Below are 72,089 nucleotides of genomic sequence, written 5' to 3'. Positions count from 1 at the left end.
ATGTTGTTGTGTTACAGCCTAAATATAAAATGGATTAAATTGAGATTTTTTCGTCACTGGCCTACACGTAATACCCAATAATGTCAACATGGAATTCTGTTTTTTAAAATTTGTACAAATTAATTGAAAGGTGAAATGTCTTGAGTGAACAAGCATTCAATCCCTTTACAATAATGACGTTTAACATGATTATTGAATGACCACCTCATCTCTGTACCCCACACATACAATTATCTGTAAGGTCCCTTAATCGAGCAGTGGATTTCAAGCACAGACTCAACCACAAAGACCAGGGAGGGTTTCCAATGCCTCGTAAAGAAGGGCCACTATTGGTAGTGAAAAATATGGTTTGTTTATGAATTGGAAGGACAAATAAAAAGGGATAGAAGAATTGTAGGTGCTGGATTTTAGGCTTGTAGCAACCACCACAGGGTGTCCATTCAGAACACACGGAAGCAGTAGTTCCAGTTCAAGGGTTTAATGAAGATCCACACACACACACATAAACAACACCACTCTCTGATACTAATTGTGGTTCTGTAAAGAAAAGAGGAGAACTTAGGCTATAGCACAGTGTGGGAAAAGATATGCCTATTTGCACGTCAACAACTAAACAGGCTATGTGGACCCAAACACATGCTACATGCATAAAGAACAGTTGAGCAATGTGAAAATATCTACACATTATAAAACATAACAAGCATGAGTGATCTACAACCGGAAATAGCCTAGCACCACAGACAAATGCTAACAAATGCTAATCGCCAAAAGCGCATGCTAATGGGTTCTGAATGACAATGCTAATGCTAGCAGGAGTATGCAAGCTAGCTAGCAAGTTTAACACAAATGGTACATTCATTTATTTAATATATTTAACCTTTATTTAACTAGGCAAGTCAGCTAAGAACAAATTATTATTTACAATGACGGCCTACCAAAAGGCGGGGGCCTGGGATAAAAAAAAAGCATAAATACAATGTAAATATAGGACAAAACACACATCACAACAAGAGAGACAACACAATTCTACATAAAGAGAGTCCTAAGACAACAACATAGCATGGCAGCAACACAACATGGTTGCAGCACAAAACAGGGTACAAACATTACTGGGCACAGACAACAGCACAAAGGGCAAGAAGGTAGAGACAACAATACATCGCACAAAGCAACCACAACTGTCAGTAAGAGTGTCCATGACTGAGTCTTTGAATGCAGAGATTGAGATAAAACTATTGTTTTGTTGCAGCTCGTTCCAGTCGCTAACTGCAGCGAACTGAAAAGAGGAGTGACCCAGGGATGTGTGTGCTTTGGGGACCTTTAACAGAATGTGACTGGCAGAATGGGTGTTGTATGTGGAGGATGCGGGCTGCAGTAGATATGTCAGATAGGGGGGAGTGAGGCCTAAGAGGGTTTTATAAATAAGCATCAACCAGTGGGTTTTGCGACGGGTATACAGAGATGACCAGTTTACAGAGGAGTATAGAGTGCAGGGATGTGTCCTATAAGGAGCATTGGTGGCAAATCTGATGGCCGAATGGTAAAGAACCCGAAAGCACCCTTACTTGCCGATCTATAAATTATGTCTCCGTAATCTAGCATGGGTAGGATGGTCATCTGAATCAGGGTTAGTTTGGCAGCTGGGGTGAAAGAGGAGCGATTATTATGATAGAGGAAACCAAGTCTAGATTTAACTTTAGCCTGTAGCTTTGATATGTGCTGAGAGAAGGACAGTGTACTGTCTAGCCATACTCCCAAGGACTTGCATGAGGTGACCACCTCAAGCTCTAAACCCTCAGAGGTAGTAATCACACCTGTGGGGAGAGGGGCATTCTTCTTACCAAACCACATGACCTTTGTTTTGGAGGTGTTCAGAACAAGGTTTAGGGTAGAGAAAGCTTGTTGGACACTAAGAAAGCTTTGTTGTAGAGCATTTAATACAAAATCCGGGGAGGGGCCAGCTGAGAATAAGACTGTATCATCTGCTTATAAATGGATGAGAGAGCTTCCTACTGCCTGAGCTATGTTGTTGATGTAAATTGAGAAGAGCGTGGGGTCTAGGATTGAGCTTTGGGGTACTCCCTTGGTGACAGGCAGTGGCTGAGACAGCAAATGTTCTTTTTTTATACACTGCACTCTTTGAGAAAGGTAGTTAGCAAACCTGGCCAAAGACCCCTCAGAGACACCAATACTCCTTCCACAAGAATGGAATGGTCTACTGTATCAAAAGCTTTGGCCAAGTCAATAAAAATAGCAGCACAGCATTGCTTAGAATCAAGGGCAATGGTGGCATCATTGAGGACCTATTGAGGACCAATTTACAACAGACACTATTTAGCTCCAAACAACAAGACATCAAGATTTTGGCACTTACATTTAGCTGCATGCACAATAACAGCAGAAAGAAAAGCAATTTCTTCTAAGGAGGTAAAATAAGCAGGAGAGAAAAACAGATTGATCATCAGAATGGAAACTACAGACTGCCTGAGGCCCTAGGCCCTGCCTGGTCGGTATTACCCTAAGTCCTCGGAAAGAAGGCTGCTGATTGGCTAATACAATTATGATGATTGGTGTGACCTTATTCCAATAGGAAAACCAAAAGAAAGTTGGGGGTCTTGGAAAGGAGATGAGCTGGCCGTTTTTACAGGTAGATAGATTTTGTTTTTAAAGCAGACATTGAATATCCCTTTGAGCATGTTGAAGTTATTAATGACACTTTGGATGGTGCATCAATACAACCCATCATTACAATGATACAGGCGTCCTTCCACATCAGTTGCCAGAGAGGAAGGAAACCCCTCAGGGATTTCACAATGAGGCCAATGATGACTTTAAAACACACAGAGTGTAATGGCTGTAATAGAAAACTGGATGGATCAACAGCATTGTAGCTACTCCACAAAACTAACCTAATTGACAGAGTGAAAAGAAGGAAGTCTGTACAGAATACACATATTCCAAAACAGGCATCTTGTTTGCAACAAGGCACTAAAGTAATACTGCAAGAAATGTGGCAAAACAATTAACTTTTTGTCCGGAATACAAAGTGTTATGTTTGGAGCAAATCCAATATAACACATTACTCAGTACCACTCTCCATATTTTCAAGCATAGCGGTGGCTGCATCATGTTATGGGTGTGCTTGTAGTTGTTAATAAGGCCTGGGGAGTTTTTCAGGATAAAAAAATTAACGGAATGGAGCTAAGCACAGGAAAAATCCTAGAAGAAAACCTGGTTCACTCTGCTTTCCATCAGACACTGGGAGATTAATTTACCTTTCAGCAGGACAATAACCTAAAATACAATGCCAAATCTACACTGGAGTTGCTTACCAAGAAGACAGTGAATGTTCCTGAGGGGCTGAGTTACAGTTTTGACATAAATCTATGGCAAGACTTGAAAATGGTTGTCTAGCAATGATCAACCATCAATTTGACAGTGCTTTAAGAATTTCTAAAATAATAAATGGACAAACATTATACAACCCAGGTGTGCAAAACTCTTAGACTTACCCAGAAAGATTCACAGCTGCAATTGCTGTCAAAGGTGATTCTAAAATGTGTTGACTTAGGGTGGTGAATTCTTATGCAAATTAGATATTTATTTATTCGATTTCTTTTATACATTTGCAAAAATTTCTAAAACCATGTTTTCACTTAGTCATTATGGGGTATTGTGTGTAGATGGGTGAAAAAAATATATTTAATCAATTTTGAAATTAGGCTGTAACACAATACAATATGTAGGAGTATGAATACATTCTGAAGGCAAACTATGAAGTTTCTTTCCAAAATGCTATATTTAAAAAAATTTATGTTGCTAAATTAGCATTTAATTGTTGAAAGACGTTAGGAAAGAGATTGGTGTGTTTAAAAAAACAAACATCTAATCATGGCATGGGGTTGTTCAATGACAGACATGTATTTGTTTAAAATCTATGAATAAGCAATAACATCTGATGAAAAAACACAAATGTGAAAAATTGGTGGATATAGCGTTTTGGAAATAAAGCTTTGTCACGCCCTGACCGTAGAGATCCTTTTATTCTCTATGTTTGGTTGGTCAGGGTGTGACTCGGGTGGGAAACTCTATGTTCTTTGTTTCTATGTTTTGGCCGGGTATGGTTCTCAATCAGGGACAGCTGTCTATCGTTGTCTCTGATTGGGAATCATACTTAGGCAGCCTTTTTTCCTTTTGGTATTTGTGGGTAGTTGTCTTTGTTAGTGGCCTGTATAGCCCTGGTAAGCGTCACGTTCGTTTTTGTTGTTTCTTTGGCGACATTTAAAATAAAGAAAAATGTACGCTCACCAGGCTGCACCTTGGTCCGGTCATTTCCACGACGGCGTTCGTGAACAAGCTTTCATATACTCCTCTTTTTTGTATACTTATCAAAGCAAATTCTTTTTATATTATCACATTATTATTACTATTTTTATTTATTTAAATTTGTATTCATAAAAAATAATTTCCTGGCATGGTTTAGGTCTTCTCATCCCCTTAGAGGGTAAGGTAAACACCAATAAATACACAGCCAGCCCTTCTGTGGGATCAACTTCAACTTATGGTGAATAATTTATACCCTTACGGGAGTGGTCTCTTCCAAGATGACAATGCCCCCATCCACAGGGCACAAGTGGTTACTGAATGGTTTGATGAGCACGATGTAAACCAAATGCCGTGGCTGTCCATATGCCGTGGCCGTCTCAGTTACCAGCTCTCAACCCAATTGAACATTTATGGGAGATTCTGGAGTGGCACCTGAGAGTGTTTTCCACCACCATCAACAAAACACCAAATGATGGAATTTATTGTGGAGAATGGCGTCGCATCCCTCTAATAGAGGGAGGGTGGCCCTACACCCTATTCATTAAGACACCATGTTGGTGTTACCTTTATACACTGCTCAAAAAAAATAAAGGGAACACTTAAACAACACACTGTAACTCCAAGTCAATCACACTTCTGTGAAATCAAACTGTCCACTTAGGAAGCAACACTGATTGACAATAAATTTCACATGCTGTTGTGCAAATGGAATAGACAACAGGTGGAAATTATAGGCAATTAGCAAGACACCCCCAATAAAGGAGTGGTTCTGCAGGTGGTGACCACAGACCACTTCTCAGTTCCTATGCTTCCTGGCTGATGTTTTGGTCACTTTTGAATGCTGGCGGTGCTTTCACTCTAGTGGTAGCATGAGACGGAGTCTACAACCCACACAAGTGGCTCAGGTAGTGCAGCTCATCCAGGATGGCACATCAATGCGAGCTGTGGCAAGAAGGTTTGCTGTGTCTGTCAGCGTAGTGTCCAGAGCATGGAGGCACTACCAGGAGACAAGCCAGTACATCAGGAGACGTGGAGGAGGCCGTAGGAGGGCAACAACCCAGCAGCAGGACCGCTACCTCCGCCTTTGTGCAAGGAGGAGCACTGCCAGAGCCCTGCAAAATGACCTCCAGCAGGCCACAAATGTGCATGTGTCTGCTCAAACAGTCAGAAACAGACTCCATGAGGGTGGTATGAGGGCCCGACGTCCACAGGTGGGGGTTGTGCTTACAGCCCAACACCGTGCAGGACGTTTGGCATTTGCCAGAGAACACCAAGATTGGCAAATTCGCCACTGGCTCCCTGTGCTCTTCACAGATGAAAGCAGGTTCACACTGAGCACATGAGCACATGTGACAGAGTCTGGAGACGCCGTGGAGAACGTTCTGCTGCCTGCAACATCCTCCAGGATGACCGGTTTGGCGGTGGGTCAGTCATGGTGTGTGGTGACATTTCTTTGGGGGGCCGCACAGCCCCCCATGTGCTCGCCAGAGGTAGCCTGACTGTCATTAGGTACCGAAATGAGATCCTCAGACCCCTTGTGAGACCATATGCTGGTGCGGTTGGCCCTGGGTTCCTCCTAATGCAAGACAATGCTAGACCTCATGTGGCTGGAGTGTGTCAGCAGTTCCTGCAAGAGGAAGGCATTGATGCTATTGACTGGCCCGCCCGTTCCCCAGACCTGAATCCAATTGAGCACATCTGGGACATCATGTCTCGCTCCATCCACCAACGCCACGTTGCAACACAGACTGTCCAGGAGTTGGCAGATGCTTTAGGCCAGGTCTGGGAGGAGATCCCTCAGGAGACCATCCGCCACCTCATCAGGAGCATGCCCAGGAGTTGTAGGGAGGTCATACAGGCACGTGGAGGCCACACACACTACTGAACCTAATTTTGACTTGTTTTAAGGACATTACATCAAAGTTGGATCAGCCTGTAGTGTGGTTTTCCACTTTAATTTTGAGTGTGACTCCAAATCCAGACCTCCATGGGTTGATAAATTTGATTTCCATTCATAAGTGGTTGTTCCACTGGATATCATAAGGTGAATGCACCAATTTGTAAGTCGCTCTGGATAAGAGCGTCTGCTAAATGACTTAAATGTTAAATGTAAATAATTTTTGTGTGATTTTGTTGTCAGCACATTCAACTATGTAAAGAAAAAAGTATTTAATAAGAATATTTCATTCATTCAGATCTAGGATGTGATATTTTAGTGTTCCCTTTATTTTTTTGAGCACTCTATATATCCTCTCTAATCACCATGACTCAAATATTTTTCTACTGTTGTCATTATCTCACTTTGCTTTAGCAACAGTAGTTGTGCCATTCATGCAGAGAGAGAGATAGAGAGACACCACTTATTTGGATAGTCCCAAGTAGATGCTTCGTAGTTAAATAACTTTTGTGAAAGGCCGTACCTATTCACTGACGAAATCCTGTGCGGGACAGCACGAAATGAGACGCAGAGACGTGACTTCAACAAAAAGAAGGAAACTCTATTGGGAGTTCACGCGCCAATCCAACAGCTTGAGCCGAACCTATAACAGTGCATCCTACTGTCCTGGAATTCACCATAGTCTCCGGTTCATAATCACTCTGCCCCTTCAGTCAAGTCCTTAAGATAACACAAACAATAATCAGTCAATTGGCCTCAGGTGAGCTCATCAGTAAGTGGCTGTACTTCGGCCCACCTCCAGGAGAGGGCGCAGTCGGCACACTTGATCCGGCTAATCCCTCACACTTTCAGCATTTCAACTAACTATCTACTAACCTTAACCTTTATCCTAACCCTAAAGGTAACTGTTACCCTAACCTTAACCCTTACCCTTATTCAAACCTTAACTGGAACCTTAGCAAGCTGTTGGATATCAAGAGATTGTTTGTTGATAGTATGCCCATCTGTAGATCATCAGTATGGGACTATCCAAATAAAGTATGACTGAAAAAGAGTTTGAATTCTTCAACGTTCTAGTTCAATGGGTCTGTATCAGCTCACAGTGATATATATAACACATCAACCCACCTTCTGATACAAATGTTGATTTCTAAAACGTACATTACAACTTGATTGAATCAAGGGATACGTGCAGCATGAGAGGATCCGTGTTCATATGAGGTGCAAAACAAGAGAGAACTCACAGAGAGAACCGAAAGACGTCAAAGAAACTGCTGTACTGGGTACACTTTATTTACAAGCAAATCAAAAGCCAGTCAGTGGTGGGTGCAATTGGAACATTCCAGAGCCTGTTTGGAAGCTCTATAACCGCCAGAGGCAACTGACAGGTGAGGAGGATAGGGTCATAGGTCATCAAGGAGAAAGGAAGGACACCATTGTAACCAAGTGATCCCTCTAATCCCCTGAATCGTCCCGGGATAAATCTCCTCCTCAGCTCCCAGTGACCTCTGGTGACCTTGTGTAGCCTAGTCAGTGTGACATGATGTGCTGTCCTAAACTGGCTAACCTAGTGAACGTCTCTCAGATTTTTTCTCTCCAGTTTCAGCCTTTTCAGCACTGTAAAGAGTGATACATAGCTGCAATAAGTTTGCCATGTGTTCCTATGTGAGTACAACATGATGTTTTTCCCCTCTGTCCCGCCTGGGGCTGTTTGTCTAGGTGATTATGCAGCCTCCCTTCTCAGGCTTATAGGGGTTCTTATCATCTGGTACTCCTGTTATCAGGAGGTCGGTACCAGACGCAGCCTCGCACCAGTCCATGGTTTCCTTGGATGTCTTGGACACCTAAGAGAAACGGAGAAGGGTCAATAGGAGCATTCTAATTCAGTTCAATGGGACTGTATCAGTGCACAGTGATGCGTTTGTAATGCCACAGAGCTTCTCTTTATGGACCCATTGATTTTACGTACAGGCTCCCTGGGTGTCGAGACTTCTTTCTTCAGCTGTTCCAGCTCCATCTTAAGGATGTCAATGTCTGACATATCCCGAGCCATCTTTCCCTGAGAAGGAAGGAGGAGAGAGGATCAATGAGAGAGGGCACACAAAATAAACATCAAACATCCACCATGCTGTAACAAGTAACTCTTATCTTGTTGCTTGTCAGTAAAGATCAAAATGAATCTAAATCCTTCTGGATTTGTGAATGAATTCACTAATTGAACAGATTGGCATACTTGTTTGATATTCTTGTATCAGTCTTCAACAACGCGATTTAGTGGGTTGAACCCAGATCTAAATCTTTACCTTTCAAATCCATATAATTACTCTTTCTTAAGAATGTAATGTGTGGTAAAATAACTGTAGGATGTCACAGAAAGCTAAAAGAAGGTTGCGGGACAGGATTACCCAATTAGACCACACCCTATACATTGTGTAACTTTGTATGGCTAGTCGCCAGGAATTCTACTCGAATAATATCTTGTTTTTAAGTAGAGTTGATCTCTATGGGCTTGCACTGACACAGTAAAAGGCATCTTTGATGGGGTGGGGGCCACAAAAAACTGAACTGAACTGATCATGAGGGGCCGCAGTGGCTCGCTGGTCACTTGACAGCAGAGAGACATTTTTTAAGTTGTAGAGTTAATTCCCTGCAATTCTACACGTTTTGCCATGGGGATGTGAGAATACCCCGACTGAGTTCCAAAATATATACAGTACATATTCAATTTTTTGGGGAGGGAAATGAATCCGCTGGCCTACAAAATGGGAGCCTTAGATATCCGACTGTATGAACAAACCAATGAACTATTGACATGTCTGTTTCCATGGCCTTGTGCTCGTTGACTCTTCCCTATCCTAAAACAATCTGTCATACAACTGAACTTTGGAAATACATGAAGGCTATGTGGTTGGTGTTCTTTGTTGGGTACTACTTCAGTCCCACCCTCTACCAACACGCTGTGCCTACATAATCAGGCCACCAGCCAAACCCAAAACGAGCATGTATGTCACATGAACAAGTATAACAGGTAAGGAAGCCACTGTGACAGTGGGTGGTGCAAACAACAGATTTATTACATTGTGACTTCTAGCCACACTGAGGAAACACACACTGCATTCATCCATTCATTTCTGTCCCCAAAAAGGCCATTGATGTGGCCTATGAGTCTAAAAAGAGACCTCTGAGTTATGTCTAACAATAGTGAAAACAACCCAGAGTAGTCAATTATACAAACACATCGGTTAATTGATCCGATTCGAATTTTGATACCACATAAAATGTAGTAGTATGGCTTGTTGACTCCCGTCAATTAAAAAAATCCGTCCCTCAATAAAAAAAAATCGAAAAATACGTTCTAAATGCATACATTTAACTGAGTGAATTGCTCAGTTGAGCTAGAATCTCCCTGAACACTGGTCCAGGCTAATGGCCAAGACTGAAGTTAGTCGCTACATCCTCTCCTCGGGCCGACACTCACCTATTGGTTGTGGGTACAGTCGATGCAGGGAAAGTGAAGTCTCTCACCCTCTATGGGACCGCTGTGATCGGGTTGTCTCCCTCCTGAGTCCAACTGGATTACCCTGTTCCTCAACTCTCCTCTTCAGGACATTCTCCAGATGGCACGATGACAGATTGGGAGGAGACTCTTGTACAGACCCCCCACCCCCCCACCCCACCCCCGTTCCTAATCAGATTAGTCTATTATAATTAGCTGCGCCAAATGTCAACCTCAAATCACAAATTACCTTTGAGTATCACAGGAGGACATAGAGAGAGTATCAGCTTCAGCCAAATGCTCCCAAACCACAGGTCCTGGATCAGCTCTCACAATGCCAATCCTGCCCTTTATCGTGGGGTTTCAAAGTTTAATCTGGCTCTAGATCTGTGCTGATTATGAGCAACTTCCACTCTCACCTGGGTCACTCTCAGAGGTCAAAACGGTAAAAAAAAAGTTTGAAATGGAACACGGATATGAGCATTCTGATTGACCAGGAAATCATTAAAAAACTGTCCACTTACAGACCTTGTGATGGATTTAATTGGGGGGGTCTGTATAGGTCTTACAGTATAAGACCTATACAGTATAACAAAGACATACTGTTTAATTGTCAGGCATATTATGAGTGGGTTTCTAGGCAAGCTCCATTCAAACCTTTCTAGATTCTTCAGGACTTCACTTGCTCAAACAATTCCAATCCCTCACATGTTTTGCCTCTTAACAGTGACCTTGCTGGTCGTCTGCTTCTGTCCCATCTGAACCTGAGGCCTGTCCCATTTGGTATCTGGCCCCACGTCATCTCTTATTAAAGGAGCAATCTCAGACAGATAGAGATGTAGGATCGATGAAAACAGATGTAGTATCTTAATTTGATCAGTCTTTTGTTGTTGAGAATTTTCCTGCACAGCTGGAAATGCAAACGTATAGTGTATTTAATGTTTAACAAGCCTTCTAAAGTTTGTAATTTCACTTTAAAATGTCCGACTTGATTTGCCCTAATTGAAATTGTATCAACCACTCTTATTTTCTTGCTGTAGCAAACTGGCTCAAATTAAGATCCTGCATCTTTAGGGCTAGAGAAATGTAACAATGTCAAATGTATTGATGGTCTTTTCTTGATCTATTTGATCAAAATTAAAGTTTTAACCATGTTTTGAAGCTTACAATAATTTTGTTAAAAATCTATTTTGGATTGTGATGGAGAAAGACAGTTGAACTAATCTCATGAGGCATTTATTATTGATATTCTTCAAAAATCAATGGCTATATATCAACAATCCAAAATTGTGTATCAATCCCAGATTGCCCCTGACCAACCCTTTTAGCCCAGAGACAGAATGCTTCCTGAGTCAAATCCTCCCAATCCCATTTCAGAGTCTTGTCCGTCTTAATCCATTAGATTAATGACTGAACCCTGTAACTTCCTCTTGTATGTGTGTGTGTGTGGGGGGGGGAGGGGTAAACTAAAATAGAATAGTGCGTGACCACTGTGTTACAATACACAATGCAGCTGACATACACACACAAAAAGACACCGGACACACACATACACACACAGTTTTTTTCCAATTAAATTTCAGGACTTTTTGGGGAGTATTTTCTGGGGGGAGGGGGGTGAATATTTTAAACCTAACCCTAACCGTACCCCTTAACCTAACCCTTACCCTAACCTGTGTGGGTCTTGGTTGCATGGGGAGGTGTCAGGTTACAAGCTATGGGTTTACAAGCAGAGGAAAATACTCAAGGACTTCTTTCTAAAAAAAAATACATTACAAAAGATATAATTATACATATAAATATTTATTGGGTAAAAGTGCTGTGTAATAATAATATGTACATATAATAATAATATGTATGATTTATACAAAGGTTTATTAAAACAACATTAGGCTGATAGTGTAATATTGCATAGTAAACTTTTTGAATAATTGTAATATGTATGCATTTCAGTACTAAAGTTTTTTAAGAAAAGAAAAGGTTTATAAGAAAATGTAATGTACCTTCCATTAATTAAATAGCTCTTCCTCTGGACCTCTATCTCACCCCACAGTGTGTGTGTGTGTGTGTGTGTGTGTGTGTGTGTGTGTGTGTGTGTGTGTGTGTGTGTGTGTGTGTGTGTGTGTGTGTGTGTGTGTGTGTGTGTGTGTGTGTGTGTGTGTGTGTGTGTGTGTGTGTGTGTGTGTAACTTGATTGCATTGGGAGGTGTCAGGTTACACGCTATGGGTTTACAAGCAGAGGAAAATACTCAAGGACTTCTTTCTAAACAAAAATACTTAAAAAATATATATAATTAGAAATATAAATATTTGTTGGCAAAAGTGTTGTGTAATAAAGATATGTATAATCTATATAAAGGTTTAGTAAAAAATATATCATAATAACATTAGGGTTAATGTTTAATATTGCAGAGTAAACATTTAATAACTGTAATATGTATGCATTTCTGTACTAAAGATTTTGAAGAAAATAAAAGGTTTGAAAGAAAATGTCATGCATACCTTTAATGAAATCTCTGTCTCTCTCTGTCTCCCCAAGCTGTTTCTCTCTCTCTACACAAGAGCGCTTGGTTCCTTGGGATGTGTGTGTGTGTGTGTAGTGTCTTTGAAGAAACTGTTTTACACATTAAAGAAAATGTTCTCAGCTATCCAGATTTAATGATCAACAGATTGTTAGGGGTCTTTACACACAAGGGGCCTATATGTACACAAGGGGCACCCCAAAATAACTGTTTTAAACCCGTTTAACCTCTTTTGCACTGATTCCTTTGCAGACAGCACCAGACAGCACCACCTTCTGGCACCACCTAGAACAAGGAAGAGCTCGGTTTTGTTGTTTTGAAAAGTTTGTTGTTTGAAAGAGTATTGGAAAGTTCTTGGTAGCTAGCTATCTTCTTAGTTTGGATCCCGCGACACAGTTGGCATCAGTTGCTGGGACTGCTAGTCTCTGTCCAGTGATCCTGTCGACCAAGGAAGAGTTTGAGGAACTATTTGGCGTGGCAGCTAGCCTAGCTGCTAGCTAGCTGCATATCAAGGTAGCGGGCTGACCTTGAACGCAGCCCGCAACGCGGTTAGCCATTGTGGTTGGGACTGCGGATTGTCCCTGGTTTGTGGGTGTCTAGATCAGTGCTGTTTGTTGTTTTCAATATTCCCTGTGACTGTCATGGAAATATTGAATCAAATATTTCTCAGATACCGGAGCTTGTGAATTCAAATAGACTTTATTACAAACAGTAACAAAGCCAAGCAATTCCATGGAAGAACTCACTCTTCTTGTTCAAAACATCAGTATGTATACATTTCCATCAGACATGTTCCCTCCCTTCTATGTAAATGATTAACACCCCTTGGCCATGAGCCACTATTATCTTTATAACTTAATTCTGGCTTGTGTATGCCCACATTTGGCTCAGGTTAGATTATATTGGTGGTGCAACCACAAGTCCACTATAAAAAATAATACATTTATTACATATATACGTTCCCATTATAAGTACATTTCCAATAGATTTTAATGAACACAACCATGTTTTCCCAATACATATACATAGTTTGTGGCCCCTGTATTGGTTGGTAAAAATGCATAGTCACTGTCCCACACCAGTTCAGGTCTATGTGACTTGGAAATGATGAACCCATGTGTCAGGCGGTGGGTGTAGCTGGTGCATGAAGTCAGGCGCAGAAGAGCAGAGATGAGTGAACAACGCACTTTACTTAAGAAATAGCACAAAGTAACAATACCAATGTGCGAACAATAACGGTGGCCACGAAGCACGGGTGAAAACAGCACCCGGGAAAAAACAGCCGGAAACGTACCGACCTGAACAATAAACAATCACACATAAAGACATGGGGGAAACAGAGGGTTAAATACATGACCAGTAATTGGGAAATGAAAACCAGGTGTGTGGGAAACAAAGACAAACCAATGGAAAATGAAAAGTGGATCGGCGATGGCTAGAAGACAGGCGACGTCGACCGCCGAGCGCCGCCTGAACAAGGAGAGGAACCGACTTCGGCGGAAGTCGTGACACCATGTACCCTGTGGTTGCCTTGACTAGATTCTGGATGGCTTCAAACAGTCTGGTCTTTGTTGGCTCAACTTAGCTTATTCACATTGATACCACTTAGTTCTGTTTCTTTACGTCTAATGCTTAACACTGTGTTGGACCACACCTGCACTTCCATAGTCTTTGTTGGCTCAACTTAGCTTATTCACATAGATATCACTTAGTTCTGTTTCTTTATGTCTAATGCTTAACACTGTGTTGGACCACTCCTGCCCTTCCATAGTCTTTCGACCTTCATTCTGTTTACATATGTCTTATGCTTAACCTTATACTGCTTCTTCTTCCTACTTCCAAACAAAATAGTATGGGCACTGGAAAATTACTAGGTGACCGGAGACTCTCCAACATGGGTACTGGAAAATCACCAAAGAGCTGGATTTTTTCACCCACATGACCTGCCCTGTCTGGAACTGCGAGGAGTAACAGCGTAACCTACGTTGCTAGCTACCATGACAAAGGCCAAAGACGGTGGGAGTACCGTTGAGGACAGTGGTCTCTCTCTATTTAAATGAAAAAAAGAGTCCTACAAGCAGTTGTTACAACAACAACAAAATAGCTTCAAGTGTAGATTCAACTAATAAAAGAACGGACGACCTGCCCAGAGAGGTCCAGGACCTGAAGAACAGTTTGCAGTTTTCCCAGGGTCACCCTGATGAGTTGAAACAGGAAAACGGCAAGATGGCAGCAATCTGTAAGTCATTGAGAGAGGACATCAGTTCTGTGTGTGAATCCATGACAACAATGACAGATAAATCAGACTATCTCAAGGTACAATCAAGGCCAAACAACATGGTTGTGGACGGAATTGCAGAATCTCCACATGAGACCTGGACGGAGTCTGAGGACAAAGTGAGGGAAATGATCTCTGAGAAATTGAAGATGGACCACAGGAAGATTGAGGTGGAGCGTGCCCACAGGACTGGAAAACCCACCACCAGCCCAGGTGACAGGCCCAGGGCGATAGTGGTCAAGTTCCTGAGGTTCAAAGACAAGGTAGCTGTTCTGGAAAGAGCCAAGAACTTGAGAGGAGCGTATATCTTCCTCATTGAGGACTATCCAGAAGCCTGGAAGGGATGAGAGCGCCAAGCCTATGGGTTCATAACTTCAACCCGCAGCAAACACACACACACCAATTGATTAATGGACAGCTGAATGTATATTTTTTTCTCTTGCTTTGTTTGCTCTTTTCAGTATTATGTCTGTCTCTGATAAGCTACCCGGGAAAGGGCTGAAAATAGCTCATATTAATATATGTAGCCTTAGAAATAAGTTTAATGAAATCAATAACTTGATAACACCAGATAACATTCATATATTAGCCATTTCTGAGACTCACTTAGATAATTCATTTGATGATACAGCAGTAGCAATACAAGGATATAACATCTATAGAAGAGACAGAAATGCTTATAGGAGAGGTGTTGCAGTACATATTCAGAGCCATATCCCTGCAATGCTTAGAGAAGATCTTTTGTCAAGTGTTATTGAAGTGTTGTGGTTGCAGGTTGATTTGGCACATCTAAAGACTTTTCTTTTGGGGTATTGCTATAGGTCACCAAGTGCTAACAGTCAGTATCTAAATAATATGTGTGAAATGCTTGATAGTGTATGTGATGTAAAACAGAGAGGTCTACTTTCTTGGGGACCTGAATATTGACTGGTTTTCATCACGCTGTCCGCTCAAGAGGAAGATTTTCACTGTAACCAGTGCCTGTAATCTGGTTCAGGTTATTAATCAACAAACCAGGGTTTTTACAATTACTACAGATCATCCACATGTATCGATCACATTTGTACTAATACTGTAGAACTTTGTTCTAAAGCTGTATCCGTACCCATTGGATGCAGTGGTCACAATATAGTGGCTATATCCAGGAAAGGCAAAGTTCCAACAACTGGGCCTAAAGTTTATAAGTGATCATACAACAGATTTTGTTGTGACTCTTATGTGGATGATGTTAAAAATATCTGTTGGTCTGATGTGATTAATGAGGAGCATCCAGACGCTGCACTTCATGGATTTATGAAATTGCTTCTTCCAATTATTGATAAACATGCACCTGTTAAGAAACTGAGTGTCAGAGCTGTTAAGGCTCCATGGGTTGATGAGGAATTGAAAAACGGTATGGTTGAAAGAGATGGGGCAAAAGGAGTGGCTAATAAGTCTGGCTGCACATCTGACTAGCTGGCTTACTGCAAATTGAGAGATTACGTGACTAAACTCAACAAAAAGAAGAAGAAACTGTATTATGAAGCCAAGATCAATGATATAAAGAATGATGGAAAAAGCATTGCAAATGTGAATTTTGTAAAGTTGGTGTGGGAGAGGTGGAAAAATTATTGCTATCGATCAATAATGACAAACCTCCTGGCATTGACAATTTAGATGGAAAGCTACTTAGGATGGTAGCTGACTCTATAGCCACTCCTATCTGTCATATTTTTAATCTGAGCCTAGAGGAAAGTCTTTGTCCTCAGGCCTGGAGGGAAGCCAAAGTAATTCCGCTACCCAAGAGTGGTAAAGCGGCCTTTACTGGTTCTAACAGCAGACCTATAAACTTGCTGCCAGCTCTTAGCAAACTGTTGGAAAAAATTGTGTTCGACCAAAAACAATGCTATTTCTCTGTAAACAAATTAACAACAAAATTCAGCATGCTTATAAAGAAGAGCACTCAACATGTACTGCACTGACACAAATGACTGATGATTGGTTGAAAGAAAGTGATAAGAAGATTGTGGGAGCTGTACTGTTAGATTTCAGTGCAGCCTTTGATATTATTGACATAACCTGTTGTTGAAAAAACGTATGTGTTATGGCTTTCAACCTCTGCCATATCGTGGATTCAGAGCTATCTATCTAATAGAACTCAAAGGGTTTTCTTTAATGGACGCTTCTCTAATGCCAAACATGTAAAGTGTGGTGTACCGCAGGGCAGCTCTCTAGTCCCTCTACTCTTCTAACCTTGATTATTGTCCAGTCGTGTGGTCCAGGGGTGCAAGGAAAGATCTAGATAAGCTGCAGCTGGCCCAGAACAGAGTGGCACGCTTTGCTCTTCATTGTCATCAGAGGGCTGATATTAATACTATGCATGCCAGCCTCTCTTGGCTAAGAGTTGAGTAGAGACTGACTGCATCACTTCTTTTAATAAGAAACATTAATGTGTTGGAAATTCCAAAATGTTTTCATAGTCAACTTACACACAGCTCTGACACACAGAGACTCGAGGTAGCAGGCAGGGCACTGTTGGATCATCCCAGGTGAGTAGGCACCCGAGCTCCTTGTTGCTCACATGTTTGTGTTAATAGATATTCCTGAGTTTTCCCTGCATTCCCAGCATAAGGCGCTAGTAGATTCAGGCGCAGCTGGGAACTTTATTGATCGTTCATTTGCACATAGCTTAGGGATCCCCATTGTTCCTGTTGATATGCCCTTCCCTGTGCACACCTTAGATAGTCGACCATTAGGGTCAGGGCTGATGAGGGAGGCCACCGCTCCCCTATGCATGATAACGCAGGAGGGTCATGAGGAGAGAATTAAACTCTTCCTTATGGATTCTCCTGCGTTTCCCGTGGTGCTGGGGCTACCCTGGTTGGCCTATCATGACCCCACTATTTCGTGGCAACAGAGGGCTCTCAAGGGATGGTCACGTAAGTGCTCTGGGAGGTGTGTAGGTGTTTCCATAGGTGCAACTACGGTGGAAAGTCCAAACCAGGTCTCCACCGTGCACATCCCCTCTGAATATGCCGATTTGGCTCTCGCCTTAAAAAAAGAAGGCGACTCAACTACCACCCCATCGACGGGGTGATTGTGCAATAAATCTCCTGGTAGAGGCAGCACTTCCCAGAAGTCACGTGTATCCTCTGTCACAGGAGGAGACGGCAGCTATGGAAACATATGTCTCCGAATCTCTGGGGCAGGGATACATTCGGCCTTCCACTTCACCTGCCTCCTTGAGTGTCTATTTTGTGAAGAAGAAAGATGGAGGTTTACGCCCGTGTATTGACTATCGAGGTATCAATCAGATCACTGTGAGGTACAGTTACCCGCTGCCTCTCATAGCCAGTGCGATTGAGTCAATGCACGGGGCGTTCTTCTTCACAAAATTGGATCTCAGGAGCGCTTACAATCTGGTGCGTATCCGGGAGTAGGATGAGTGGAAGACGGTATTAGTACCACCTCTGGGCACTATGAGTACCTCGTCATGCCTTACAGGTTGATGAATGCTCCAGCAGTCTTCCAATCCTTTGTAGACGAGATTTTCAGGGACCTGCACGGGCAGGGTGTAGTGGTGTATATCGATGACATTCTGATATACTCCGCTACACGCGCCGAGCATGTGTCCCTGGTGCGCAGGGTGCTTGGTCGACTGATGGAGCATGACCTGTACGTCAAGGCTGAGAAATGTCTGTTCTTCCAACAGTCAGTCTCTTTCCTAGGGTACCGCCTTTCCGTGTCAGGGGTGGAGGTGCAGCGGTTTTTAGGGTTTGCCAACTACTACCGGAGGTTTATCCGGGGCTTTGGTCAAGTAGTGGCTCCCATTACCTCATTGCTGAAGGAGGGGCTGGTGCGACTGCAGTGGTCAGCTGGGGCTTTTGGTCACCTGAAGGCTCTGTTTACCTCGGCTCCCGTGCTGGCTCATCCTGATCCCTCCTTGGCATTCATAGTGGAGGTGGACGCGTCTGAGGCTGGGATAGGAGCTGTGCTGTCTCAGTGCTCGGGTACGCTACCAAAACTCCACCCCTGTGCTTTCTTTTCGAAGAAGCTCAGCTCGGCGGAGCAAAACTATGATGTGGGGGACTGGGAGCTTGGCTGTCGTCAAGGCTCTGAAGGCGTGGAGACATTGGCTTGAAGAGGCTAAACACCCTTTTCTAATTTGGACTGACCACCGCAATCTGGAGTCAATCCTGGGCGGCGAGGAGAATGAACCCTCGCAGGCCAGGTGGGCCATGTTTTTCACCCGTTTTGTTTTCACCCTATCTTACAGACCAGGTTCCCAGAACGCTAAGGCAGACGCACTTTCCTGGATGTATGACACAGAGGAGCGGTCCACGGATCCCACTCCCATACTTCCGGCTTCTTGCCTGGTGGCACCGGTGGTGTGGGAGATGGACGCGGGCATCGAGCGGACGTTACGTACAGAGCCCACTCCCAACAAGTGTCCAGTTGGACGTCTGTACGTTCCATCTGCTGTCCGCGACCGTTTGATCTGTTGGGCCCACACGTCACCCTCCTCTGGTCATCCTGGCATCGGTCGGACAGTGCGCTGTCTTAGTGGGAAGTACTGGTGGTCTACCCTGGCTAAGGACGTGAGGGTTTATGTTTCCTCCTGCTCGGTGTGCACCCAGTGCAAGGCACCTAAACACCTGCCCCGAGGGAAATTACAACTCCTACCCGTTCCCCAACGGCCGTGGTCACACCTATCGGTGGATTTATTGACGGATCTTCCTCCGTCACAAGGAAACACCACGATCCTGGTTGTTGTGGATCGGTTTTCTATGTCCTGCCGTCTCCTTCCTTTGCCCGGTCTCCCTACGGCCCTACAGACTAAAGAGGCCCTGTTCACCCACGTCTTCCGGCACTACGGGGTGCCTGAGGATATAGTTTCTGATCGGGGTCCCCAGTTCACGTCCAGGGTTTGGAGGGCGTTTATGGAACGTCTGGGGGTCTCGGTCGGCCTCACCTCGGGTTTTCACCCCGAGAGTAACGGGCAGGTGGAGAGTGTTAACCAAGATGTGGGTAGGTTTCTGCGGTCCTAAAGCCAGGACCGGCCGGGAGAGTGGGCGGCTTTCATCCCCTGGGCATAGATGGCCCAGAACTCACTCCGCCACTAACCTATCTCCTTTCCAATGCGTACTAGGTTATCAGCCGGATCTGGCACTGTGGCATCAGAGCCAGATCGAGGCACCTGCGGTGGATGAATGGTTTCGGCGCTTGGAGGAGACATGGGACGCTGCCCATGTGCACCTGCAACGGGCCATCAGGCGGCAGAAGGCGAGCGCCGACCGCCACCGCAGTGAGGCCCCGGTGTTCACGCCGGGGGACTGGGCCTGGCTCTCGACCTGAAACCTGCCCCTCCGCCTGCCCTGTCGGAAGCTGGGTCCGCGGTTTGTGGGGCCATTCAAAGTCCTGAGGAGACTGAACGAGGTTTGTTATAGATTACAGCTCCCCACTGATTACCGTATTAACCCCTCATTCCATGTGTCTCTCCTCAGGCCGGTGGTGGCTGGTCTGCTCCAGGAATCTGAGTTGCGGGAGGTTCCTCCGCCCCCTCTGGACATCGAGGGGGCCCCGGCTATGCAGTTCGAGCCATCATGGACTCAAGGCGTCGGGCGAGGGGCCTTCAGTATTGGGGTAGGAGCGGGTAGGAGTTGTGTCAGATTTCAAAAAGGTTTACTGCAAAAGCAAACATGCGATTTTCTGAGGACGGCGCCCCACACACACAAGTATTACTAGCATTTTCCAACCAAGCATTAGCGTCACGAAAGTCAGAAATAACAATAAAATAAATTGCTTACCATTGAAGATCTCCTCTGGTGGCAATGCCAACTTTCCTAACTACACAGTGAATGATTGTTTTGTTTGATAAAATCATTTTTTATAGCCTAACACGAAACATTTGTAAACCGGTTGCGTCGTGATTTCCGTCTCATTCAACTTTGGACGAAGCGTTCGTGGTAATTACACACACTAAACAAACGTTTATCCAGTCATGGTTGGTTTCATTGGAATCCTCTGGTTGTTACTAACACAACCATACATGATGGTTTTTTTCCCGGGACATATTGACCGAAACAAACCGATTTGAAGACACCAATCAATGACCTCATTGCGCACCAATGGTAGGACCGATCTATTGTTGATTGACTGTATTTTGGCCCAATGACCACTGATCATCTTGAAATCTAGCTTGGAAGATAGCCAATGAGCTGAGGTAAACGGCAATATGTAATGGTTATATGTTTGAAGACCAGCCTTTGTCGTAAACTCTGGCGTAAAAGAGGTTCATTCGCCATTGCAAATCTTACTTGACGGAGCCACGAGTGTTACACATAGCAGTACATATTCAATAGCATTTTCAACAAGTTTATATATTTAAATTTTGGCGAATAAATCAGGAAAAGCTAAAACAAGGTCTAGGTATACAGATTTAACCCAAATTATAGAGGAAATTGATAGAGACAGCCCCCCATCTCACAGCTAGCCTTCAGGGAGCTGCTCATCCAGGAGCTTGCTAGCTACAGAAAGTCCACTGCAGCACCTTCTGCTCTGTCAACCAGTGGTGTTCACCTGCCCAGATTCATCTCTGCAGGCATGAATGTGCCTCAGGGCAAAAAGGGCACAGTGGGGAGGCGACGTTGTGCCCTTTGTCACATGAAATGCCCCATCACCTGCACCACCTGTTCAGTAAGCCTCTGCTTTACAGCAGAAAGAGACTGCTATGGGCCATGGCACCAGGACTGAGGGCTGAGGGTCTTCACAATATTTATCTATTTATTTATTTATAAAATATACAATATTGTAAATAGAAAATGTGTAAATAGTTACCCTTGTTATTTGTTTGTTTATTATTATTTATTCATTTTTTGGGGGTGTCTTAGAATAGCATTTATGTATTTTGTATATAGTTATTTCCTTTAAAATGTATCACTGTACAAATTCGGCCACTTGGGTACATTTGGGTACATTTGTGTGGGACACCTGGGTGACTTCATGCTCAATGTCATGTACTGCAGCTCGCTCATTTTTGAAGTTATCTGTCTAAAACTTTGCTCAGCTATTGTTGCCATCTTATGTTCTTCATTCAAATCATCCACAGCATCCTATCTGTATGTTTGGCTGTTCTTGGTCATTTGAAAGATGATGCAGCAACAATAAAAAACAGAAAACGTATGTTTATTTCCTTGTATTTTATTCTACTAGATCTATTGTGTTATATTCTCCTACATTCAATTCACATTTCCACAAAACTCAGAGTGTTTCCTTTCAAATGATACCAAGAATATGCATATTCTTGCTTCTTGGCCTGAGCTACAGGCAGTTAGATTAGGGTATGTCTTTAGGCGGAAATTGAGAAGGGGGTGTACCCCAAAGAAGTTAACCCTCTCGTTTCCCTCTTGGTTTTGTGCATGTGTGTTATTGTCAAGTTGTCTCGTTTTGTGACCTGGATTATTTGTCTCCTTCATGGAATATTGTTTTTTGAGTAAAGTTACAGTTATTACTCATCTCTGTGTCCTGCGCCTGACTCCGCTTTATCCGCATCACCTAGACTTTTGACAAAATACCAAACCTTTACCCTTTTAAAAAGAGTTCTCAGGGGGGGCATCCGGGGATGTCTGTGGTTTGTCCGGTGGATGTCTCAGATATACCCTTTACTGCTGACCTTAACAGATACATTTTACACCCCCCCTATTGTTTTTATTCTTACTGTTTGTAGACAATTGATTCTGCACTCTTAGGTTCTATTTGACCCTCTTATTATATCAAAACCTCTCAGACTAGAAACTATGATTAGAAAGTACGATTAAAAACCATTGCCAACTATGTTCAAAATATGATTAGAAACTATGATTAGAAACTGGGATCATACTATGACAATAAACTATAACAAACTTTGAAGCCATATGTGTGTGTCTGAGTGATGATCTAATTGTGTAATCTCTCTCTCTTTCTCTCTCTCTCTCTCTCTCTACCACAGTAACAAATATTAATATTTTCAATGTTTTGTATTGCAACATTTCTGAAAGACAATGACATCACATTTTGGGGGAATTATTAATGTAATGTGTGTCGTGACTTTACTTTCATTAATCTGATGACTGTTATTTATTTAATTCACTAACTATGTTTAAGTGTTACCCGATTAAATTAATAATGTAACAATTAAGTCATTAAGATTTGGGGCACCATGGAAGAAGTTGTTTGAAGAGTTTCCCATCTCCCGAATTAAACTCTATAAGGTATATGTCTTTCACATCGATAAACAGTCAAACATCTTATTAATCATTACCTCAAATCAAATTTTATTAGTCACATGCGCAGAAAACAACAGGTGCAGACCTTACAGTGAAATGCTTGCTTACAAGCCCTTAACAAAAAATGCAGTTAAAAAAATATGAATAAGAATAAGAAATAAAAGGAACAAGTAATTAAAGAGCAGCAGTAAAATAACATTAGCGAGACTATATACTGGGGGTACCGGTACAGAGTCAATGTGCCGGGGCACCGGTTAGTCGAGGTAATTGAGGTAATATGTACATGTAGGTAGAGTTATTAAAGGGACTATGCATAAATAATAACAGAGTAGCAGCGGCGAAAAAGAAGGGGTGGGGGGGTGGACAATGCAAATAGTCTGGGTAGCCATTTGATTAGATGTTCAGTAGTCTTGGGGGTTGAAGCTGTTCAGAAGCCTCTTGGACCTAGACTTGGAGCTCCGGTACCGCTTGCCGTGCGGTAGCAGAGAGAACAGTCTATGACTAGGGTGGCTGGAGTCTTTGACAATTTTCCTCTGACACCGCCTGGTATAGAGGTCCTGGAAAACAGGAAGCTTGGCCCCAGTGATGTACTGGGCTGTACACACTACCCTCCCTAGTGCCTTGCGGTCGGAGGACGAGCAGTTGTCATACCAGGCAGTGATGCAACCAGTCAGGATGCTCTCGATGGTGCAGCTGTAGAACCTTTTGAGGATCTAAGGACCCATGCCAAATCTTTTCAGTGTAGGAGGGGAATAGGTTTTGTTGTGCCCTCTTCACGACTGTCTTGGTGTGCTTGGACCGTGTTAGTTTGTTGGTGATGTGGACACCAAGGAACTTGAAGCTCTCAACCTTCTCCACTGCAGCCCTGTCGATGAGAATGGGGCGTGCTCGGTCCTCTCTTTCTTGTAGTCTACAATCATCTCCTTTGTCTTGATCACATTGAGGGAGAGGTTGTTGTCCTGGCACTACACGGCCAGGTCTCTGACCTCCTGAGTCGTGCCTGTGTGCAGTCATGAGTGAACAGGGAGTACAGGAGGGGACTGAGCACACACCCCTGAGGGGCCCCTGTATTGAGGATCAGCAGGCCGGATGTGTTGTTACCTACACTTACCACCTGGGGCGGCCCGTCAGGAAGTCCAGGATCTAGTTGCAGAGGGAGGTGTTTAGTCCCAGGGTCCTTAGCTTATTTATGAGCTTTGAGGGCACTATGGTGTTGAACGCTGAGCTGTAGTCAATGAATAGCATTCTCACATATGTGTTCCTTTTGTCCAGGTGGGAAAGGGTAGTGAAGAGTGCAATAGAGATTGCATAATCTGTGGATCTGTTGTAGCGGTATGCAAATTGGAGTGGGTCTCGTGTTTCTGGGATAATGGTGTTGATGTGAGCCATGATCAGCCTTTCAAAGCATTTCATTGATACAGACGTGAGTGCTACAGGTCGGTAGTCATTTCGCCAGGTTACCTTAGTGTTCTTAGGCACAGGCACTATGGTGGTCTGCCTTAGACATGTTGGTATTGCAGATTCGGACAGGGAGAGGTTAAAAATGTCAGTGAAGACACCTGCCAGTACACGTCCTGGTAATCCGTCTGGCCCTGCGGCCTTGTGAATGTCGACCTGTTCAAAGGTCTTACTCACATCGACTGCGGAGAGCATGATCACACAGTCTTCCGGAACAAGCAGGAATCAGGTGGATAGAATTATGGTCAGATTTGCCAAATGGAGGGCGAGGGAGAGCTTTGTATGCGTCTCTCTCTATAGCCACCCTGGTTATTATCTGACCATGCTGGTAATCTAGGAACGTTGGAATATCTTAAACAACAATAAGGGGCACATACCTAAAATGGCGCTGGAGAAGATGGCATACGTGATTTGTGTAAAGAGGAGGCGGAGAAAAAGGGGCCAAAGGGCGGGCTGACTTCTGAGAATTTTTAGGCGATCGAATAATCCCCCACTTCCTTCCATTCTATGGGCAAACATGCAACTTTGGAGAATAAAATCGATGACCTACGCACAAGGTTAAACTACCAACAGGCATTCAAAACTGTATTATCTTATGCTTCACGGAGTCGTGGCTGAACGACAACACTATCAACATACAGCTGTCTGGTTATATACTGTACTGGCAGGACAGAACAGCTGCGTCAGGTAGACAAGGGCACTAAGACAGCATTGAATGAGCTCTATTCCGCCATAAGCAAACGCTCACCTAGAGTGATCACCCACTCCTAGTAGCCGGGGACTTTACTGTAATGCAGAGAAACTTAAATCCGTTTTACCAAATTTCTATCAGCATGTTAAATGTGCAACCAGAGGGGGGAAAAAAACTCTGGACCAACTTAACTCCACACACAGGGCAAAAGATCAACACTCAGGAGTCAATGTCATGTAATTTGTCTTTTTCAGAGAGAGAGAGAGAGAGAGCGAGAGAGAGCGAGAGAGAGCGAGAGAGAGCGAGAGAGAGAGAGAGAATCTATTACATAAAGTTATCACAGATCCACACGATGTAACACATATTAATATTTCCCTAAAAATTGGATGTCATTGTCTTTCAGAACTGTTGCAATACAAAACATTGAAACGTTAAATATTTTTTACTTTGGTATACATTGAGAGAGGTAGTAGAGAGAAAAAGAGAGAGAAATATTACGCAATTAAATAATAGATCCTCACTTACACACACACACACACACACACACACACACACACACACACACACACACACACACACACACACACACACACACACACACACACACACACACACACACACACACACACACACACACACACACACACACACACACAGTCATAGTTTATTATCAAAGTTTCTAGTCTGAGAATTTTTATTTTTTATTTCACCAGGTAGGCCAGTTGAGAACAAGTTCTCATTTACTGCGACCTGGCCAAGATAAAGCAAATCAGTGCGACAAAAACAACAACACAGAGTTACACATAAACAAACGTACAGTCAATAACACAATAGAAAAATCTTTGTACAGTGTGTGCAAATGTAGAAGAGTAGGGAAGTAAGGCAATAAATAGGCCATGGAGGCGAAATAATTACAATTTAGTATTAACACTGGAATGACAGATGTGCAGATGATGATGTGCAATTAAAGAATAGAGATACTGGGGTGCAAAAGAGCAAGAGGATAAGTTACAACATGGGGATGAGGTAGTTGGGTGTGCTATTTACAGATTGGCTGTGTACAGGTACAGTGATCATGTACAGGTACAGCTGCTCTGACAGCTGATGCTTAAAGTTAGAGAGGCAGATATAAGACTCCAGCTTCAGTGATTTGTGCAATTCGTTACAGTCATTGGCAGCAAAAAACTGGAAGGAAAGGCGGCCAAAGTAAGTGTTGACTTTGGGGGTAACCAGTGAAATATACCTGCTGGAGCGCGTGCTACAGGTGGGTGTTGCTATGGTGACCAGTGAGCTGAGATTAGGCGGGGCTTTACCTAGCAAAAACGTATAGATGATCTGGAGCCAGTGGGTTTTGCGATGAATATGTAGTGAGTGCCAGCCAATGAGAGCATACAGGTTGCAATGGTGGGTAGTATATGGGGCTTTGGTGACAAAACAGATGGCACTGTGATAGACTACATCCAATTTGCAGAGTAGAGTGTTGGAGGCTATTTTGTAAATGACATCGCCGAAGTCAAGGATTGGTAGGATATTCAGTTTTACGAGGGTATGTTTGGCAGCATGAATGAAGGAGGCTTTGTTGCGAAATAGGAAGCCAATTCTAGATTTAATTTTGGATTGGAGATGCTTAACGTGAGTCTGGAAGGAGAGTTTACAGTCTAACCAGACACCTAGGTATTTGTAGTTGTCCACATACTCTAAGTCAGAACCGTCCAGAGTAGTGATGCTAGTCAGGCAGGAGGGTGCGGGCAGTGATCGGTTGAAGAGCGTTAGTTTTACTTGCATTTAAAAGCAGTTGGAGGCCTCGGAAGGAGGGTTGTATGGCATTAAGCTCGTCTGGAGGTTTGTTAGCACAGTGTCCAAAGAAGGGCCGGATGTATACAGAACGGTGTCTTCTGCGTAGATGTGGATCAGAGAATCACCAGCATCAAGAGCGACATCATTGATATATACAGAGAAAATAGTCGGCCCGAGAATTGAACCCTGTGGCACCCCCATAGAGACTGCCAGAGGTCCAGACAACAGGCCCTCCGATTTGACACACTGAACTTTATCTGAGAAGTAGTTGGTGAACCAGGCGAGGCAGTCATTTGAGAAGCCAAGGCTATTGAGTCTGCCGATAGGAATGCGGTGATTGACAGAGTCGAAAGCCTTGGCCAGGTCGATGAAGACGGCTGCACAGTACTGTCTTTCATCGATGGCGGTTATGATATCGTTTAGTACCTTGAGCGTGGCTGTGGTGCACCCATGACCAGCTCGGAAACCGGATTGCATAGTGGAGAAGGTACGGTGGGATTCTAAATGGTCGGTGATCTGTTTGTTAACTTGGCTTTTGAAGATTTTAGAAAGGCAGGGTAGGATGGATATTGGTCTATAACAGTTTAGGTCTAGAGTGTCTCCCCCTTTGAAGAGGAGGAGAACTGCGGCAGCTTTCCAATCTTTGGGGATCTCAGACGATACTAAAGAGAGGTTGAATAGGCTAGTAATAGGGGTTGCAACAATTTTGGCAGATCATTTTAGACAGAGAGGGTCCAGATTGTCTAGCCCAGCTGATTTGTAGAGATCCAGATTTTGCAGCTCTTTCAGAACATCAGCTGTCTGGATTTGGGTGAAGGAGAAGTGGGGGGGGGGCTTAGGCAAGTTGCTGCAGGGGGTGCTGAGATGTTGGCCGGGGTAGGGGTAGCCAAGTGGAAAGCATGGCTAGCCGTAGAAAAATGCTTATTGAAATGAGCGATTATTGTAGTTTTATCGGTGGTAACAGTGTTTCCTACCCTCAGTGCAGTGGGCAGCTGGGGGGAGGTGCTCTTATTCTCCATGGACTTTACATTGTCCCAAAACGTTTTGGAATTAGTGCTACAGGAAGCAAATTTCTGTTTGAAAAAGCTAGCCTTAGCTTTCCTAACTGACTGAGTGTATTGGTTCCTGACTTCCCTGAAAAGTTGCATATCGCGGGGGCTATTCGATGCTAATGCAGAATGCCACAGGATGTTTTGTGGTGGTCAAGGGCAGTCAAGTCTAGGGTGAACCAAGGGCTATATCTGTTCTTAGTTCTACATTTTTTGAATGGGGCATGCTTATTTAAGATGGAGAGGAAAGCACTTTTAAAGAGCAACCAGGCATCCCCTACTGACGGGATGAGGTCAATATCCTTCCAGGATACCCGGGCCAGGTCGATTAGAAAGGCCTGCTCACTGAAGTGTTTTAGGGAGCGTTTGACAGTGATGAGGGGTGGTCGTTTGACCGCGGATCCATTACGCATGCAGGCAATGAGGCAATAATCACTGAGATCCTGGTTGAAGACAGCAGAGGTGTATTTGGAGGGCAAGTTGGTCAGGATGATATCTAAGAGGGTGCCCATGGTTACGGTTTTAGGGTTGTACCTGTTAGGTTCCTTGATAATTTGTGTGAGACTGAGGGCATCTAGTTTAGATTGTAGGACGACCGGGTGTTAAGCATGTCACAGCATGTCCCAGTTTCTAACAGTTAGAACCTAACAGGCTGACCACACCGCTCGCGTCGTGTGCGCGAGTGTTGCAAAATATATTTAGAAATCTATGTTATTCAATTATTGCACGCACACTGCTCGCGCGCGTCAACGAGCATCTGCGTTGCCAAGGGCTAAAATAGAAGTCCTTTCTATTTCTGAAGCAGATCGCGCTGCAAGTCCTGCATCTCCCATCTCCTCATTGGTTTATAGAAGCAGGTACCCACGTGCCATCTCCTCATTGGTTATACCCACGTGGGTGATTGAAAGACGAACTGTGTTGCCGGTAGGTGTAGTAATACTATGAAAGTTTAGTTGCCAATCACCATATATGTTCAAAGATGAAAAAGCCTGGAAGCAGGAGAGATGACTAGAAACGATTCGGTTGACCGTTTTATGTGTGGATTAATTGTCGGAGTAGAGGACCTTGTGCATTTCAGGTAAAATAACAACTCAATGTTTATATCCCAGGACAAATTAGCTAGCAACAGCAAGCTAGCTAAATAGGACAAAAACTAGCTAAATTGCCATAAATGTTTAATGCTTTTCGACCTGTCCCCAAATTAATGTAATTGGTTCAGAGTTTGTTTTGATATTTTAACCTGCGTGTTGTGATCGTGTTTGGTGTAGGGGGACAAAAGCCGGTTTGGGTTCTGTGTAAGACGGCAGAATCTATTGTCTACAAACAGTATGAATAAAAACCTTGGGGGGGGGGTAAAATGTATCTGTTAAGCTCAGCAGTAAAGGGTATATCGTTAAGATTTACAATCACCCTTTCAATAACGGTGTGAGGCATCTGGATTATTTTTGGGGGGGATTGACTGAGACATTCACCGGACATAACATGGACATCCCCGGATGCCCCCCCCTGTGGAACTCTTTTTAAAAGGGTGAAGGTTTGGTATTTGGTATTTGATTAGGATCCCCATTAGCTGTTGCAAAAGCAGCAGCTCCTCTTCTCGGGGTCCACACAAAACATATAACATGACATAATACAGAACATCAATAGAGAAAACCAAATGTATCTGTTTAGGTCAGCAGTAAAGGGTATATCTTGCCCACCCTGAGAACTCTTTTTATAAAGGGTAAAGGTTAAACAGGTTTAAAACAGTTGTTTCAAAGACAATTTGGGGTGCCCCTTGTGTACATATTGGCCCCTTGTGTGTTAGGACCATCTAGATTAACAACGTGTTGACCATTAAATCTGGATAGCTGAGAACTCTTTTTTTTAAAGTGTTAAACAGTTGCTTCAAAGACACTACACACACATACATGCACACATCCCAAGAACCAAGCTCTCTTGTGTAGAGAGAGAGAGAGAGAGAGAGAGAGAGAGAGAGAAACAGCTTGGGGAGACAGAGATTTCATTAAAGGTAAATTACATTTTCTTTTAAAACCCTTTATTTTCTTCAAAATCTTTAGTACAGAAATGCATACATATTACAATTATTAAAACGTTTACTATGCAATGTTAAACTATAATCTTAATGTTTTGACTAAACCTTCATATAAATCATACATATTATTATTATACAATACTACACTTTAATACCCAATAAATGTTTATACACTACCGTTCAAAAGTTTGGGGTCACTTTGAAATGTCCTTGTTTTTGAAATAACATAACATCAAATTGATCAGAAATACAGTGTAGACACTGTTAATATTGTAAATGACTATTGTAGCTGGAAACGGCAGATTTTTTTATGGAATATCTACATAGGCGTTCAGAGGCCCATTATCAGCAACCATCACTCCTGTGTTCCAATGGCACGTTGTGTCAGCTAATCCAAGTGTATCATTTTAAAAGGCTAATTAATCATTAGAAAACCCTTTTGCAATTATTTTAGCACAGCTGGAAACTGTTGTTCTGATTAAAGAAGCAATAACACTGGCCTTCTTTAGACTAGTTGAGTATCTGGAGCATCAGCATTTGTGGGTTTGATTACAGGCTCAAAATGGCCAGAGACAAAGGACTTTCTTCTGCAACTTGTCAGTCTATTCTTGTTCTGAGAAATGAAGGCAAATTCCATGCGAGAAATTGCCAAGAAACTGAAGATCTCATACAACACTGTGTACTACAGAACAGCGCAAACTGGCTCTAAACAGAATAGAAAGAGGAGTGGGAGGCCCCGGTGCACAACTGAGCAAGAGGACACCCGTCTCAACGTCAACAGTGAAGAGGCGACTCCAGAATGCTGGCCTTCTAGGCAGAGTTGCAAGGAAAAATATTTTCAGCTGTGCTAACATAATTGCAAAAGGGTTTTCTAATGATCAGTTAGTCTTTTAAAATGTTAAACTTGGATTAGCTAACACAACGTGCAATTGGAACACAGGAGTGATGGTTGCTGATAATGGGCCTCTGTATATCGATGTAGATATTCCATAGAAATCTGCCGTTTCCAGCTACAATAGTTATTTACAACATTAACAATGTATTTCTGATCAATTTGATGTTATTTTAATGGACAAAAAAATTGGCTTTTCTTTCAAAAACAAGGACATTTCTAAGTGACCCCAACTTTAAATGGTAATGTATAATTATAATTTTTGTTGTAAAGAATGTTTTTAAATGTATTTTTTTTTGTTGAAAGAAGTCCTTGAGTATTTTCCTCTGCTTGTAAACCCATAGCGTGTAACCTGACAGCTCCCAATGCAACAAAGACACACACACACACACACACACACACACACACACACACACACACACACACACACACACACACACACACACACACACACACACACACACACACACACACACACACACACACACACACACACACACACACACACACACACACACACCTTTGGGGGGGTAGAGACAGAGGTCCAGAGGAAGAGCTATTTAATTCCTGGGCCTGTTCGATCTGACATAGAGCAAAAGTCTTATCTTAAGCCATTCTCTCATGCGAAATGAAGGAGAAAAACTCCAGGTTTTTGTCTAAAAAAAGAGTGTTGAGGCAGTTGTGTGTGAAAATCTTCACTGTTGAATCATCCGGTTGGAAAAATTAACCCATATGGCTTTCACTCATATCAATCACACCATTAAAACAATCAGGTGCATCACAAAGAATGGCATCAATGGTTTTGTCATTGTGGTCCAGACTATCCATAACGGACACATTTCAGGTGGTTCTTGAAGAAGTGGTGGGCTAGTTTGTCTTCTGCGTCTTTTGATTTTTGATTTCGGAACGACGAGTACTTTGCGTTTTCAATTCTGGGTTGGTGGTCGATGCTGACATGACTACAACTGGCAACCAGCAAACTGCCCAACCCATCCATGAAGAACTCTGAAACAGACATATGGACAGGGGAAATGGAATGGACCAAAGATGAATTACCAAAGACAGAGCAGTGCCTTCAGCGTAATATCAGCAACATCATAATAATCACCGGTAGAAACAATTGACTTCTTCAAAACTTACCACGCTTAACCCAACAACACTGCAACTGAACCTCACTCTCGAATTTGTCCATCTGTCTTTCTTATTGACACAGCTTTCCAGATTTCCTATTGACATAGTTTACAGACTTGCTGCAATCTGTCGATGTGCCGTTGAGCAAGGCACTTAACCCTAATTGCTCCTGCAAGTCACTCTGGATAAGAGTGTCTGCTAAATGACTAAAATGTAAATGTAAAATGTGTGCAACTGTTTTAAATGGGCTTTTAACTGCCCTCTTAGCATAGGATGAACTTTAATGTCCCTGGTGGGAAAATTGTCTTAGACACAAAGTACTGCTATATACAGTACAAAATAGACTGACTGTACATTACACACATACATTACTGTACATGACTGTACATTACACACAGGTGACCGGAAGCATGACCGAATACAAACAGTGTAGCTATTCTCTCCGCAAGGCAATCAAACAGGCCAAGTCTCAGTACAGAGACAAAATCGAGTCGAAATTCAACAGCTCAGACACAAGAGGTATGTGGCAGGGTCTACAGTCAATCACGGATTACAAAAAGAAAACCAGCCCCGTCGAGGACCAGGATGTCTTGCTCCCAGACAGGCTAAACAACTTTTTTGCCCGCTTTGAGGACAATACAGTGCCACTGACACGGCCCCCTACCAAAACCTGCGGGCTCTCCTTCACTGCAGCCGAGGTGAGTAAAACATTTAAACGTGTTAACCCTCGCAAGGCTGCAGGCCCAGACGGCATTCCCAGCCGCGTCCTCAGAGCATGCGCAGACCAGCTGGCTGGTGTGTTTACGGACATATTCAATCAATCCTTATCCCAGTCTGCTGTTCCCACATGCTTCAAGAGGGCCACCATTGTTCCTGTTCCCAAGAAAGCTAAGGTAACTGAGCTAAACGACTACCGCCCCGTAGCACTCACTTCCGTCATCATGAAGTGCTTTGAGAGACTAGTCAAGGACCATATCACCTCCACCCTACCGGACACCCTAGACCCACTCCAATTTGCTTACCGACCCAATAGGTCCACAGACGACGCAATCGCAACCACACTGCACACTGCCCTAACCCATCTGGACAAGAGGAATACCCATGTGAGAATGCTGTTCATCGATTACAGCTCAGCATTTAACACCATAGTACCCTCCAAACTCGTCATCAAGCTCGAGACCCTGGGTCTCGACCCCGCCCTGTGCAACTGGGTCCTGGACTTCCTGACGGGCCGCCCCCAGGTGGTGAGGGTAGGTAACAACATCTCCACCCCGCTGATCCTCAACACTGGGGCCCCACAAGGGTGCGTTCTGAGCCCTCTCCTGTACTCCCTGTTCACCCACGACTGCGTGGCCATGCACGCCTCCAACTCAATCATCAAGTTTGCGGATGACACTACAGTGGTAGGCTTGATCACCAACAACGACGAGACGGCCTACAGGGAGGAGGTGAGGGCCCTCGGAGTGTGGTGTCAGGAAAATAACCTCATACTCAACGTCAACAAAACAAAGGAGATGATTGTGGACTTCAGGAAACAGCAGAGGGAGCACCCCCCTATCCACATCGACGGGTCAGTAGTGGAGAAGGTGGAAAGTTTTAAGTTCCTCGGTGTACACATCACGGACAAACTGAACTGGTCCACCCACACAGACAGCGTTGTGAAGAAGGCGCAGCAGCGCCTCTTCAACCTCAGGAGGCTGAAGAAATTCGGCTTGTCACCAAAAGCACTCACAAACTTCTACAGATGCACAATCGAGAGCATCCTGTCGGGCTGTATCACCGCCTGGTACGGCAACTGCTCCGCCCACAACCGTAAGGCTCTCCAGAGGGTAGTGAGGTCTGCAGAACGCACCACCAGGGGCAAACTACCTGCCCTCCAGGACACCTACACCACCCGATGTCACAGGAAGGCCATAAAGATCATCAAGGACAACAACCACCCAAGCCACTGCCTGTTCACCCCGCTATCATCCAGAAGGCGAGGTCAGTACAGGTGCATCAAAGCAGGGACCGAGAGACTGAAAAACAGCTTCTATCTCAAGGCCATCAGACTGTTAAACAGCCACCACTAACATTTAGCGGCCGCTGCCAACATACTGACTCAACTCCAGCCACTTTAAAAATGGGAATTGATGGAAATTATGTAAAAATGTACCACTAGCCACTTTAAGCAATGCCACTTAATACAATGTTTACATACCCTACATTACCCATCTCATATGTATATATACTGTACTCTATATCATCTACTGCATCTTGCCATCTTTATGCAATACATGTACCACTAGCCACTTTAAACTATGCCACTTTATGTTTACATACCCTACAGTACTCATCTCATATGTATATACCGTACTCTATACCATCTACTGCATCTGCCATGCCGTTCTGTACCACCACTCATCCATATATCTTTATGTACATATTCTTTATCCCTTACACTTGTGTGTGTGTGTAAGGTAGTAGTGTGGAATTGTTAGGTTAGATTACTGTTGGTTATTACTGCATTGTCGGAACTAGAAGCACAAGCATTTCGCTACACTCGCATTAACATCTGCTAACCATGTGTATGTGACTAATAAAATTTGATTTGATTTGATTTGATATTATACGATACCTCTGTCATACACATTGTGCACTTCTCATACTGTATATCTACATACAGAATACATATTGGCCAAGTCTCCCTGCTAAAATAATCAAGAAGGAAATATATATATCAACAGTCTGGACACACCTACTCATTCCTTGGTTTTTCTTTATTTTTACTATTTTCTAATAATAATAGAATAGAATAATAGTGAAGAGGATAAGTGAAGAGGATAATGCCAAGAGTGTGTAAAGCTGTCATCAAGGCAAAGGGTGGCTACTTTGAATAATCTCAAATATAAAATATATTTGTAATTGTTTAACAATTTTTTTAAACAAATTATTTCATAGTTTTGATGTCTTCACTATTATTCTACAATGTAGAAAATAGTAAAAATAAAGAAAAACCAAGGAATGAGTAGGTGTGTCCAAACTTTTCTTTTGACTGGTAATGTATATACAGTATATATATATATATATATAAAATAATGATAATATCCCTCCTAATTGAGATCTTCAAACCTCAGTGGGACTTCCTGGATAAATAGAGGTTAAATAAATGAAAATTTAATAAAGCCCACCTGAGTGTGCCACTCTCTTCAGCCGGGGGTCAAAGCCCACTTTGCGCACAGCATCTGTGCGACCAAGGAATAAGTTGACCACCCCGCTGGTGAAGGAGCAGGTGGGGAAGCCTGGAACAGGTTGGTATTTCACTGCACCCTTTCTGTTCAGACAACCCCCGTCCTCCCCATTACCCTCCTCGTACACCAAAGAGAAGTAGAACTGGCCATGGCCCGCCACTGAGCCGCCCACCTGATCACAGGAGGCAGAGAACAGAGCAGGTTCACATGTAGTAATAATAATAATAATTCTTAATTTCATTTATAAAGTGCATTTCTCAGACCCAATGCGTAGAAAAAATATACAATAAAAACAATCCAAAACACAGAAAAACACATACCACTTTTTTCCCCCTAAGAGTGTATCTAGAACCTAATATTAGTATTCTGCTGTCCCCATAGGAGAACCCTTTGAATAATTATTTTTAGTTCTAGGTAGAACCCTTTTTGCTTCCATATAGTATAACTGTTCCACAGAGGGTTCTACATGGAACCCAAAAGGGTTCTACCCGTAACCAAAAAAAGATTTCTACCTTGAACCAAATTGGTTTATCCTATGGGGACAGCTGTAGAATCCTTCTGGGACCCTTTTTTCCAAGACTCTGGAACACAGACAACAAACAAAGCTATATTAATGTGTTGTCGGATCCAGAGGACATGAAAATAGAACTAGCAGAGGTCCTTGAAACACGTGCAGCACAGTTTTGGACATATTGTAGCCTGTTTAGGCACTTGGCAGATGTACCAATAAACAGGGCATTACAATAGTCCAGACAGGATGAGATAAAGGAGTGGGTGAGTGGCTCAGCTGCAGACTGACAGCATAGGTCGTAACCTGCCAGTGTTCCATAGATGGAAAAATTGGACTTTGGTCACACTTTTGATGAGGGCCTCAAACGAGAGCTGGTTGTCAAGTATCACACCAAGGTCTCGAACCTCACTGGAGGGGAGGACCTTGACACCATCAATATTGTAAAGAAAAAGTGTTGGTTGAGAGTTGTGTTACCACTGAGTTCCAGCCCAAGTCTAAGCAAAACAGGTAATACTTGTTCTAGTCTGGTGACAGATCGGGGATCAGGTTACAGTTACTCTGCTCACCACATCTAGTTCTGGTGTGGCCTCCATCACCTCCACCAGATTCTCAATCTTGGTTTGGTCTGTGAACAGGAAGTCGTCATCGACCCAGAGGAAGTATTTGGTAGTGACCTGAGAGACAGCCAGGTTCCTGCCAGCAAACCAGCCCTTTGGGAAGGAAAATGTCCTCAAAATTACTTTGTAGCAGTTTTTTTTTTTATCCTATAAAAGAATGGTAACTGCAGAATGTTCATCAACAAAAGTCTTTGGGTGCAGGATTCGAAAGGCATACAGATGTAGGATCTTAATTTGACCAGCATTGTCATTGCAAAATAGTCCTGCAGCAAAGGAATTTGAATGTTTAGTACATAATGTTGCTTGATTGGTTAGGCTATTAGCTGGCCAAAATTACAGTACATAAAAAGTGCAATACTGTTAAATATAGCCATGTGTTAGTACGGGTTTTCAGTGAATTTATGTAATTCCCAAAGCTCATCTGTATTTTCTGCAGCGCAGGAAAATTCCCAGCAACAGTGATCAAATTAAGATCCTACACCCGTATAACATAGGAAAGGAAACCCTGCACTAACTGAAATAGAATGTTCTTTAGCAGCTGCAGATGTCTAACAAATGGGCAGACACCTGCTCTTTCCATGACAGAGATTGACCAGGTGAATCCAGGAGAAAGCTATGATCCCCGATTGATGTCACTTGTTATTAAATCCACTTCAATCAGTGAGTTTACATGCACACTAATCAGTTTACGTTTATATGCACACTAATAATTGGATATTAAACGGATTATGGCAGTAGGCAGATTATGCAATAGTCATGTAAACACCTTACTCTGTTTATCTTAATTGGCGTAAGGTCAAAATCGAAGTAAGCATACGCTGATTAAAACACCTGGTTATCTGGGCAATCTTTCGAATGATTAGGATATGTAAACACCTTAAATTAGCGGACCAGAGGTATTGGATGTGCGCATGTGATACCACCAGCCCAGCGAGCCTCCCTCTTTAGCGCGAGTGAAGTGTGTTCGGAACAACTGAATGTTTGCCTCTTAGAAGTAGTTCACATTCAAACTTTATATGTCCGAACTCTTTTTCAGAGCTGATATGATTGGTCAAAAGACCTGTGTAAACGCAGCCCTTTAAACAGACCTTTTGCTTCAACAATAGCCACCATGAATGAGAAAAACGTATGTGACGTCATCTAAATAAACGTGCATGCTTGCGAAGCCTGTAAACCTGTTCATTTGTTTGACTGCTGCTACAGATAGTGACAGTTCAAACTCCTCAAGGCTTTGGTGGTTGTCTGCTTTCTTCTCAAATGTATTTTTATTCAATGTGGCCGACTGGAGTTTGTTACATATTGTTGGATTCTGGGTTAAACTTGGAACAATGCTATCCCAGAGACATGATACATCAGAAGTAAGACTATAGTATCTGAGGGGTGATAGAGACTGGTTTTTAGATCAGAAGTTAATGGTTATCTGTACGAGCCAGATGGCTGTGGAATGTGCTGGGTAGACAGGAGGAAGTCACAGGATTGCTATAGGTGATACGGGTGGAGATCTTTGGATTAGGCATCAAGGGGGTTGAGGTCAGGTTAGATCACCTTAAGGAAGAAGGAATGGTTTATTACCCCATCACTTTGTCTTCCTGTCAAAACATAAAGGATGTAAAGACTGGAGAGAAGGAGGAGTGCTTAAATTGTAGTGTATATATACTTGTGGAGGTGGAAGCATGTTTTGTCTAATGCAGCTGTATTGATCCTCTGGGAAGAATAAACTTGGTTAAGCTTTCATAATGTCCGTTGAGTGTTTTACTCTGAGAATTAGAACCTAACAATATATAGGATATAAATGTACTCTTCTGTTCCTGAGAATTGTCTTGCACAGCTAACGCTTGTAATTTGCACTTTAAAACTTCAGACTTAATTTTCCCTAACGAAAGAAGCACCAATCCCTACAAAATTGTCCATTTATTATAATCCACATTTCCTGTTGCTGCAGGATTATTTTCCTGCAGTAGCAAACTGGCTCAAATTAAGATCCTACATCTGTAAGTGTAGGTCTATGGCAGGTTGCCTTATTGCACTGATCTGCTCCTGGAGACAAATACATATACCTGGGTTATTTAAGACATGCACATCACAATAATTGACAATAACAATTCAATAAAATATTTTTTCTATTCCTTTCAACTCAGAAATTCAATCACACATGCTCAACATGTATGTTATGTCTATCAATTCACATTGAATGTCCACTTTGAGGTTTTTAATTTGACCAAAACCAGCTTGTACCTGTGCTGGGGGCATGATGTACTGCTCAATGTTGGAGCCGTTCACTTTCTGTGGCTCCAGGCTGTCGTCGGCGATGATGATTTTGATGTCCTTGTAATAGGTCCTTATGCTACTGATGAGGACCTGCAGCTCGGTGTATCTCAGAAACGTCTTGGTGACAATGGTCACTCGGTCGTTGATATCTGCAATGAGAGATCATCTCTGGTTTAACGCAGCGACATCCTAGATCCTACTGCAATTGGAGGTGGATGTGTCTGTTTGATTTGTATACTTAACCAAAATATAAACGCAACATGTAAAGTGTTTGTCCCATGTTTCATGAGCTGAAATAAAAGATCCCAGAAGTTTTCCATATGCACAAAAAGCTTATTTCTCTCAAATGTTGTGCACAAATTTGTTTACATCCCTGTTAGTGAGCATTTCTCCTTTGCCAAGATAATCCATCCACCTGACAGGTGTGGCATATCAAGAAGCTGATTAAACAGCATGATCATTACACAGGTGCACCTTGTGCTGGGAACAATAAAAGGCCACTCTAAAATGTGCAGTTTTATCATTTACATTACATTTACATTTAAGTCATTTAGCAGACGCTCTTATCCAGAGCGACTTACAAATTGGTGCATTCACCTTATGATATCCAGTGGAACAACCACTTTACAATAGTGCATCTAACTCTTTTAAGGGGGGGGGGTTAGAAGGATTACTTTATCCTATCCTAGGTATTCCTTAAAGAGGTGGGGTTTCAGGTGTCTCCGGAAGGTGGTGATTGACTCCGCTGACCTGGCGTCGTGAGGGAGTTTGTTCCACCATTGGGGTGCCAGAGCAGCGAACAGTTTTGACTGGGCTGAGCGGGAACTGTACTTCCTCAGAGGTAGGGAGGCGAGCAGGCCAGAGGTGGATGAATGCAGTGCCCTTGTTTGGGTGTAGGGCCTGATCAGAGCCTGAAGGTACGGAGGTGCCGTTCCCCTCACAGCTCCGTAGGCAAGCACCATGGTCTTGTAGCGGATGCGAGCTTCAACTGGAAGCCAGTGGAGAGAGCGGAGGAGCGGGGTGACGTGAGAGAACTTGGGAAAGTTGAACACCAGACGGGCTGCGGCGTTCTGGATGAGTTGTAGGGGTTTAATGGCACAGGCAGGGAGCCCAGCCAACAGCGAGTTGCAGTAATCCAGACGGGAGATGACAAGTGCCTGGATTAGGACCTGCGCCGCTTCCTGCGTGAGGCAGGGTCGTACTCTGCAAATGTTGTAGAGCATGAACCTACAGGAACGGGTCACCGCCTTGATGTTAGTTGAGAACGACAGGGTGTTGTCCAGGATCACGCCAAGGTTCTTAGCACTCTGGGAGGAGGACACAATGGAGTTGTCAACCGTGATGGCGAGATCATGGAACGGGCAGTCCTTCCCCGGGAGGAAGAGCAGCTCCGTCTTGCCGAGGTTCAGCTTGAGGTGGTGATCCGTCATCCACACTGATATGTCTGCCAGACATGCAGAGATGCGATTCACCACCTGGTTATCAGAGGGGGGAAAGGAGAAGATTAATTGTGTGTCGTCTGCATAGCAATGATAGGAGAGACCATGTGAGGATATGACAGAGCCAAGTGACTTGGTGTATAGCGAGAATAGGAGAGGGCCTAGAACAGAGCCCTGGGGGACACCAGTGGTGAGAGCACGTGGTGCGGAGACAGATTCTCGCCACGCCACCTGGTAGGAGCGACCTGTCAGGTAGGACGCAATCCAAGCGTGGGCCGCGCCGGAGATGCCCAGCTCGGAGAGGGTGGAGAGGAGGATCTGATGGTTCACAGTATCAAAGGCAGCCGATAGGTCTAGAAGGATGAGAGCAGAGGAGAGAGAGTTAGCTTTAGCAGTGCGGAGCGCCTCCGTGACACAGAGAAGAGCAGTCTCAGTTGAATGACTAGTCTTGAAACCTGACTGATTTGGATCAAGAAGGTCATTCTGAGAGAGATAGCAGGAGAGCTGGCCAAGGACGGCACGTTCAAGAGTTTTGGAGAGAAAAGAAAGAAGGGATACTGGTCTGTAGTTGTTGACATCGGAGGGATCGAGTGTAGGTTTTTTCAGAAGGGGTGCAACTCTCGCTCTCTTGAAGACGGAAGGGACGTAGCCAGCGGTCAAGGATGAGTTGATGAGCGAGGTGAGGTAAGGGAGAAGGTCTCCGGAAATGGTCTGGAGAAGAGAGGAGGGGATAGGGTCAAGCGGGCAGGTTGTTGGGCGGCCGGCCGTCACAAGACGCGAGATTTCATCTGGAGAGAGAGGGGAGAAAGAGGTCAAAGCACAGGGTAGGGCAGTGTGAGCAGAACCAGCGGTGTCGTTTGACTTAGCAAACGAGGATCGGATGTCGTCGACCTTCTTTTCAAAATGGTTGACGAAGTCATCAGCAGAGAGGGAGGAGGGGGGAGGAGGGGGAGGAGGATTCAGGAGGGAGGAGAAGGTGGCAAAGAGCTTCCTAGGGTTAGAGGCAGATGCTTGGAATTTAGAGTGGTAGAAATTGGCTTTAGCAGCAGAGACAGAAGAGGAGAATGTAGAGAGGAGGGAGTGAAAGGATGCCAGGTCCGCAGGGAGGCGAGTTTTCCTCCATTTCCGCTCGGCTGCCCGGAGCCCTGTTCTGTGAGCTCGCAATGAGTCGTCGAGCCACGGAGCAGGAGGGTTATCACACAACACAATTTCACAGATGTCTCATGTTTTGAGGGAGCGTGCAATACGAACACAATAGCATTTTATCGATGGCAATTTAATGCACAGAGATACCGTGATGAGATCCTGAGGCCCATTGTCGTGCCACTCGCCGCCATCACCTCATGTTTGATAATGCACAGCCCCATGTCGCAAGGATCTGTACACAATTCCGGGAAGCTGAAAATGCCCCAGTTCTTCAATGGCCTGCATACTCACCATATGTCACCCATATATCATAATCACCCAGTGGTGGATCTTTGATATTATGGGGCTATTTTTGCTTCCACTGGTCCAGGGGCCCTTATTAAGGTCAATGGCATCATGAACTTTACCAAGTACCAGCACGAAGGATATCAAAGTTTCTGTATGGAGGAATGTTGAAAACAATCATTTTGACCCCAGCTTTTTTAGTTCTTAAACAAAATCTCATTCTCTGAGCAATTGTATTACTATAACATAACAGAATCTTCCTCTCTTTTCTTGCATACAATATACAGCAACTCACTTTTATATTATAGTCTTTTCAGCTCATCTTTATCAAGGGTGCCAATACTTTTGGACCTGACTATGTCAATACACCAGCATTGCTGATAGCAGTTAGGTGATGGCATGTTGAAGTTGGTAAGCCAGCAGAGTTTGTGCAGCTCACAATGACGATGCTTAAAGCCCAATTTTCAGGAATGGAGGAAGTAGAGTTATGGTATGTTGAAGTTGGCAAGCTGACAGCATGTTTGCTCCGCTTTCATATTTTCATTATAAACTCAGAAAAAAAAGAAACGTCCCTTTTTCAGAACCCTGTCATTCAAAGATAATTCGTAAAAATCCAAATAACTTCACAGATCTTCATTGTAAAGGGTTAAATACTGTTTCCCATGCTTGTTCAATGAACCATAAACAATTAATGAACATGCACCTGTGGAACGGTCGTTAAGACACTAACAGCTTACAGACGGTAGGCAATTAAGGTCACAGTTATGAAAACTTAAGACACTAAAGAGGCCTTTCTACTGACTCTGAAAAACACCAAAAGAAAGATGCCCAGGGTCCCTGCTCATCTGTGTGAACGTGCCTTAGGCATGCTGCAAGGAGGCATGAGGACTGCAGATGTGGCCAGGGCAATAAATTGCAATGTCTGTACTGTGAGACGCCTAAGACAGCGCTACAGGGGGACAGGACGGACAACTGATCGTCCTCGCAGTGGCAGACCACCTGTAACAACACCAGCACAGGATCGGTACATCCGAACATCACACCTGCGGGACATGTACAGGATGGCAACAACAACTGCCCGAGTTACACCAGGAACGCACAATCCCTCCATCAGTGCTCAGACTGTCCACAACAGGCTAAAAGAGGCCAGACAGGGTTTGTAGGCCTGTTGTAAGGCAGGTCCTCACCAGACGTCACCGGCAACAACGTCGCCTATGGGCACAAACCCACCGTCGCTGGACCAGACAGGACTGACAAAAAGTGCTCTTCACTGACGAGTCACGGTTTTGTCTCACCAGGGTTGATGGTCGGATTCGCGTTTATCGTCGAAGGAATGAGCGTTACACTGAGGCCTGTACTCTGGAACGGGATCGATTTGGAGGTGGAGGGTTCGTCATGGTCTGGGGCAGTGTGGGACATTATCATCGGGCTGAGCTTGTTGTCATTGCAAGCAATCTCAATGCTGTGCGTTACAGGGAAGACATCCTCCTCCCTCATGTGGTACCCTTCCTGCAGGCTCATCCTGACATGATGCTCCAGCATGACAATGCCACCAGCCATACTGCTCGTTCTGTGTGTGATTTCCTGCAAGACAGGAATGTCAGTGTTCTGCCATGGCCAGCGAAGAGCCCGGATCTCAATCCCATTGAGCACGTCTGGGACCTGTTGAATCAGAGGGTGAAGGCTAGGGCCATTCCCCCCAGAAATGTCCGGGAACTTGCAGGTTCCTTATTGGAAGAGTGGGGTAACATCTCACAGCAAGAACTGGCTAATCTGGTGCAGTCCATGAGGACGAGATGCACTGCAGTACTTAATGCAGCTGGTGGCCACACCAGATACTGACTGTTACTTTTGATTTTGATCCCCCCTTTGTTCAGGGACACATTATTCCATTTGTTAGTCACATGTCTGTGGAACTTGTTCAGTTTATGTCTCAGTTGTTGAATTGTGTTATGTTCATACAAATATTTACACATGTTAACTTTGCTGAAAATAAATGCAGTCGACAGTGAGAGGACGTTACTTTTTCGCTGAGTTTGAGGGGTGATGTCATAGTTCTTCCTAATGACCTAATCTTGGTATCTGATGATAGGTTTTGCCGTTTAAAGACGCCGCCATTTGCTCATATCTGTAGAAGCTTCATGACCAAAAACAATGGATTAACAATCACATTATCTTTAGTGTACCCTTTATTTATATCCCACTACTCTGACCCCCAGTCTTGATCCTCCCCCTATGGTTGATTCATTCTCCCCAATTTCACTTTCAGATACTATCTACATTACAAGGGAATAAAGGGAGATCTCACCGTTTCCTATGTCATATAAAACAGGCACTGATGTCTGCTGGATGACAATGGGGAAGACAGCCTCATGGTGTTCAAACGTGAAGTGAGCTGGTGAAAGAGCAGGGAAGGGTGGTGTCATATAATGGTCTCAGATCATGTAGAGAGGAAGACATGGGTATGGTAGGAAACCTGGATCTACAGCCTTACCCAGATCTCCAGTTCTCATTCGGTATACAGTGCTGGTGTAGGTAATTTGTCCCAGAAGATTGTTGAGGTCAGAGAGGCTGGTAGACTGGACAGTGATCTCTTTCTCTCCCTGTCCCTCTTTGTCCCCCTCTCCAAGGGCCTCGATGGCCAGGACACCACTGGACACACTCAGAGTCACCTGCAGGTACATACCACCATAGCGTTTTCATAAACTCGGGCCAAAGGTTGAGAAGGACCATTTTCCACTTCTATGGAACTTATGTGATTGTACAGTTGTTGAATCAATGTGGTTCTTGTTATCATCTGCATACTTCTCTCTCTCTAATCAATTGAGTTCCTCAAAGGTGTATTCAAATTAAGTTTTGTTGTTAGATGTTAGATTGAAGCAGAACAACACTATGCGAATTGAGATTTAGCATTTAGATGTATAGTTCAAAAATTATTTGTATCTTTTGGAGCACAAAACTTGTAGGCATTTCTGTCCTTGTAAACAAATGTGAAAAATAGGTGGATGAATTTGTTCTACATGGTAAAACTTTAATTTGAACATGTGCCTTTAGTGCCTTTAATATTTGTGTAACTGTTTGAAAAAGGCGGTTAGCTAGGTAAAATAATTACCTTGTCAATCCTGTTCATATCAATGCAGTCTCAAACAGACATACCGTAACTGAGGAATGAACCAGTGGGGGAAAAAAAGATTTGCTGCTTACTTCATTGCAAAAAGGAAAGGAACACAGGGAGAACTGGTGTGATGGTACGGATGATTTGTCATCACAGATGGTTTGTTTACATAGCAGGTTAGGATAATTAACGTGGCAGGTTAGGAGAACTAACGCAGCAGGTTATGTGAATAAAGCAGCAGGTTAGGAGAATAGGTTAGGGTTTGCTACAATGCTACAGTTGTCAACAACAGATGTGTCCACTAGATTAAGCTGGTGTAGGCTTACTCCATCTAGTCACAACGGTAGAAACATAAACAGACCATCTGTGGGACAAATCACGAGTATCATAACACTTGGATGAAAGTAACACAGGGCGAAAGTAACATGCCCTTTTTCCCAGATAACACAGAAGCTAGAATGATGTAGTGAAATCAGCACATCCCTAATGCGGAGGACGACCTCCCTGCATCGGACCCTGAAATGTTTTTTTTGGGTTGTAGAGTCGTGCTTACATATGTCTTAACCCATCTAGTGACTGAACGACAGCATAGGTTTTAAGTATCATGCTAGCTAGTCTTGGGTGTTAGCCTGGGAGAAGGAGAGCTGGGTGGGACAAAATTGATGACCTGGAATGAAGAAAAAAAAAATGTGTAAGCTCTGGCCATTGTCTCTGATAGTTCATATTGCTTTCACAATGTTATCTAAATGTTTAAAAATGGCATATGACATCATTAAAAAGAATGCCTTGATTGACAATTTGCTTTTATCGACAGGTCAGTGGTTTGATTCTGGGGGTCAATTACCTCAAGCCATGGTAATGTGATAAGCATGACGAGTTTGCCATTTGTGAAGAGAATATAAATGTGTATTCTATCAAGACACGAGGAGCACGCTTGACGAAGACAATTGATTTGTAGCGCTAAACATTTACAGTCATGATTAGTAGGGCTAAACATGAATAGTCATTGAACATTTACATTAAAGAAATGATGGTTAATATAGCTATTATGTGATCATTTTAGTCCGATTTAATAGGCTAAATAAATCAAAATAGGGGTTGCGCAACATTGCGATGTTGACGCATTGGTTCATTTTAATGAATTTCGAACCCATATACTTATTTATTGAATCGACACAAACAAGAAACTATGGCTGATAGTACCTTTGTTGAAAGTAAGGGGCATTACAAACCAGAACAATTTTAAATAAGACAGATATTGTGCACTTTTGGCCAGCTGTTAATTTTGACCCAAACCTGTTTTAGTTTAGACCCGCCTGGCTAGTACAAAAGTAGCATTATGCTAGTTTCGTTCTGTATTTATATTTAAAAGTGATTAGTCCTAGACATTTAATTACAGTTGCTAATGTTAGAGGACATATATACTGTAAGTTATTTATCATAAAATATGGTTTCTCTAGCACTATCGATCTCTGAGTAAATAGGAAAAAACGAAGTGTTACTTTCATCCCGGTTCTCCCCTACATGAAGTAAAAGCTAAGCAGAAAATGGTAGATATGACACCTGTTGTAAAGAACCACCACCAAAAAGAGCAGGTAACTCTTAACATTAAGGGTACAATTGACATTGTTTGTATCCTGCCCTTACCCTTACTGTAAAGTCTTACCAAAGATTCCAATCAAACACCAACAAACAGTTCATTACAATATGGAGAACATGAGACCCTCAAGTCCATTATCCATTCAAAGCGTTTTCGAACCAACCTTGTAATTTTGTCTTTTTGCTGCATGTAGAGCTAAACCTGAAAAAATATTTTTATAGCACAATTTAAATATTGAGTTACTAATCTATTGTGTAACTGCTTTGCAGAGAACATACGGTATACATTTTTTCTTTATTGATGATGGAGGGTACGTAAACAAGCGGTTCTTGCATAGGCTACCTGGTATCAATGTCTTCCGAAGAGGGACAACAGTGAACCCCTGGATTGGATACTGAAGAGGGGAGTTGGATGGAGCAAATATAAGCCTGTCCTGTTGCTAGGGACATTCCTGAAAGAAGCTAGCTAGCTAACAAGGAGTGTCTAGTTGGCAGAAGAGAAGAAGGGACAAAGAAGGGACAAAGTGGGACAAAATAAGGACAGAAGAAAAGGGAAAGGGGACATTAAGGTGAAGCAGTCCTCTAAAGACACAAAAGACAATAATACAAGAAACAACACTTCTATTGCCTCTCCCTCTACGATACGCACTTCCGGTTTGGTTTGGAGCGAGTAGTTGCATTCCGCTTTGCTCCACAGGTAGTATTACAGGTAGTATTACATTTCATTTCATTACAGTACAACAGTTTGATTTGTTTGATCTTAGCTGGCTACATAGCCGTCTTTGTATCCAAGATAATTGTGTAGTCTAGAGTAATTGTCGAGGTTACCTAGCCAGTTAGAGGTTACCTAGCCAGCTACACTTTCAAACAAAGTCAACAACGCAGCCACTGCTAGCTAGCCTATTTCACCAGCCAGCAGTACTATATCATTTTAGTCAATAAGATTTTTTTGCAACGTAAGCTTAACTTTCTGAACATTCGAGACGTGTAGTCCACTTGTCATTCCAATCTCCTTTGCATTAGCGTAGCCTCTTCTGTAGCCTGTCAACTATGTGTCTGTCTATCCCTGTTCTCTCCTCTCTGCACAGACCATACAAACGCTTCACACCGCGTGGCCGCTGCTACTCTAACCTGGTGGTCCCAGCGCGCACGACCCACGTGGAGTTCCAGGTCTCAGGCAGCCTCTGGAACTGCCGATCTGCGGCCAACAAGGCAGAGTTCATCTCAGCCTATGCTTCCCTCCAGTCCCTCGACTTCTTGGCACTGACGGAAACATGGATTACCACTGATAACACTGCTACTCCTACTGCTCTCTCCTCGTCTGCCCACGTGTTCTCGCACACCCCGAGAGCTTCTGGTCAGCGGGGTGGTGGCACTGGGATCCTCATCTCTCCCAAGTGGACATTCTCTCTTTCTCCCCTGACCCATCTGTCTATCGCCTCCTTTGAATTCCATGCTGTCACAGTTACCAGCCCTTTCAAGCTTAACATCCTTATCATTTATCGCCCTCCAGGTTCCCTTGGAGAGTTCATCAATGAGCTTGACGCCCTGATAAGTTCCTTTCCTGAGGATGGCTCACCTCTCACAGTTCTGGGTGACTTTAACCTCCCCACGTCTACCTTTGACTCATTCCTCTCTGCCTCCTTCTTTCCACTCCTCTCCTCTTTTGACCTCACCCTCTCACCTTCCCCCCCTACTCACAAGGCAGGCAATACGCTTGACCTCATCTTCACTAGATGCTGTTCTTCCACTAATCTCATTGCAAATCCCCTCCAAGTCTCCGACCACTACCTTGTATCCTTTTCCCTCTCGCTCTCATCCAACACTTCCCACACTGCCCCTACTCGGATGGTATCGCGCCGTCCCAACCTTCGCTCTCTCTCCCCCGCTACTCTCTCCTCTTCCATCCTATCATCTCTTCCCTCTGCTCAAACCTTCTCCAACCTATCTCCTGATTCTGCCTCCTCAACCCTCCTCTCCTCCCTTTCTGCATCCTTTGACTCTCTATGTCCCCTATCCTCCAGGCCGGCTCGGTCCTCCCCTCCTGCTCCGTGGCTCGACGACTCATTGCGAGCTCACAGAACAGGGCTCCGGGCAGCCGAGCGGAAATGGAGGAAAACTCGCCTCCCTGCGGACCTGGCATCCTTTCACTCCCTCCTCTCTACATTCTCCTCTTCTGTCTCTGCTGCTAAAGCCAATTTCTACCACTCTAAATTCCAAGCATCTGCCTCTAACCCTAGGAAGCTCTTTGCCACCTTCTCCTCCCTCCTGAATCCTCCTCCCCCTCCTCCCCCCTCCTCCCTCTCTGCTGATGACTTCGTCAACCATTTTGAAAAGAAGGTCGACGACATCCGATCCTCGTTTGCTAAGTCAAACGACACCGCTGGTTCTGCTCACACTGCCCTACCCTGTGCTTTGACCTCTTTCTCCCCTCTCTCTCCAGATGAAATCTCGCGTCTTGTGACGGCCGGCCGCCCAACAACCTGCCCGCTTGACCCTATCCCCTCCTCTCTTCTCCAGACCATTTCCGGAGACCTTCTCCCTTACCTCACCTCGCTCATCAACTCATCCTTGACCGCTGGCTACGTCCCTTCCGTCTTCAAGAGAGCGAGAGTTGCACCCCTTCTGAAAAAACCTACACTCGATCCCTCCGATGTCAACAACTACAGACCAGTATCCCTTCTTTCTTTTCTCTCCAAAACTCTTGAACGTGCCGTCCTTGGCCAGCTCTCCTGCTATCTCTCTCAGAATGACCTTCTTGATCCAAATCAGTCAGGTTTCAAGACTAGTCATTCAACTGAGACTGCTCTTCTCTGTGTCACGGAGGCGCTCCGCACTGCTAAAGCTAACTCTCTCTCCTCTGCTCTCATCCTTCTAGACCTATCGGCTGCCTTTGATACTGTGAACCATCAGATCCTCCTCTCCACCCTCTCCGAGCTGGGCATCTCCGGCGCGGCCCACGCTTGGATTGCGTCCTACCTGACAGGTCGCTCCTACCAGGTGGCGTGGCGAGAATCTGTCTCCGCACCACGTGCTCTCACCACTGGTGTCCCCCAGGGCTCTGTTCTAGGCCCTCTCCTATTCTCGCTATACACCAAGTCACTTGGCTCTGTCATATCCTCACATGGTCTCTCCTATCATTGCTATGCAGACGACACACAATTAATCTTCTCCTTTCCCCCCTCTGATAACCAGGTGGTGAATCGCATCTCTGCATGTCTGGCAGACATATCAGTGTGGATGACGGATCACCACCTCAAGCTGAACCTCGGCAAGACGGAGCTGCTCTTCCTCCCGGGGAAGGACTGCCCGTTCCATGATCTCGCCATCACGGTTGACAACTCCAATGTGTCCTCCTCCCAGAGTGCTAAGAACCTTGGCGTGATCCTGGACAACACCCTGTCGTTCTCAACTAACATCAAGGCGGTGACCCGTTCCTGTAGGTTCATGCTCTACAACATTCGCAGAGTACGACCCTGCCTCACGCAGGAAGCGGCGCAGGTCCTAATCCAGGCACTTGTCATCTCCCGTCTGGATTACTGCAACTCGCTGTTGGCTGGGCTCCCTGCCTGTGCCATTAAACCCCTACAACTCATCCAGAACGCCGCAGCCCGTCTGGTGTTCAACTTTCCCAAGTTCTCTCACGTCACCCCGCTCCTCCGCTCTCTCCACTGGCTTCCAGTTGAAGCTCGCATCCGCTACAAGACCATGGTGCTTGCCTACGGAGCTGTGAGGGGAACGGCACCTCCGTACCTTCAGGCTCTGATCAGGCCCTACACCCAAACAAGGGCACTGCGTTCATCCACCTCTGGCCTGCTCGCCTCCCTACCTCTGAGGAAGTACAGTTCCCGCTCAGCCCAGTCAAAACTGTTCGCTGCTCTGGCACCCCAATGGTGGAACAAACTCCCTCACGACGCCAGGTCAGCGGAGTCAATCACCACCTTCCGGAGACACCTGAAACCCCACCTCTTTAAGGAATACCTAGGATAGGATAAAGTAATCCTTCTAACCCCCCCCCCCCCCTTAAAAGAGTTAGATGCACTATTGTAAAGTGGTTGTTCCACTGGATATCATAAGGTGAATGCACCAATTTGTAAGTCGCTCTGGATAAGAGCGTCTGCTAAATGACTTAAATGTAAATGTAAATGTTCAGACTGGAGCTTGTCCTAGGAGAAGATCAAATGGTCCCATAAATGTTTCCTGAGTACAGCATGCATGTGCATATTTAAGACATAACAATCAACTTAGTGGATATGCTTCTTGAAATGGAAGAATATCATGTCCAGAAATGACCTGCTTGCCAGTGTAACGGGGTTAAGAAGTGCAATAAACAAACTCCACAGTTAGCTTGAAATGTTGTTATTAAGGAGGGCGGTCGCGAGTGTTTGCAAAGCAGAGGTCCCGAGTTCGAGCCTGGTATGAGCCGAATCGGGGGAAAGGGTTACTCGCCAAGCAAGCTACTTGATTTCCGTAACACCAGGTTACATTTGTAGTATTTTACCCACCTGATATGATGCTTCCTGTACTCCTCAGCTCTTCGTTTGACTATGTCATCATACTGGTCTTTTGGAAGATGATCTTTCAGTATAAACACTCCGCTTCCCTGACAGGTGCAATTGGGTTGTCTGGGACTGGTGGATGGTAAGGCTCTATTGATTCACAGGGACAAATAGAACATAATCTACAAGAACTGGACAGGTTCCATTGCTGAAGATATACAATTTTAAAACTGATATAGTACTTTATTGATTTTCACGATGGCAGCACTGTCTTAAAAACAAGTATGTTGTACCTTTACATTTTTAAATGTCTAAGGGATTTCAGCCTTCACGATAACTTAGTTAAAACAAACAGTTGCTGAAAAATAAAATGTACCTTATTTGCTGAGGAACTAATTGATCTGTGTCTTCCTCTGTTGTGCTATAGTGGAATATGAAGGAGTACATCACTGATGCTGACAGACAGAAAATAGCTAGGACAAGTATCTTCTTGCCTCTACCCATCTGTTGAAGACTGCCCATCTGTAGAAGACAAGAGCATCAAATTCTGACCAGGGAAGCAATGTAAAATCTTGAAGGGGCTACCCACTGGAAACAAACTGGTTGAGTCAGCGTTATTGCCATCATATATATAAACTCAACAAAAAAAGAAACGTCCTCTCACTGTCAACTGCGTTTATTTTCAGCAAACTTAACGTGTAAATATTTGTATGAACATAAGATTCAACAACTGAGACATAAACTGAACAAGTTCCACAGACATGTGACTAACAGAAATGGAATAATGTGTCCCTGAACAAAGGGGGGGGTCAAAATCAAAAGTAACAGTCAGTATCTGGTGTAGCCACCAGCTGCATTACCGCAGTGCATCTCCTCCTCATGGACTGCACCAGATTTGCCAGTTCTTGCTGAAAGATGTTACCCCACACTTCCACCAAGGAACCTGCAAGTTCCCGGACATTTCTGGAGGGAATGGCCCTAGCCCTCACCCTCCGATCCAACAGTTCCCAGATGTACTCAATGGGATTGAGATCCGGGCTCTTTGCTGGCCATGGCAGAACACTGACATTCCTGTCTTGCAGGAAATCACGCACAGAATGAGCAATATGGCTGGTGGCATTGTCATGCTGGAGGGTCATGTCAGGATGAGCCTGCAGGAAGCGTACCACATGAGGGAGGAGGATGTCTTCCCTGTAACGCACAGAGTTGAGATTGCTTGCAATGACAACAAGCTCAGTCCGATGATGCTGTGACACACCGCCTCAGAACATGACGGAGCATCCACCTCCAAATCGATCCTGCTCCAGAGTACAGGCCTCGGTGTAAGGCTCATTCCTTCGACGATAAACGCGAATCCGACCATCAACCCTGGTGAGACAAAACCGCGACTCGTCAGTGAAAAGCACTTTTTGCCAGTCCTGTCTGGTCCAGTGACGGTGGGTATGTGCCCATAGGCGACGTTGTTGGTGAGGACCTGCCTTACAACAGGCCTACAAGCCCTCAGTCCAGCCTCTCTCCGCCTATTGCGGACAGTCTGAGCACTGATGGAAGGATTGTGCGTTCCTGGTGTAACTCGGGCAGTTGTTGTTACCATCCTGTACCTGTTCTGCAGGTGTGATGTTCGGATGTACCGATCCTGTGCAGGTGTTGTTACACGTGGTCTGCCACAGCGAGGACGATAAGTTGTCCGTCCTGTCTCCCTGTAGTGCTGTCTTAGGCGTCTCACAGTACGGACATTGCAATTTACTGCCCTGGCCACATCTGCAGTCCTCATGCCTCCTTGCAGCATGCCTAAGGCATGGTCACGCAGATGAGCAGGGACCCTGGGCATCTTTCTTTTAGTGTTTTTCAGAGTCAGTAGAAAGGCCTCTTTAGTGTCCTAAGTTTTCATAACTGTAACCTTAATTGCCTACCATCTGTAAGCTGTTACTTTCTTATCAATTGTTTGGTTAATTGAACAAGCATGGGAAACAGTGTTTAAACCCTTTACAATGAAGATCTGTGAAGTTATTTGGATTTTTACGAATTATCTTTGAATGACAGGGTTATTTTTTTGCTGAGTTTAAATAAAGTGCAAAAGTGAAGTGTTAGTAGCAGCATATTATTAATTGTTTTGCCAAATGTTTCAATCACCACGTTTCCAACCACAGTTTTTCTGCAAGTTTTTCTGCAAATAAAGGCATAACATATATAAAAAAAAGATCACAGCTGTGATGAAAACAGGAAGTTTCGGTACAATTTTATAAATGCCGACCGAATTTGTTCGTTGACATGGTGGGATCTTTTTGTGTCTGTAAAAGTAATTATGCAAGAAATGGCGGTGGAATCGTCTTTATGCGGAAATATTGTTAGAATAATAATCATATCGAAATACATTTCAGTTTTGGCCTGTTTCGTTCCGGAACCTATTTTCCAGGATTCGGTACCTCTCGTGACCTGAATCACACGCATCCCTGGGTCACTCGTCTTTTCAGTTCGCTGCAGCTACCTACTGGAACAAGCTGCATGAAACACTTAAACTAGACAGTTTTATCTCAATTTCTTCATTCAAAGACTCAATCATGGACACTTACTGACTGCTGTGGCTGCTTTGCATGATGTATTGTGTTGTCTCTAAATTCTTGCCCTTTGTGCTGTTGTCTGTGCCCAATCATGTTTATACTCTGTTTTGCCATGTTGTGTTGCTACGATGTTGTTGTCATGTTATGTTGTTTAACATGCTATGGTGTTGTCTTAGGTCTCTCTTTATGTAGTGTTGTGTTGTCTCTCTTGTCGTGATGTGTGTTTTGTCCCATATTTTAATATCATTTATTTTTTATCCCTTCCCCGTCTTTTGGTAGGCTGTCATTGTAAATATGAATTTGTTATTAACTGACTTGCCTAGTTAAATAAAGGTTCAATAATAAAAAATAATAAAAAAAGCCTTATCTGTCTGTAGGCAACGAAAATAATTTAGAAACGTCCAAATAGGCCTATTGTGCGAACATAGTTTTTTACGAACTACACAGAACGAGAAAGATAGGCTTTTGGCAGGAGCGCGTCGGCTACCGTCAGTGGGTGAGCAACACGTCATTGTCATTGACATTGTCATTGTCATTGAAACTGGAAAGCTTTATAGGACTATAATTTCCTCCTATCAAATGTTATTGTTCACATGCACACATTTAGCAGATGTTATTGCATAAACACCAGTATACATACATACAATAAGTATACAAACAGACAATGACTTTAATTATTTGTTATTCTTATCTTTTTCGGGGTTTATTTTCTTAAAACTGCATTGTTGGTTAAGGGCTTGTAAGTAAGCATTTCACTTAAGGTCTCCTCCTGTTGTGTTCGGCGCATGTGACAAATACAATTTGATTTAATTTGATATGCTAGGGGGGAACAACAAATTACAGATTATACAAAGACCTTAAAAGATACGCACGTATTGATTGTTTTAACAGCTTTCTTATTGGAAGAATGTAGAATGTTCTTAATGTACTGCTAAAATTCCTTATAGAAAACATGGAAGACTGTTTTTTTTATGAGTGAATTTAGATTTATGAATATGAAGTTTTTCCATTATCACAATTAGATATATAGATTTGTTCCGACATTATATTAGTGACAAATATATTCCAGTCAATTGTGACATAAGGAATAGATACAATATCCCTTTGAAATAAAGTACTTATAGATATGTTGCTCTGAGGAAAGAGAAACACATTTTTCCTACTGGAGAGTCAACTGGATTAAGCAAGGGTAGCTCCCGAGTGTCGCAGTGGTTAAAGGCACTGTATCTCAGTCGTCACTATAGTACCTGGTTCGAATCCAGGCTGTATGACATCCGGCCGTGATTGGGAGTCCCATAAGGGCAGCGCACAATTGGCCCAGCGTCGTTAGGGTTTGGCCCGAGTAGGCCGTCATTGTAAATAAGAACTTGTTCTTAACTGACTTGCCTAGTTAAATTAAGGTTGCATTTAAAAAAATGTGAGGTCTGGTTACACCTATTGACAGGGATATTGTAACGAGATAAACATTCCTCAAGGATCGATCATAATTTCACCAGAATAAGACCCTCGATATTTATTGGAGTATGAAACCCATCACATAATTTTCACCACCCTGTGAAGTTCATAACATATTTTATCTGTAGCCTAATAAACTGAATGCTTTCCTGAGTCATAGTAGGCGTACCACACAACACCCTCGCGTGACTCCATGTTTAATATGATGTTATTATATCAATAGTTGCCGCATATCAGGTAAAATTACCACAAAAAGGGCGGTGCACAATTGACATAGTTTCGTTAGGGTTTGGCCCGAGTAGGCCATCATTGTAAATAAGAACTTGTTCTTAACTGACTTGCCTAGTTATATTAAGTGGCATTGTTTAAAGTGGCTAGTGATACATGCGGCAAATATTGACATAGTACCATCATATTAAACATGAAGTCACGCGAGGGTGTTGTGTGGTACCCCTACTATGACTCAGGAAAGCATTCAGTTTATTAGGCTACAGATAAAATATGTTATGAACTTCACAGGGTGGTGAAAATTATGTGATGGGTTTCATACTCCAATAAATATCGAGGGTCTTATTCTGGTGAAATTATAATCGATCATTGAGGAATGTTTATCTCGTTACAATATCCCTGTCAATAGGTGTAACCAGAACTCACCTTTTTTTAAATGCAACCTTAATTTAATGTTTACATACCCTACATTACTCATCTAATATGTTTATACTGTACTCTATACCATCTACTGCATCTTGCCATCTTTATGTAATACATGTATCACTAGCCACTTTAAACAATGCCACTTTTATATGTTTACATACTCTACATTACTCATCTCATATGTATATACTGTACTCTATACCATCTACTGCATCTTGCCTATGCCGTTCTGTACCATCACTCATTCATATATTTTTCTGTACATATTCTTCATCCCTTAACACTTGTGTGTATACGGTCGTTGTTGTGAAATTGTTAGGTTAGATTACTTGTTGGTTATTACTGCATTGTAGGAACTAGAAGCACAAGCATTTCTCTACTCTCGAATTAACATCTGCTAACCATGTGTATGTGACAAATCAAATTTGATTTGATATCTCGCAAAATTACCGCCACAAAAAGGGCGATGCACAATTGGCAGAGTCCTTACGGTTTGGCCGGGGTAGGCCTTCATTGTAAATAAGAATTTGTTCTTAACTGATTTGCCTAGGTAAATAAATATCAGTTATATATATATATATATATTTTTAAATCGACCGATTTTGAAGAATGGCTTACAGATCCTTATTGAATGGGATAAACCACAATAAATGTAAGTTGTATAGCCTAATGTAAATTCAAAAAACTTGTTATAATAATATAGCCATACCCCTATAAATAATAGGCTACGCCAAATTCATGATATTAATAATAAACATTTACATTTGGATAAGACAATATGCATATATGAATGTTTACTATTCATTTAATGAATGTTCCGTAGGTTTACTATAAGCCTACTAGTCTATACAAACGGAAAAATGTAACAAAATGTTAAAACGGCTTAGTGAAAAGTAAGGCTAAAATACAAACCTTTTTGCACACAATTCTACGATGGTCCAGTCTGTCTAGTCATTTAACTATGGAAAAAAGAAAATCCACAGCAGATATGATCAGAAGGTTAACCAAAGATGATGGATATATTGACAAGGAACACGTCTCTCTGCCCTAACAATGGGAGTCGTTGTCCGGAAAGCAGCACAGCGGCTGTCTAGCTCCCGTCTATCCTTTCTTTATATTGGTGTATATGTCATTATTGTAATCTTTTTTTGAATATTCAATAAGGGTTGTTGACGTCAACCGCCTGTATTCAATGGAGAGAGATGCTATTGTAACCCTTGTTATGTTGGTGCTTTGAAAGGTATCCTCCCGCCCCCTCTCAGACATCTGATATTAATGTACCTAGGCTATGCAAGTTAGATGTGAATGTGTTTTTGGCATGCTGCTGTGACACGTAGTCACATACTTTCTCATCGTACATTACCGTGCTTCAAAAACGTAACGTAGGTAAGCAATACTTCTGTGAGCTGTTTTATATTGCTTTGTAAGTACTTAGTATAACGTAATTCCATGGTGTTAATGTGATTATTGAAAATATGTTAGTATTTAAAGTGCATTCGGAATATATTCAGACCCTTTGACTTTTTCCACATTTTGTTAAATTACAGCCTTATTCTAAAATGGATTAAATTGTTTTTCCCCCCTCATCAATACAGACAATACCCCATAATGACAAAGCAAAAACAGGTTTTTAGATTTTTTTGCAAAGTTCTGAAAAATAAAAACGTCACATTTAGATAAGTGTAATGCCCGGGGTGTAGTGGAGGAAGGAGTCAGACGCAGGAGACAGAGAGTTCAGAGTAGCGTACTAATTTAATCACACAGAGGTGAACACGACGCCACTCCAAGTAAATGCTCCAACACATTAACGAGAACAAAATAATCCAAAAAGACAACGTACACTAACCGTGACACACAAGCATGTACAACCTGTACACAAAACAATCCCGCACACCATAAAGCCCCACTAATCACCCTAACCACAAACAGATGTAACCAGTAAACAAATAAGGAGGGGGAGGAAAAAGTCAGTAGCAGCTAGTAGGACGGTGACGACGACCGCCGAGCGCCACCCGAACAGGAAGGGGAGCCACCTTCGGTAGGAGTCGTGACAATAAGTGATCAGACCCTTTACTCAGTACTTTGTTGAGGCACCTTTGGCAGCGATTACAGCCTTGAGTCTTCTTGGTTATGATGCAACAAGCTTGGCACACCTGTATTTGGGGAGTTTCTCCCATTGTCTGCAGATCCTGTCAAGTTCTGTCAGGTTGGATGGGGAGTGTCGCTACACAACTATTTTCAGGTCTCTCCAAAGATCTTAGATCGGGTTCAAGTCCGGGCTCTGGCTGGGCCACTCAAGGACATTCAGAGACTTGTTCCGAAGGAATGTTTATCTCGTTACAATATCCCTGTCAATAGGTGTAACCAGAACTCACCATGCTCTCGTTGGCTGGCCCTCGCTTCATATTCGTCGCCAAACCCACTGGCTCCATGTCATCTATAAATCTTTGCTAGCTAAAGCACCGCATTATCTCAGCTCACTGGTCACCATAACAGCACCCACCAGTATCAGGCGCTCCAGCAGGTATATTTCACTGGTCACCCCCAAAGCCAATTCCTCCTTTGGCCGCCTCTCCTTCCAGTTCTCTGCTGCCAATGACTGGAACGATTTGCAAAAATCTCTGAAGCTGGAGTCTCATATCTCCCTCACTAGATTTAAGCATCAGCTGTCAGACCAGCTCACAGATCATTGCACCTGTACATAGCCCATCTTTATTTAGCCCACCCAACTACCTCATCCCCATATTGATAAAAACCTTTTTTTGCTCCTTTGCACCCCAGTATCTCTACTTGCACATTCATCTTCTGCACATATATCACTCCAGTGTTTAATTGCTAAATTGTAATTATTTCACCACTATGGCCTATTTATTATCTTACCTCCCTAATCTTACCTCATTTGCACACACTGTATATAGACTTTTCTATTGTGTTATTGACTTTACGTTTGTTTATTCCATGTGTAACTCTGTGTTGTTGTTTGTGTTACACTGCTTTGCTTTATCTTGGCCAGGTTGCAGTTGTAAATGAGAACTTGTTCTCAACTGGCCTATCTGGTTTAATGAAGGTGAAAAAAATGCATAGTATTTATATCAGCCCTTTGATTACAATGAAGAGCAAGACTTGCCGCTCTGTTCTGGGCCAGCTGTAGCTAACTAGGTCTTTCCATGCAGCTCTGGACCACACAACTGGACAATAATCAAGATTAGACTAAACTAGAGCCTACAGAACTTGCTTTTTGGCGTGTGGTGTCAAAAAAGCAGAGTATCTCCTTGTTATGGACAGACCTCTCCCCATTTTTACAACCATTGAATCTATATATTTTGACCATGACAGTTTACACTCTAAGATAACGGCAAGTAATTTAGTCCCCTTAACTTGTTCAACAGCCACACCATTCATTACCAGATTCAGCTGAGGTCTAGAATATAGGGAATGATTTGTACCAAATACAATGCTCTAAGTTTTTGTTAAGGCTGGGCGCTGCTGGTGAAGAAGTCAGGTGCAGGAGAGCAGAGAGTTGTGAAACAAGCACACACTTTATTTGGAAGGCTAAGTGTACAGAGCGAGGAATCACAACCTGAATAAGGTTTTAACGAACAAACCATCTACGTGTACACAATACACGGAACAAACCAGCTAAACGCGAAACACCACGTAATACCAAACAATTTCACACAAAGACATGGAGGGGAACAGAGGAATAAATACATGCAGTGTGATTAGGAAATGCAAACCAGGTGTGAAGGAAACAAGACAAAACAAATGGAATGATGGAAATGAAGCGGCGATGGCTAGAAGACCGGGGACGTCGACCGCCGAACACCGCCCGAACAAGGAGAGGAGCCGAAGTCGTCACAGTTTTAGAGATGTTCAGGACCAGTTTATTACTGGCCACCCATTCCAAAAGAGACTTCAACTCTTTGTTAAGGCTTTCAGTGATTTCATTAGCTGTGGTTGCTGTTGCGTATATGGTTGAATCAAAAATAGAAAAGAGTAGATGGCCTAGAGAGCTGCCCTGTGGTACACAACACTTTACATGTTTGACATTAGAGAAGCTTCCATTAAAGAAATCCCTTTGAGTTCTATTAGATAGATAGCTCTGATAGCTCTTGGCTTTATAATACAGTTTCTTCTTCTTTTTGTTGAGTTTAGTCACATAATTTCTCAATTTGCAGTAAGTGAGCCAGTCAGATATGCAGCCAGACTTATTAGTTACTCCTTTTGCCCCATCTCTTTCAACCATACAGTTTTTAAATTCCTCATCAACCCATGGAGCCTTAACAGTTCTAACAGTCAGTTTCTTAACAGGTGCATGTTTATCAATAATTGGAAGAAGCAATTTCATAAATTCATCAAGTGCAGCTTCTGGATGCTCCTCATTAATCACATCAGACCAACAAATATTTTTAACATCATCCACATAAGAGTCACAGCAAATCTTTTGCATGATATCTTATACACTATTTTAGGCCCAGCTGTTGGAACTTTGATTTCCTGGATATAGCCACTACATTGTGATCACTGCATCCAATGGGTACGGATACAGCTTTAGAACAAGGTTCTACAGTATTAGTAAAAATGTGATCAATACATGTGGATGATCTTGTTCCTGTAGTGTTTGTAAACACCCTGGTAGGTTGATTAATAACCTGAACCAGATTACAGGCACTGGTTACAGTAAGAAGCTTCCTCCTGAGCAGACAGCTTGAAGAAAACCAGTCTATTCAGGTCCCCAAGAATGTAGACCTCTCTGTTTACGTCACATACACTATCAAGCATTTCACACATATTATTTAGATAATGACTGTTCGCACTTGGTGGCCTATAGCAACACCCCAAAAGAAAAGGCTTTAGACATGCCAAGTCAACCTGCAACCACAACACTTCAATAACACTTGACAAAAGATCTTCTTTAAGCATTACAGGGATATGGCTCTGACTATGTACAGCAACACCTCTCCTATAAGCATTTCTGTCTCTTCTATAGATGTTATATCCTTGTATTGCTACTGCTGTATCATCAAATGAATTATCTAAGTGAGTCTCAGAAATGGCTAATATATGGATGTTATCTGATAATAGCAAGTTATTGATTTCATTAAACTTATTTCTAAGGCTACTGTTACGACTTCTAGGAGTAGTGGGTGCGGAGTCAGGCGCAGAGAGCAGAGGGTTTAGGACAATCGTATTTATTCCGGTGACAGAAATGGTCACGCCAAAAACACCAGGCGCATACAAATGACCGGCCCAAAAACAGGACCCAAACAGTCCGGAGAAAATAAGGGAAATGCACATCCACAAAACGAACAGAGGAACAAGCCCACACTAAAGCAGGCGGGCATAACTGGCTTAAATAGCCCTAACCAAAACCTAAACAAGAAACAGGTGTAACCAATAAGACAAAACTAACAGAAAAGGAAAAGAGGATTGGTGGCAGCTAGTAGACCGGTGACGACGACCGCGTAGCGCCGCCCGAACAGGAAGAGGAGCCACCTTCGGTGGGAGTCGTGACAGCTACATATATTAATATGGGCAATTTTCAGCCCTTTCCTGGGTAGCTTATCAGAGATAGACATAATATAGAAAAGAGCAAACAAAGCAAGAGAAGAAAATATACATTCAGCTGTCCTTTAATCAATTGGTGTGTGTGTGTGTGTTCTGTGGGGTTGAAGCTACGAACCCATAACCTTATCTCTCTCATCCCTTCCAGGCTTCTGGGAGGGAGGGTGGACAATTAGCCTGTCATAGCGGATGTAAGAAATGTCCCCACACGCTCTGCCAGCTTTCATTGCTGGGATAAGTTCTTTCCTCTTCTGGCACATAGCTTAAGGATAATCCTCGTTGAGTAAGATATACGTTCCTCTCAAGTTCTTGGCTCTTTCCAGAACAGTTACATTGTCCTTTAACCTCAGGAACTTGACCACTATCGGCCTGGGCCTGTCACCTGAGTCGGTGGTAGGTTTTTCCAGTCTTGTGGGCGTGCTCCACCTCAATCTTCCTGTGGTCCATTTTCAATTTCTAAGAGATCATTTCCCTCACTTTGTCGTTAGACTCCATCCAGGTCTCATGTGGAGATTCTGCAATTCCTTCCACAACCATGTTGTTCCGCCTTGATTGTCCCTCGAGTCTGATTTATCCGTCATTGTCATTATGGATTCACACTCATAACTGATGTCCTCTCTCAATGACTTACAGATTGATGTCATCTTGCCGTTCTACTGTTTCAACTCATTAGGCTGACCCTGGGAGTGCTGCAAACTGTTCTTCAGGTCCTGGACCTCTCTGGTCAGTCCATTCTTTTATTAGTTGGATCCACCAGTATTTTCTGTAGTTGTAACAACTGCTTGTAGAACTCTTTGTTTGTTTAAAAGATCCTTCATGTGTGATAGAGAGACACCACTATCCTCAACGGTACTCCCACCGTCTTTGGTCTTTGTCATGGTAGCTAGCAAAGTAGGTTACGCTGTTACTCCTCGCAGTTCCAGACAGGGCAGGTCACAGGGAAGTTTGAAAACAACAAAAAACAGGGATCTAGAGAGCCACAAAGCCAGAACACAATGGCTTATCTCGTCACAGGCTGCATTCAAGCTCTCAAGAAAACCCAGCTAGCTTGATATACAGCTAGCTAGCAGCTAACTTAGGCTAGCTGCAACACCAAATAGCTCCTCAGACCCATCCTTGGTCAGCATGATCACTGGACAGAGACTAGCAGTCCCAACAACTGATGAAAACTGCGTCGTGGGAACCTAACTAAAATACACTTTCAAAACTTTCACTTTCCAATACACTTTCAAAACAACAAACTTTTTCAAAACAACAAAACTGAGCTCTTCCTCGTTCCGCATTCAACCTGAAGTTTCTCATGGTCTGAGAGTCCCTTAGGTGCCTTTTGGCAAACTCCAAACGGGCTGTCATGTGCCTTTTACTGAGGAGTGGCTTCTGCCTGGCCACTCTACCATAAATTCGTGATTGGTGGAGTGCTGCAGAGATGGTTGTCCTTCTGGAAGTTCTCCCATCTCCACAGAGGAACTCTGTGACCATCGGATTCTTGGTCACCTCTCTGACCAAGGCCCTTCTCCCCCGATTGCTCAGTTTGGCTGGATGGCCAGCTCTAGGAAGAGTCTTCGTGGTTTCAAGCTTCTTCTATTTAAGAATGATGGCCACTGTGTTCTTGGGGACCTTCAATGCTGCAGAATATCTTTGGTACCGTTCCCTAGATCTTCAACCCAGCATTTAGAATGTGAGGCTCTGAGGCTTTTAAGCTCTAGTGGACGTTCCTGCAGTCAACATATCAATTGCATGCTCCATCAAAACTTGTGACATCTGTGGCATTGTGTTATGTGACAACTGCATATTTTAGAGTGGCCTTTTTTTGTCCCCACACAAGGTGCACCCGTGTAATGATCATGCTGATTTTTCAGCTTCTTGATATGCCACACCTGTCAGGTGGATGGATTATCTTGGCAAATGAGAAATACTCGTTAAGTGATGTAAACAAATGTGCACAACATTTCAGAGAAATAAGCTATTTTGTGCATATGGACATTTTCTGGGAGCTTTTATTTCAGCTCATGAAACATGGGACCAGCACTTTACATGTTGCATTTATATTTTTGTTCAGCGTAGCTCTATTGGTACAGTATACAGGATTTAGAGGTTGTCTGATTTTATTCTATGTGAATTTGAGGACAACATACCTGAGTTCTGGTCAGTCCAGGAGCACCCAAGTCATGACAGCAGTTGTCACTGGTTAGTTGAATCAGTTAATACAAATGATCAGACATGCTCTGAAAGGAACCAGTGAGCATAAGGATGATACTTTACTTGATGACATTCTGATGGACCTAACTGATTGTTTCCAAGAGCACCTGGGTGAAATTGCGAACAAATATGGAACTGATGCCAAAGAGCTGGAAACCATAGCAATCAATCAATTGCTCAATACAAGCCACAATGCAAGCAAACAGTACTCAACTGAGTGCAAGGAATCGTTCCGTAAACCTATGTGTGACACTCCAGTTTCAACAGGTCATTGACCTAAAGTTTTGCCATTTCCCTCCACTCCCATTACTTCTAGGTGATGTCCAAAAGGTGGTAGTGGAGCATACAGAGTGATTATGACACATGGAGAGTTCAGATCCGTCAGGTGATCAAGGACAAAGATCTCACTGAGAGTGCCAAGAAGAGGACGCTCCTGAAAAGCCTTCTGCCTCCTGCACTAACCATTGCACCTGATGCTGGAGAAAACACTAATGCTTCAAAATGCTTTGAAGAGCTGGAGAAAGCTTATGGGAGTGTAGTCAAAGGAGATGAGCTCTTCATACAATGTATTGAGACACGTTTTCATCAGCATGTTGGCGTATCTGACTACTTGTGTAGACTTCATGTCCTGCAAAAAGTCATAGAGAGTGGTGGGCCAAATGGCAGACATTCCAGACAACATTTATTAAAGCAGTTTGTTAGGGGCTGTTGGGACAATGTGCTCATTGACCACCTCCAGCTGCAACCTAGGCTTGATAAAGAAGCTAGTTGCCCCACTCACTCAGACTTCCTTCTTGAAGTGAGATCATATGAGAATGAGAGAGTCAAAGAAATGCTTTTTAGGTATTGTGAATGAAGTTGCACCAGAAGAGTCTTGCTACAGTGGCATATTACTGGTGCCATAGAGAAATACCTACGGGTTTAATTGGAGAACCATGTTATGCAGTTTCCAGAAAAGGTGGGGTTCAATGTGCTTGTTTGGTTGACACAGTATCTCAGTATCTCAGAGCTCTGTAAAATCTCAGGGTCTAAGTCACGCACCACTCTGTACCACCCAAGAGGTAACCCAGTTGAGAGATTCAATAGAACACTTCTTGACATGTCAGGGACACTCTCTGATCAAAAGAAAGAACATTGGAGAAAATATGTACTTCCACTAGTACATGCGTACAACTGTACTAGAAACGATACCACTGGTCACCATTTTCCCTCATTTTCAGTAGACAGCCTAGGTTACCCATAGACCTCTGCTTTGGCATTGACCCTGTTGGACATAACCATGAAACCAATCAAAAGTATGTCAGAGAACTAAGGTTGAGGCTTGAGATGAGATGGTCTTGAACAAAACCAAGAAATTACAACTTCCAAACAAGCGGAGATGAGACAAGAATGTTGCAGAGTGCTTTCTTGGGGAAGAGGATAGAGTCTTAAGTCAGGAATGTGAATCTGAGGGGAAAAAAACAAGTTGGCAGACCGGTGGGAACCTAGTATCTATGTTGTAGTCCGAAAGACCAGTGATGATCTGCCTGGGTACATTGTGAAGCCAGAAGATGATGACGAAAGTGGTGAAAGGACTCTTCAATGGGTTATACTGCGGCCGTGTGGATTCATATCTTCTAATCCAGATGTGAGATGTCAAGATTCACCACCAAGCCCCCAACCTCCTCGGATGAGACAACGTGCCAGAGAGGCTGAAATGGAAAATGTCACATCTGAAGCATACTGTAGGTTGTCCATTCCCAGGAGTATATTGTGGATGAAACAGAAGATTTTAGGACTCATTAACTGAACCCTGACACACCTTTTGGAAGAAAACAATGCCTTCCCTTCTCAGCAGCAACCGTTGGATGGAACCTTTGAGACTCAGAGTCACGAGAATGAAACATCCAGGAGTTCTGAAGAGTTGATAGAACCTGAATGAGTCTCATCATTGCCTAGACGGTCTACAAGAGAGAGAAGAATGCCTACTTACCTCTTTGAAATGGCTTCTCAGATGTTGTCAGTTGACCAGTGCTTCTACACCTGCATTGTTTGCTGTTTGGGGTTTTAGGCTGGGTTTCTGTACAGCACTTTGTGACATCTGTTGATGTAAGAAGGGCTTTATAAATACATTTGATTGATTGATTTGATTGACCAGTTGCACTTAGTTAGCCAACCTATTGCACAGTTGGTGTCTTTTGTACAACAACAAACTACCATAATGTTGGAGCAAGTAGATAGGCTGAAAGATGCATTGGTCCAAGTTTTATCAGTTGACAGTGTAAGTTACTCTTTATAGGATGAGAGTGTTTAGATGGGGAATATATAATCCTTGTTATTTTGGTGCTTTGAGAGGTTCAGTCCGTATCTTTCCGCCGCCTCACTGACCTCAGATAGTAATCCACCTAGGTCCTAGCCTATGCAAATAAGATGTGCATGTGTTTTAGGCATGCTGCTGAGACACTGAGTCGCATCCTTGCTCCTTGCTTATCATACATTACTGTGCTTCAAAAATGTCACATAGGTAAGCAATACTTCTGTGAGCTGTTTTATATTGCTTTATGAGTACTTAGTATTACGTAGTTCCATGGGTAATGCTGTTAAAGTGATTATTGAAAATATATTCGTTTTTACCTCGTCTTGTAAATCAGCCATGCCAATCAGTGTTAGTAGCTAGCTCTGCAGCATCCTTGTATGGGTAGGAATTGTCAATGTTGTAAGGGCCTTTCATACCGTAAGTTTGTTAATAAGGATCCACCCCTTTTTTTAAATGTTCCCCTAAAATGACATACCCAAATCTAACTGCCTGTAGCTCAGGCCCTGAAGCAAGGATGTGCATATTCTTGGTACCATTTGAAAGGAAACACTGTGAAGTTCGTGGAAATGTCAAAGGAATGAGGGAGAATATAACACAATAGATCTGGTATAAGATAATACAAAGTAAAAACAATCGGTATTTTGTATTTTTTTATACCATCATCTTTGAAATGCAAGAGAAATGCCATAATGTATTATTCCAGCCCAGCTGCAATTTAGATTTTGGCCACTAGATGGCAGCAGTGTATGTGCAAAGTGTTAGACTGATCCAATGAACCATTTTGTTTTTGTTCAAAATGTTGTATCAAGACTGCCCAAATGTGCCTAATTGGTTTATTAATAACTTTTCATGTTCAAAATGTTGCACTCTCCTCAAACAATAGCATGGTATTCTTTCACTGTAATAGCTTCTGTAAATTGGACAGTGCAGTTAGATTAACAAGAATTTAAGCTTTCTGCCAATATCAGATATGTCTATGTCCTGGGAAATTTAGTTACTTACAACCTCATGCTAATCACATTAGCCTACGTTAGCGCAACCGTCCCGTGGAAGGGACACCGATCCCGAAGAAGTTTTAAGTGATATGGTATGCTATACGCTCCAATTAGCAATTGTATGAAACTCGGTTTCATGTGTATTCTTTAAGAGATGTTATTTCACTGCAGAAAAGTAGTCTTTATATGCAAAATAGATGTGCACGTGATTTAGACATGATGCTGAGACACTGAGTCACATCCTTGCTCCTTGCTTATCGTACATTACTGTGCTTCAAAAACTTCACAGTGCTGCTGCCAACGTCACGGAGATGAACTTTTCGTTGCCTGTTGCTGCTGGATTCGTTGAGTTGACATATCTGCATGTGATCTCGACGCTGCATTCTGCTTTGCTCTTTGCCATTGAGCTGAGAACTGAAAGTGACTGACAGTCAATTAACTCTACTCCTCCTTAATATTAGGTGGCCTCTGCGAGGTATCTCTGAAGTGTGCATACATTTATTTTTTTGTCGTTTTTATTATTTTTAACAGTGGCTTAGCAGCTAATGGGGATCCTAATAAAATACCAAATACCTGACAGGTGTGGCATCTCAAGTAGCTGACTAAACAGCATGATCATCACATAGATGCACCTTGTGCTGGGGGCAATAAAAGGCCACCCTAAAATGTGCAGTTCTGTCACAACACAATGCCACAGATGTCTCAAGTTTTGAGGGAGCGTGCAATTGGCATGCTGACTGCAGGAAGGTCCACCAGAGCTGTTGACAGAGATTCTAATGTTAATTTCTCTACCATAAGCCACCTCCAATTTTGTTTTAAAGAATTTGGCAGTACATCCAACCAGCCTCACAACCACAGACCACGTGTATGATGCCGTGTGGGAGAGCAATTTGCTGATGACAACATTGCAAACAGAGTGCCCCACGGTGGAGGTGGTTTTACAGTATGGGCAGGCAGAAGCTACAGACAATGAATACAATTGCATTTTATCGATGGCAATTTGAATGCACAGAAATATCATGACACTACCAAGGCCCATTTTTTAAAAAGGTATCTATGACTAAGGCCTGCAATGTGAACAAGGCTTACCGTTCTCATTCTCGGAGTGAAAAGTTGTTTGCAGACTTCACAACCTGGTACATTTGTGAGAAACAAATTGTGGTTCATTTTACATCCATCATTTACAAATGTTGTCATTTTTTTCCCATTGTCTGCTGCTTAGAGTGCCCATATCTATTGTACCTGGGCAGCTTGACCAGTCAAACTGTATCCACTTAAGCATCTTAGCAATAGTTTTTTCTGCCTACAAAATCTTCAAACACACTAACAAAGCTTGGTTTTCCTTTCAACAGACCCAAACCACCAACACAAAACGCCCATACACCCACTCAACCTTCCATGCACCATTGGATTGTAGCAGTGAATTTAAGGCATTCACGGAATTCCAGACAGAATCCACAGTAGGTCTGTGTGTCAAAATGTAAACTTTAATTCTATGTAAAATGGCTTGTTGTACAATGGCTGATATCATTTTTGCACATTTCAACTATTGTTCAAAATATGCATGTTGTAAACCTCCAGAATGTATTGAAATCAATAACAGTTTGTGCCCCAGATGATTAAAATCATACCCGTTTTAAGTCAGTTCATTTGATTGGTAATCTTTTGTGCATTTAACAGTGGCGATTGTAACGGCTGTCGTCTTCCTCCTCATCTGAGGAGGAGAAGTTTGAAGGATCAGAGGACCAATGCGCAGCGTGGTAATTGTTCATCTTATTTAATGGAAGTGAACAACTCAAAATACAAAAACAACAAAGTGAAAACCGAAACAGTTCTATCTGGTGCAGACACACAATAACTGAAAATAACCACCCACAAAACCCAACAGAAAACAGGCTACCTAAATATGGTTCCCAATCAGGGACAACGATTGACAGCTGCCTCTGATTGAGAACCATATCAGGCCAAACACAGAAAACCAACACAGAAATATAAAACATAGATTACCCACCCAACTCACGCCCTGACCACACTAAAACAAAGAAAATACAAAATAACTATGGTCAGAACGTGACAGTACCCCCCCCCCGGGGTGCGGACTCTGGCCGCCAAACCTGAACCTATAGGGGAGGGTCTGGGTGGGCATCTGCCCGCGGTGGCGGCTCTGGCGCAGGACGTGGACCCCACTCCACCATAGTCTTTGTCCGCTTTAGTGGCCTCCTAGGAACGGCGACCCTCGCCGCCGACCTTGGCCTGGGAACCCAACTAAAGGGCCCCACTGGACTGAGGGGCGCCTCTGGACTGAGGTGCGCCTCTGGACTGAGGAGCAGCTCCGGACTGAGGGGCAGCTCCGGACTGAGGGGCAGCTCCGGACTGAGGGGTAGCTCCGGACTGAGGGGCAACTCCGGACTGAGGGGCAACTCCGGACTGAGGGGCAGCTCCGGACTGAAAGGCAGCTCCGGACTGAAGGGCAGCTCCGGACTGAAGGGCAGCTCCGGACTGAAGGGCAGCTCCGGACTGAGGGGTAGCTCCGGACTGAGGTGCAGCTCCGGACTGAGGGGCAGCTCCGGACAGATGGGCAGCTCAGGCGGCGCTGGACAGACGGGCAGCTAAGGTGGCGCTGGACAGATGGGAGACTCTGGCCTGCTGAGGCGCACAGTAGGCCTGATGCGTGGTGCCGGAACTGGTGGTATCGGGCTGGGGACACGCACCACTGGGCGAGTGCGGGGAGCAGGAACAGGGCATACTGGACCCTGGAGACACACAGTAGGCTTGGTGCGTGGTGCCGGAACTGGTGGTACCGGACTGGGGACACGCACCACTGGGCGAGTGCGGGGAGGAGGAACAGGGCGTACTGGACTCTGGAGACGCACAGGAAGCCTGGTGCATGGTGTTGGCACTGGTGGTACTGGGCTGGTGCGAGGGGCTGCCACAGGCGGACTGGTGCGTGGAGAAGGCACCGGATAGACCGGACCGTGGAGGCGCACTACAGGTCTCGAGCACCGAGCGTGCCCAACCCTACCTGGCTGAATCCTCCCCGTAGCCAGGCCAGTGCGGAGAGGTGGAATAGCCCGCACTGGGCTGTGCTGGCGAACCAGGGACACCATGCGTAGGGCTGGTGCCATGTACACCGGCCCGAGGAGACGCACCGGAGACCAGATGCGTAGAGACGGCTTCATGGCACCTGGCTCGATGCCCACTCTAGCCCGGCCGATACGAGGTGCTGCTATGTACCGCACCGGGCTATGCCTGCTTACCGGGGACAGCGTGCGCGTCTCTGCATAACACGGTGCCTGCCCGGTCGCTCTCTCTCCACGGTAAGCACGGGGAGTTGGCTCAGGTCTCCTACCTGGCTTAGCAACACTCCCCGTGTGCCACCCCCCAATACATTTTTGGGGCTGCCTCTCTGGCTTTCAGCCGTGCTTTCGTGCAGCCTCCTCATACCACCGCCTCTCCGCTTTCGCTGCCTCCAGCTCAGCTTTGGGGCGGCAATACTCACCAGCCTGTACCCAGGGTCCCTTGCCGTCCAGAATCTCCTCCCAAGTCCATTTCTCCAGATATCGCTGGTTCTCCTGTTGCTGCCCGTTACCACACTGCTTGGTCCTTTTTTGGTGGGTGGTTCTGTAACGGCTGTCGTCTTCCTCATCTGAGGAGGAGAAGTTTGAAGGATCAGAGGACCAATGCGCAGCGTGGTAATTGTTCATCTTATTTAATGGAAGTGAACAACTCAAAATACAAAAACAACAAAGTGAAAACCGAAACAGTTCTATCTGGTGCAGACACACAATGACTGAAAATAACCACCCACAAAACCCAACAGAAAACAGGCTACCTAAATATGGTTCCCAATCAGGGACAACGATTGACAGCTGCCTCTGATTGAGAACCATATCAGGCCAAACACAGAAAACCAACACAGAAATATAAAACATAGATTACCCACCCAACTCACGCCCTGACCACACTAAAACAAAGAAAATACAAAAGAACTATGGTCAGAACGTGACAGCAATCAGCCATGTAAAAGGCTAGCTGCATTTTTTATATTACCCTTGTCCTTGAATGGACTACTGTAATGCCAAAACCATTAAAAAAAATCACATAAAAATTTAAACTTAACATTCATTGTAGAGTTAAGACAAAAGTGTTACAAAAAAATTATACTGGCATTGACCACTGTCGTTAACCCAGCATGAAAGTGACCGGATGCTGGATATACACCGAAGAAATACCCTTTGAAATATAAAAATTGGCACAAGTCTCTTAAAGTACCATCTTGAAATGTTAGTTTTTCTGAAAAGTAAAAAAAAAACTCCAAGATGAAAAAGGGAAGCCATTCTAAACTCCAGAATACATGAATCTCTCATCATGTATTTCTTAAATTAGTTTTGCTTCGGGGCTTTCTAAGGGCCAACTCATAACTTTGAGATCTGCCTGCAACACTCACATATCCCCCAATGTAAGGTGCACATAGACTGTGAGTTACAAGCATGTACCTCAATTTGGGATTTGGCTCAAGCACACTAGTAAAATCAACTACATGAGGGGGATGAATCCGGACAAAAATCACAACCTTTTCCACCAAACAAACCTTCAGCACCCACAGAGTGCTGAAGGCAGGCTGACTGCAATTCTGCCAGATCCAAATATAACCACTGCAGTCTAACCCAAGATGCTCCTTGGCACTCAAAACGAACAATGACCTACTGCTCCAAACCACCAAGCTCTCAAAACAAGTAATACCACACCAAAATTATCACAAAACAGTTTGTCAATGGGAGGAACTGCTTATTTTAGCTTGGTGTTCTGCAACCCTTTATTTAGGCTTGGAGGAGGAATGTTGGGAGAGTTCACTCAGGATCCTGGGGTGGCTGCTATTCTCTACATTCCCTTCTCCAGTAGCGTGAACTCGTTTACTCCCCCTCATGCATTGAAAAGCATTGGGTTTCCTTCCTCCACCATATTCCTCACACCAGTCAAAAAATATTTTGTTTTATCTATGAGAGCGGATGGTACGGGTTTACACTTCGGGAGAAGGGTAGAGAATCGGAATGTAGCCACAGATCAGGAAAAGATATAAAAAGGAAAAAAGGATGCCACACAGGAAGGTGTGTGTGTGTGTGTCTGTGTTTGGCTACCCTTGAGAGAGGTAGATGGAGTGGAAGCAGCCTTTGAGTGACTCAATGGTATCCTCCCTTAGGTTCTTCTCGAAAGACTTGTTTATCAGGGCCAGTAGGCGTTCTAGGTCTTTGTCATCCAGAGTGATGTACCTGGCCAAACAAAAGGATAGATTGAAAGTAATTTCACACAGTGAATATGTTGTACGGTTTAATCGGTAATCATATTTAGTTGGATCTGTAATTATTAAACAATACTTGCATGTTATGAAATGTATTCTCATAAATAATAAAGTGAACAGTAAGACAAATTACTTTTCAACTGATGCCGTTTTCCATGCCTCAGTCAGGCAGATACGAGTGCACAGTTTCATAAATTGTTATCACATATTCGTTGCGCAGAACTGTCAATGTGATAATGGCCCTGTCATTGTCAGTTACAATCAGGGTAATTACTACACCTGAAGGTGTTACGCGATTGGGTAGCTTTGACAATCAAATGGGTGGGTATAAAAAGGCATGCAATTACAATGTGTAATGATGCACAATGGCTGCCCTGGCACTGTTGGAAGATTTGGCGAATGGAAGAACTCTGAGAAAGCGAATTTTCAGAGATCAGCAAGATTTACTGGCCAATGATGAGTGGCTTATGAGCCGGTTCCGATTACCAAGAGCTGTTCTCTTGGATCTCTGCGCTGTAGTGGGCCCAGCTTTACAGAGAAGC

General features: G+C 43.6%; 2 protein-coding genes across 2 annotated transcripts; both read right to left on the bottom strand.

The window, feature by feature from the left end:
- Window positions 1-7,481: 7,481 nt before the first annotated feature.
- On the bottom strand, window positions 7,482-9,810 carry LOC139567877 (guanine nucleotide-binding protein G(I)/G(S)/G(O) subunit gamma-T2-like). The gene is made up of 3 exons (XM_071389473.1): window positions 9,702-9,810; window positions 8,193-8,282; window positions 7,482-8,067 (listed from the first exon to the last, which is right to left on the bottom strand). The coding sequence occupies exons 2-3, from the start codon at window positions 8,274-8,276 to the stop codon at window positions 7,939-7,941; spliced, it is 213 nt and encodes a 70-aa protein (XP_071245574.1). The 5' UTR covers window positions 8,277-8,282; window positions 9,702-9,810; the 3' UTR covers window positions 7,482-7,938.
- A 21,162-nt stretch (window positions 9,811-30,972) lies between these two features.
- On the bottom strand, window positions 30,973-56,281 carry LOC139580141 (beta-1,4 N-acetylgalactosaminyltransferase 1-like). The gene is made up of 12 exons (XM_071408671.1): window positions 56,106-56,281; window positions 50,900-51,045; window positions 50,530-50,673; window positions 50,172-50,190; window positions 46,368-46,455; window positions 46,189-46,226; window positions 43,805-43,982; window positions 43,619-43,705; window positions 38,408-38,589; window positions 36,122-36,265; window positions 34,985-35,216; window positions 30,973-31,688 (listed from the first exon to the last, which is right to left on the bottom strand). The coding sequence occupies exons 2-12, from the start codon at window positions 51,043-51,045 to the stop codon at window positions 31,504-31,506; spliced, it is 1,443 nt and encodes a 480-aa protein (XP_071264772.1). The 5' UTR covers window positions 56,106-56,281; the 3' UTR covers window positions 30,973-31,503.
- Between the last annotated feature and the right edge of the window lie 15,808 nt (window positions 56,282-72,089).

This window comes from Salvelinus alpinus, chromosome 1 (assembly GCF_045679555.1).
Source record: "Salvelinus alpinus chromosome 1, SLU_Salpinus.1, whole genome shotgun sequence".
NCBI lineage: Eukaryota > Metazoa > Chordata > Actinopteri > Salmoniformes > Salmonidae > Salvelinus > Salvelinus alpinus.
The sequence above is the reverse complement of the archived record's forward strand: the minus strand, read 5'-3'. Positions and strand labels throughout refer to the sequence as shown.

Excerpts from the sequence above, each read along its gene's own strand:
- LOC139567877 (XM_071389473.1), bottom strand. The coding sequence starts at position 8,276 with ATGGCTCGGGATATGTCAGACATTGACATCCTTAAGATGGAGCTGGAA. Across the intron at positions 8,068-8,192 it reads TCTCGACACCCAGGGAGCCT|GTGTCCAAGACATCCAAGGA; the intron begins GTACGTAAAATC and ends CGTTTCTCTTAG.
- LOC139580141 (XM_071408671.1), bottom strand. The coding sequence starts at position 51,045 with ATGGGCAGTCTTCAACAGATGGGTAGAGGCAAGAAGATACTTGTCCTA. Across the intron at positions 36,266-38,407 it reads ACATCATGCCCCCAGCACAG|GGCTGGTTTGCTGGCAGGAA; the intron begins GTACAAGCTGGT and ends TCCTTCCCAAAG. Across the intron at positions 31,689-34,984 it reads GAAGAGAGTGGCACACTCAG|AGTTCTTCATGGATGGGTTG; the intron begins GTGGGCTTTATT and ends TGTCTGTTTCAG.